This window comes from Schistocerca serialis, chromosome 10 (genome assembly GCF_023864345.2).
Source record: "Schistocerca serialis cubense isolate TAMUIC-IGC-003099 chromosome 10, iqSchSeri2.2, whole genome shotgun sequence".
NCBI lineage: Eukaryota > Metazoa > Arthropoda > Insecta > Orthoptera > Acrididae > Schistocerca > Schistocerca serialis.
Genome location: NC_064647.1, coordinates 210,379,793 through 210,451,881, shown reverse-complemented (window position 1 = coordinate 210,451,881; position 72,089 = coordinate 210,379,793). Strand labels below are relative to the sequence as shown.

Below are 72,089 nucleotides of genomic sequence, written 5' to 3'. Positions count from 1 at the left end.
CAGTGGGAAGAAGCGCTCAGGTTGATGCAGTGTAGCTTGATTTCAGTAAGACATTTGATACCGTCCTGCATCACCATTTAATGAAAACTACGAGCTTACGGCGTATCGGAGCAGATCTGCTATTGGATTCAAGACTTTCTTGCAGATAGAACTCAAAACGTAGGTCTTAACGAAACTAAATAGACAGATGTAAAGATAATATCCGGAGTACCGCAGGGAAGTGTGGTAAGACCGTTTATGTTTACAATATACTAGGGTTGAATGAAAAGTAATGCCTTCACCTTCGTTAATTGGGTTTGGATGGGAATATTTTAATGAATCGATCGTAGAAATAATCCTTAGAATGCGATCTTTAATTACCATTATTAACTTTTCCACATAACCACTAGCCAATTCGATACATTTCTGCCAACGATGAACAAGTTTTCTGAAGCCGTCACGGAAGAAGTCGACACTCTGTTTCCGCATCCACAGTCCTCTCAACGACTTCATCAGAAGCATGATGATGTCCCCGAAGATCGTCTTTCATTATCGGGAACAGATGGAAGTCAGACGGTGCTAAACCTGCACTGTATGGAGGATGCCGTACGGCGGTGAGATTCAGTCTCTGAAGTTCTGCTATGGTTCCACGTGAAGAGTGTGGTTTGGCATTGTCAGGCTGCAGGAAAACATTTCCCTTTTCCTTTCGGACCCTTGTTAGCCGTCGTTTCAGAGTTCGCAGCGTTGTGATGTAACGCTCTTAGTTTACTGTTGTTCCACGATCAAGGAAATCAACATGGATAACACCGTCTGCGTCTCAGAACATTGTGACCATGATTTTTCCAGCTGAGTGTTGCGTCTTGAATTTATTTTTCTGGGGGCGAGTCTGTGTGTCGATATTCCATAGACTGACGTTTCGTCTCCTGTCACAACTGAGTGGAGAAAAGCGTCACCTACATTCTCGTAACGCGAGAGGAGTTCCTGGCAAATTTCAGGTCTGCGCGCTTTCGTTTCAGGAGTCAGCATCCGGGGTACCCATCGTGCACAGATCTTCCGATAGCCAAGCAAAGCAATAATGTGACCCACACGTTCTTGTGAAATGCCGATTGTGCTTGCAATTTCTCTCTGAGTGATAGGACGATTGTCCTGAATCAATCTGTCAACATTTTGATTGTGAAACTCGGTGGTTGCTGTCACAGGACGTCCAACACTGTCACGCCTCAGCATCTTCAAACTTACTCGGCCAACGACGGACAGTACTCACATCAACACAATCACCATAAACTGCTTTCATTCTCTGATCAATCTCCTGTGGGGTGACACCTTCTGCTGCCAAGAATTCAATGACTGCACGTTGCTTAAATCGCATTGACGGACCGTCTGCGCATGGTTCCATGCTTTGCACTGTAACAGCACAACCGTCCAATGCTAAGGCTTCCCGCCAACTGGAACTGTAGGGAAGGGGCTACGGAACAAGCCAGTACCTGCCGCATATCAAAGCTGCCAACTGTTGAAGAGTTACAAAGGTGTAGCCATTACTTCTCAGTCAACTCTCGTATATAAATGATCTAGTAGAAAGCATCGGATGCTCTTTAAGGATTTTCGCAGATGATGTACCTTTGTATACCAAAGTAGCAACGCCAGAAGATAGTAAGAATTTGCAGAACGACCTACAGAGAATTGGTGAATGGTGCAGGTTCTGGCAGTTGACCCTGAACGTACATAAATGTAACATTTTGCGCATACATAGGAAAAGAAATGCACTACTGTATAGCTACACTATTGATGACTAACAGCTGGAGACAGCGTCTGCCATAAAATATTTAGGCGTAAGTATCCAGAGCGACCTCAAGTGGAATGACCACATGAAACAGATAGTGGGAAAAGGAGACACCAGACTCATCGGAAGAATCTTAAGGAAATGTAACTCACCCAAAGGAAGTGGCTTATAAGGCGCTTGTTGGCCCCGTTCCTGAGTATTGTTCATCTATCTGGGATTCCTATGAGGTAGGGCTGAGAGGAGATAGAGAGGATCCAACAAAGAGCGGCGCGTTTCGTCGCGGGATCGTTTAGCTGGCGAGAGAACGTTACAGAGGTGCTAAACAAACTCCACTGGCAGATGTTACAAGAGGGGTGTTGTGCACCACGGAGATATTTGCTACTGAAATTTCGCGACAACACTTTTCAGGAGTAGTCAGACAACATATTACTTCCCCCCCCCCCCCCCCCCCACATACATCTCGCGTATCGAACACGAGGAGAAAATTCGAGAAATTAGAGCCAATACAGGGGTTTACTGACAATTGTTCTTCCCACGCACTATTCGCTAGTGGAACAGGGCTGGAGGGATGAGATAGTGGTACCGAAAGTAACGTCCGCCACGCACCATTAGGTGGCTTGCGGAGTATGATGTAGATGTTGAAGAAAGCGTGGAGGGTGGCATCGAAAGAGAGGAGACTACGTACTACGTATCCGCCAGTCACCGGTTTTTTTGGGGGCGGGGGCGGGGGGGGGCTCCACATTTATCAGTATTCCCCACCACCCTATACCCACGCCTTAAAGTTTCCTGGTCCTGCAGACTGTAAGCGAGAAAGAGAGAGAGAGAGAGAGAGAGAGAGAGAGAGAGTAGCGATGGGAGAGAAGAGGGATGGGAGAGAGACAACGGCAGTGGGACGGAGACAGAGTGAAAGTGGAAAAGGAGACAGTTTTAAGGAAGAGCGAAATAAAGAGATGAAGATAGAATAAAGAGACGAAGATAGTGACAGTGGGGTATAGGTAGAGATAGAGGTGGGAAGACAACAGAAAGCCTGTGGGCGAAATTGGAGACAGTGGCAGAGAGACAGACAGTAGCGGTGAAAGGGAGATCGTGAGCACAAAGGGTTAACAAACATGATACTGGGCAAAATCGTTTAAAATGTGCTGTGTGAAAAGAGCGCGAATATGTTCGCATGCGAAAAGCTTTCGTAAAGGAGGCGGAGTGAGGTTAGAGGCAGCTGCTTAACCACATTTCTGTCAGAGAATTTTAAAGAGAAACATGTTAGCCTTTTTACAGGAACATTTTTCCACTGGTCCTTGCAGAATTCAACTGATATATCGTCTCGTCGAGATGCCGTTCCACTATTGACCAATTTTGTTTATTTTCTATTCCTCGAATAATTATCTCAATAGCTGTCATTTCGCCGCTCTTGTGACGACTGATACGAGGAACTGTGCCACCATCTTCTGCGGTGAAACGGTTTTGGAAGACCGGATTGAGTGTTTCCGTCGCCTCTCCGTGGTCTTCCTTTTAGGTGCCATTGTCTGCCGCTTCGATCGGCTGCCGGTGATTGTGCGCTATTTTGACGCGTTCCGACGTCTGTGGGCAGTGCCTGTCTGCAAGAGGGCGCGCGCCAATTCTCCCCCTCCCCCTCACAGCCTCGACCGCTGTCAACTTGTTGAGCTTCGTTCCCCTCGCGCAGTTCTGCCGCGCCTTTGTGCTCGCAGCTGGCAGCCTCACTCAGTCGTTTTCGCAACGTAGTTCTCGGCGTGGAGTACGCTACACTCGGTTCCCATCGTGCTTGGTGCACGTTTAAGCCCTCCTTCACACGGGACGTGGCAGCGAACGTGGTTGTGGACGTGGACGGCACACCCGGCATCACGTGAGGCAACTGCGTCGGCACGTTGGACGAGCTGGTTATCGTAATCTGCGACTGCAGCGCTCTCCAGCGGCCGTTGTCGGTTTTATTTGGCTCGCAGACTACACAGTTTCAAATGATTCAAATGGCTCTGACAAGGGAACCTCCCCATCGCACCCCCCTCAGATTTAGTTGCAAGTTGGCACAGTGGATAGGCCTTGAAAAACTGAACACAGATCAATCAAGAAAACAGGAAAAAGTTGTGTGGAACTATGAAAAAAATAATCAAAATATACAAACTGAGTAGTCCATGCGCAAGATAGGCAAGATCAAGGATAGTGTGAGTACACGAGCGCCGTGGTCTCGTGGTTAGCGTAAGCAGCTGTGGAACGTGGGGTCCTTGGTTCAAGTCTTCCCTTGAGTAAAATTTTATTTTCGCAAAGTTATGATCTGTCCGTTCGTTCATTGACGTCTCTGTTCACTGTAGTAAGTTTAGTGTCTGTGGTTTGCGACCGCACCGCAAAACCGTACGATTAGTAGACGAAAGGACGTGCCTCTCCAATGGGAACCGAAAACATTTGATCGCATTGTCAACCGATTCCTCCACAGGAAAACACGTCTGATATATTCTATACGACACTGGTGACGGCATGTGCGTCACATGACAGGAATATGTTGTCGACCCACCTAACTTGTACACTTGGCGAATGGGTAAAAAGATTCTTCTACCTTGGCAGATTTAGGTTTTCTTGTGGATGTGATAATCACTCCCAAAAAAGTGATGAAAACGTAAGACTTTGTCACATAAACTAAAAATAAAAAATTAAAATTTTCACTCCAGGGATGACTTGAACCAAGGTCCTTTCACTTCGCAGCTGCGCACGCTAACCCTGAGACCACGGCGCTTCTTGGATGTACTTCCTTTATGTTGCATATCTTACGTATGGACTATTCAGTTTGTATATTTTGCTTATTTTTTTCATAATTCCACACAACTTCTTCCTGTTTTCTAGATTGATCTGTGTTCAGTTTTTCAAGGCCTATTCACTGTGCCAACTTATAGCTAAATCTGAGGGGGGTGCGATGGGGAGGTTCCCTTGTAAGCACTATGCGACTTGAAATCTAAGGTCATCAGTCCCCTAGACATAGAACTACTGAAATCCAACGAATATAAGGACACCACAGACATCCATGCCCGAGGCAGGATTCCAACCTGCGACCATAGCAGCAGCGCGGTTCCGGACTGAAGCGCCTAGAACCGCAAGGCCACAGCGGCCAGCACCACACAGTTTCTATAGAAAATGGAAGGGTGTAAAACAACTGCGTTCACTCTGTTAGCGACTGTTCAAGAATAGCGGAGAAAAAAGCGAAGAAGATTTTTCACTCATCGATAGCTTGAATAGCGAATTTCTGGTACAAGAAGACCACATAATGCTTTACAACAATGTGAGATACATGTTAGTAGAAGTTAATGATTAACTCAACTGAATTTTCGTCCAATTTTCTGTGTGAAATTGAATATAATTGAAGTATAGCGTCTAAAGTCAATTTTCTCGGGGTAGCATTTACTTCCACCCCTCAGATAGTTTTCAAGATCGAGATTCGTCTCGTAATTTCATTCGAATAGAAGACGAGATTTTTTTCGAAGGTGCTCACCATCAGTGAAGAAGCTATTTACCAGAAAGACACAAATATGAGACAGTGCATCAACGCAGAGACAGGTATAAACATATTGTTTCTTAATTTTTTTTACAGGCATATTGATTACAGCAAAAAATTCCAGTGTACAACTTGCGTTTACGTTCAGACATCGATCAGCAGTAACGTTAAGATTTCTGGCCACTGGTGAAACATCTCAGTGGTTGGCCTTTGTAACAACAGTTCAAGCAAATACATTGCAAATAATACTCTTGAGATAATATTTCTATTAAATGAACAAGAAAGACCCACGATCTTTTAGAAAATAAAAGGTGAAAAACACTGGAGATACAGTATGTGGACGCGAACCTCCTACCTTTAATTTCGTAACTCAAGACCTCACTCCAGTACCAACTGCAGAATCCTTGAACATATTCTCAATTCGAATATAATAAAGTGTCTTGAGACTGAGAAGACTATGTCTACGAATCAGCATGGTTTTAGAAAACACCGCTCGTGTGAAACTCGACTTGCTCTTTGCTGACATGATATCCCACGAACTATGGATAAAGGGCAAAAGCAAATGCCACATTTCTAGATTTCCGGAAAGCATCTGATACGGTGCCCCATGGCAGGCTGTTAACGAAGGTACGAGAATATGGAATAAGATCATAGATACGTGAGTAGCTCGAAGAGTTCTTAAATAATAGATCGCAGTATGTTGTCCTCGAAAGCGAGTGTTCGTCAGAGGCAGCAGTGTAGTGAAATGGTTCAAATGGCTCTGAGCACTATGGGACTAAACATCTGAGGTCATCAGTCACCTAGAACATAGAACTACTTAAACAGAACTAACCTAAGGACATCACACACATCCATGCCCGAGGCAGGATTCGAACCTGCGACCGTATCAGCAGCGCAGTTCCGGACTGAAGCGCCTAGAACCGCTTGGCCACAGCGGCCGTCCGTCGAAATCGGTTCTGGAGCTTATTCAGACTCTTCACGTATGCCTCTGAATTGATGGTTGACCTTCTTGGCATCACATCCACGAGAATGACGCCATAACAATCCCATAAGACTGTCACCATGACTTTTCCGGCAGAAGGGATTGTCTTGAATTTCTTGAGGATGACGCCACTGCATGGGCTGCCTTTTTGTTTCTGGTGTAAAGTGGGGCTCAGAGCCATTTGAACAATTTGAACCCATTCCGACGTGTTCAATCGTACAAGAATCCAGCAGAAATCTTGCTCCAACACAAAAAGGCACGCCCACACACAAGGTTGGGAACTCTGGAACACATCGCCAAATTGGGCTGGACATCATTGCCTCATCCACCCTACACTCCAGACCTGGCACCCTACTACTTCCATCTCTTTGGGCCGGTTAGTGATTCTCTACGGGGACACACTTTGAAGATGTCGAGAGTGTCAGTCATGCAGTGAAAACATGGTTATGCCTACAGGACAAGCGCTTTTCCCAGCAGGGAATACATGCTCTTCCACAACATTGGCGTACGGCCATAGAACGTGATGGAGTCTACGCAGAAAAATAGGACATGTTGATGTGTATTGTCACCAAATTCTGACTCTTAACAATAAATATGTTCTGGGAAAAAAATGTGAGGCACTTATCGAACGACCCTGGTAATATACTGTAGATATCTCGTGCATTACCCATTATAGGGAAATTAAATTCTCTCTCCCGCAACATTTCTTGAAAACTGGAGTGACTCCCATAACAGTCCATGCCCTTGAGTTCTACAAGAACCTGATTTCGCTCTGGCTGATATTTTTTTTTGCCCTCCGCGTTCGTGATCTGAACGTGACGGATAGGAAGTTACGGCGAACCGCAGTTAGCCGAAACGCCGAGCGGCTGATATCCCTGCCGTAGTGGTTGCCAGATTGCATTACATTTCACGGACTGAAACGGCGAGTTTTTTTCCCCCGCTGTCCGCAGTTTTAACCCACTTTTTGTGGGGCTGCCAGCACGCTATCTGCAGTAGGCCGCATGCGGAAGTTGGCGTAACTTGTTTAGTGGCGTGCCGCCAATGGAAATGCCCGGTGTACCGCGCTTCAAATGAAAGGTTTTTACGACTGGCGGTAGCGAAAGAATGGTACGGACCCCAGGGCAGAGGGAGACACCGCCAGCCACCCCTATGTTTCGTAATAAAGCCCACCCTACGGTGAGGTAGCTTATCTGAGTGTCAGGGCATATTACGGGACGTGCTGCAGCCCACCACCTTCCTCCACTGCGTCCTAGCTGATGGTTCTTTTACTACATCTATAGCATGATCTGCAAGCCACCTAATGGTGTGGTGGCGGAGGGGACATGTGGTACAACTAACTGATGCGTCGCTACCCTGTTCCATTCGCGAATGGCTCGTAGGAAGAACGATTGTCTATATTAGCTGTAATTTATCCAATTTTCTCGTAGTGGTCAGTTCTCGTGATGTACACTACTGGCCATTAAAAATGCTACACCAAGAAGAAATGCAGGTGATAAACGGGTATTCATTGGACAAATGTATTATACTAGAACTGACATGTGATTACATTTTCACGCAATTTGGGTGCATAGATCCTGAGAAATCAGTACTCAGAACAACCACCTCTGGCCGTAATAACGACCTTGACACTCCTGGGCATTGAGTCAAACAGAGCTTGGCTGGTGTGTACAGGTACAGCTGCCCATGCAGCCTCAACACCATACCACAGTTCATCAAGAGTGGTGACTGGCGTATTGTGACGAGCCAGTTGTTCGGCCACCACTGACCGGACGTTTTCAGTTGGTGAGAGATCTCGAGAATGTGCTGGCCATGGCAGCAGTCGAACATTTTCTGTATCCAGAAAGGCCCGTACAGGACCTGCAACATGCGGTCGTGCGTTATCCTGCTGAAATGTGGTGTTTCGCAGGGATCGAATGAAGGGTAGAGCCACAGGTCGTAACACATCTGAAATGTAACGTCCACTGTTCAAAGTGTCGTCAACGCGAACGAGAGGTCACCGAGATGTGTAACCAATGGCACCCCATACCATCATGCCGGGTGATACACCGGTATGGCGATGACGAATACACGCTTCCAATGTCCGTTCACCGCGATGTCACCAAACACGGATGCGACCATCATGATGCTGTAAACAGAACCAGGATTCATCCGAAAAAATGATGTTTTGCCGTTCGTGCACACAGGTTCGTCGTCGAGTACACCATCGCAGGCGCTCCTGTCTGTGATGCAGCGTCAAGGGTAACCGCAGCCATGGTCTCCAAGCTGATAGTCCCTGCTGCTGCAAACGTCGTCGACCTGTTGGTGCAGATGGTTGTCGTCTTGAAAACTTCCTCATCTGTTGACTCAGGGATCGAGACGTGGCTACACGATCCGTTACAGCTATGCGGGTAAGATGCCTGTCATCTCGACTGCTAGTGAAAGGCCGTTGGGATCCAGCACGGCATTTCGTATTACCATCCTGAACCCACCGATTCCATATTCTGCTAACAGTCATTGGATCTCGACCAACGCGAGCAGCAATGTCGCGATACGATAAACCGCAATGACCATAGGCTACAATCCGACCTTTATCAAAGTCGGAAACGTGATGGTACGCATTCCTCCTCCTTACACGAGGCATCACAACAACGTTTCAGCAGGCAACGCTGGTCAACTGCTGTTTGTGTATCAGAAATCGGTTGGAAACTTTCCTCATGTCAGCACGTTGTAGGTGCCGCCACCGGCGCCAACCTTGTGTGAATGCTCTGAAAAGCTAATCATTTGCATATCACAGCGTCTTCTTCCTGTCTGTTTTCGCGTGGCGCTGATGACCTCGATGTTGAGCGCCCATAAGCCCCAACACACCACCACCCCAAATTTCGCGTGTGAAACACGTCATCTTCGTGGTGTAGCAATTTTAATGGCCAGTAGTGTATGAGGGAGGAGCCAACGGATTTGGCGCAGTGGTAACACCGCTTCCCGTCAGATCACTGGATTTAAGTTCTGTCGGGCTTGGCTGGCTCTTGAATGGACCACCGCTGGGGTCTGCCGTGTGGTGTTCCCAAGCGGCGTGCACTCAGCCATTGTGAAGCCAAGTGAGGAGCTACTTGATTGAGAAGTAGCGGGACCGATCACGAAAACAGACAACGGCCGGTAGAGCAGTGTGCTGCCCTCCGTACCCGCATCCGGTGTCGCCTAAGGGTGAGGATGACATGGCGACCGGTCGGTGCCGTTGGGCCTTCACGGCCTATTCGGACGGTTTTGTATATGAGAGGAAGTAATATGTTGTTTAACTCTTCCTGAAAAGCATCCCCTCGAAATTTCAATAGTAAACTTCTCTATGGTGCAGAAAGCCTCTCTTGTAATGTGTGCCACTGGAGTTTATTGTGCACCTCTGCACCGCTCTCCTGCCGACTAAACGATCCCGTCACGAAACGCTCCGCTCTTCGTTGGGTCTTCTCTCTCTCTCTCTCTCTCTCTCTCTCTCTCTCTCTCTCTCTCTATCTATATCTCTCTCTCTCTCTCTCTCTCTCTCTCTCTCTCTCTCCTACCTCGCAAGGATCCCATACTGATGAAGAATACTGAAGAAATGTTCGAGCGAGATCGTTCTAAGCCACTTCCTTCGTTAGTGAGTTATATTTCTTGAAGATTCTTCCTATGAATCGTAGTCTGGCACCTGCTTTTCCCACTATTTCTCTTATATGGTTATTCCATTCAAGGTCGCTCTGGATGATTACTCTTAGATATTTTACGGCAGATACTGTTTCCAGCGGTTTGCCATCTATAGTGTAGCTGTACAGTAGTGGATTTCTTTTCCTATTCTTGTTGTGGTCTTCAGTCCAGAGACTGGTTGGATGCAGCTTTCCATGCTGCTCTATCCTGTGCAAGCTTCTTCATCTCCCAGTACCTACTGCAATTTACATCCTTCTGAATCTGCTTAGTGTATTCATCACTTGGTCTCCCTCTACGACTTTTACCCTCCACGCTACCCTCCAGTACTAAATTGGTGATCCCTTGATGCCTCAGAACATGTCCTACCAACCGATCCCTTCTTCTAGTCAAGTTGTGCCGCAAACTTCTCTTCTCCCCAATCCTACTCAACACCTCCTCATTAGTTATGTGATCTACCCATCTAATCTTCAGCATTCTTCTGTAGCTCCACATTTCGAAAGCTTCTGTTCTCTTCTCGTCTAAACTATTTATCGTCCATGTTTCACTTCCATACATGGCTACACTCCATACAAATACTTTCAGAAACGACTTCCTAACACTTAAATCAATACTGGATGTTAACAAATTTCTCTTCTTCAGAAACGCTTTCCTTCCCATTGCCAGTCTAAATTTTGTATCCTCTCTACTTCGACCATCATCAGTTATTTTGCTATCCAAATAGCAAAACTCATTTACCACTTTAAGTGTCTCATTTCCTAATCTAATTCCCTCAGCATCACCTGATTTATTTCGACTATATTCCATTATCCTTGTTTTGCTTTTGTTGATGTTCATCTTATTTCCTCCTTTCAATACACTGCCCATTCCGTTCAACTGCTCTTCCAAGTCCTTTGCTGTCTCTGACAGAATTACAATGTCATCGGTGAACCTCAAAGTTTTTATTTCTTCTCAATTGATTTTATTCCTACTCCAAATTTTTCTTTGTTTCCTTTACTGCTTGCTCAATATGCAGATTGAATAACATCGGGGATAGGCTACAACCCTGTCTCACTCCCTTCCCAACCACTGCTTCCCTTTCATGCCCCTCGACTCTTGTAATTGCCATTTGGTTTCTATACAAATTGTAAATAGCCTTTTGCTCCCTGTATTTTGCCCCTGCCACCTTCAGAATTTGAAAGAGAGTATTCCAGTCAACATTGTCAAAAGCTTTCTCTAAGTGTACAAATACTGGAAACGTAGGTTTGCCTTTCCGTAATCTTTCTTGTAAGATAAGTCATAGGGGCAGTATTGCCTCACGTGTTCCAACATTTTTACGGAATCCAAACTGATCTTCCCCGAGGTCGGCTTCTACCAGTTTTTCCATTCGTCTGTAAACAATTCGTGTTAGCATTTTGCAGCCGTGACTTACTAAACTGATAGTTCGCTAATTTTCACATCTGTCAACACCTGCTTTCTTTGGGATTGGAATTATTATATTCTTCTTGAAGTCTGAGGATATTTCGCCTGTCTCATACATCTTGCTCACCAGATGGTAGAGTTTTGTCAGGACTGGCTCTCCCAAGGCCGTCTGTAGTTCTAATGGAATGTTGTCTACTCCCTTGGCTTTGTTTGGCTTTGTTTGGCTTAGGTCTTTCAGTGCTCTGTCAAACTCTTCATACAATATCTGATCTCCCATTTCGTCTTCATCTACGTCTTCTTCCATCTCCATAATACTGCCCTGAAGTAAGCCGCCTATGTATGGACCCTCTATATACTCCTTCCACCTTTCTGCTTTCTCTTCTTTGCTTAGAACTGGTTTGCCATCTGAGCTCTAGATATTCATACAGAAGTTCTCTGTTCTTAAAAGGTCTCTTTAATTTCCTTGTAGGGAGTATATATCTTACTCCCTAGTGATGTATGTCTCGTGCCTCTACATCCTTACATTTCTCTTCTAGCCATCCCTGTTTGGCCATTTTGCACTTCCTGTCGATCACATTTTTAGTACGTTGGTATTTCTTTTTGCCTGCTTCATTTACTGCATTTTCATATTTTCTCCTTTCAAATACAATATCTCTTCTGTTACCCAAGGATTTCTACTAGCCTTCGTCTTTTTACCTACTTGATCCTCTGCTGCCTTCACTACTTCATCTCTCAAAGCTATGCATTCTTCTTCTACTGCATTTCTTTCCCTCATTCTTGCCAATCGTTCCCTAATGCTCTCGCTGAATCTCTGTACAACCTCTGGTTCATTCAGTTTAGCCCGGTGCCAACGTCTTGAACTTCCGCATTTTTATAGTTTTTTCAGTTTTAATCTACTGTTCATAACCAATCGGCTTTGTTCTGTGTCCTTATCTGCCCCTGGAAATATCTTACAATTTAATACCTGGTTTCCAAATCTCTGTCTTATCATTTTACAATTCATATGAATTGTTCCAGTGTATCCAGGCCTCTTCCACTTATATGACCTCCTTTCATGATTCTTAAACCCAGTGTTACGTTTAAGTTATGCTGTGTTCAAAATTCTACCAGGCGGCATCCTCTTTTACTCCTTAACCCCAGGCTATATTTACTTACTTATTTTCCTTCTCGTCCTTTTCCTACTATCGAATTCTATTGCCTCTGCCCCCCATGACTATTAAATTTTCGTCTCCAGTTAACTGAATAATTTCTGTTATCTCATCGTACATTTCTTCAATCTCTTCGTTATCTGCGGAGCTAGTTGGCATATATACTTTTACTACTGCGGCAGGCGTGGGCTTCGTGTCCATCTTGGCTACAATAATGCGTTCACTATGCTGTTCGTAGTTGCTTAGCAGCGCTCCTTATTCTTTTGTTCATTATTAAACCTACTCCTACATTACCTCTATTTGAGTTTGAATTTTCCTATGTATGCGCAATATGTTCCATTTATTTACGTTCAGGGTCAACAGCCAGAGCCTGTGCCAATCATCAATTCTCTGCAGGTCGTTCTGCAAATTCTTACTGTCTTCTGGCGTTGCTACTTTGGTGTAGACAACTGCATCAGCTGCGAACACCCTTAAAGAGCATCCGACGCTTTCTACGAGCTGTCCTACCAAACTTCCCTATCGTACTTCAGATACTACCTTTTCATCTGTCGACTTTGTACCGTTAAGAGCGACGTGTTGAGTTCTATCCGCAAGGAAATATGGAATCCAGTCACAAATCTGCTGCGATACTCCGTAAGCTCGTATTTTTTTCACTAAACGACAGTGCGGGTTGGTGTCAAATGCCTCTCTGAAATCGAGGAACACAGCGTCAAGTTGAGCGCCGTTGACTATGACGCTGTGGATCTCATGGAGGAACAGAGCGAGCTGAGTTTCACAGGATCTGAGTTTGCGGAATGCATGCTGATTTTTATAGAGGAGATTTTCATTCTTCAAGAACATCATAATTCTTGAGAGTAAGACATGTTTCATGATTCTGCTTGCTTTCATTGACTGTCCCGTCGTTTCTTGATAGAATATTTTCTATATTATGAATGAAAGGGACTCTCCTCTGGTTAATATTCTATAGCATTTATTATTTATTTCACGAACCGGTTTTCGGATGTTACACATCATCAGGTAGCAGGAGAAGTATATGGTGCAGTGAAATTTTTTTGGATCCAAGAATTTTAACTACTGTATCTACAGAGTTAGTCCTTTTTCAGAACGAAAAATGTTGACGTTAGATTCAGGAAGAAAAAAGATGGACTACTCCAGTGTAAAAGCGATGTAAGATTATTTAACTAATATAAAATATGTGCCATATTAACTAATAAACTATAGACAAATTACAACAGTTGTACATAGAAGAAAATAACTGAACAATAAAGTTAAATGACATATTCCAAAGATATGGTTGAAAATATTATCTTTTCTTTAATACATCCTGAATTACAAACAGGTACGATATAATAGCGATATTAAGCAGGTGAGTGAAGCGCTGTGATTACAGAAAGCATATCTCGGGCGTGTGTGTGTGTGTGTGTGTGTGTGTGTGTGTGTGTGTGTGTGTTTTTGTCCTTAGGATAATTTAGGTTAAGTAGTGTGTAAGCTTAGGGACTGATGACCTTAGCAGTTAAGTCCCATAAGATTTCACACACATTTGAACATTTTGAACAGAAAGTAAAAATTTTTAACACAACAAGAGACGCTATAGTAACTGACGTAATGGAAAATGGAGTATATAGGTAAGAGGGGTGATGGCCTGGATGGAATTATGAGTAGTATCTGCAGTTAAAAGTGGCGAGTAAGAGAACTGTGTCTGGTCATTCAGTACTAAGCTTGGGCTGATGGACACGTGTTTGTTAATTTCTGTCACTTCAAGATAGTTCATCTTCCTTCCTTTACTGATGCGATATAATACTTCATGTTTCGCCTTGTATCTATGGGATTGTTTAAGCTGCTGGTCTGCAAAAGTTGAGTCCCTTCTTCTAAATTTCCAAGTTTTGTAGTGTTCCTTCAAGCGCTTGCCTGTTGTCCTGCCAGACTGAGCTGTACAGAATTTGCCACAATGACAAGTAATGTTATATATGCCCACCCGGTTAGCTGTGCGGTCTAACTCACGGCTTTCCGGATTGGGAAGGAGCGCCTGGTCCCCGGCACGAATCAGCGAACCTGTGTCGAGGTCCGGTGAGCCGGCCAGTCTGTGTATGGTTTTTGGGTGGTTTTCCATCTGTCTCGGAGAATGCGGGCTGGTTCCCCTTATTCCGCTTCGGCGATTGTTGTGCAAAGTTCTCCACGTACGTGTACACCACCATTACTCTTCTACCACGCAAACATAGGTGTTACACTCGTCTGGTGTGAGACGTTCCCTGAGGGGGCCCCCCTGGGGCCGAACCGCACAACAGCCCTGGGTTCGGTGTGGGGCGGCGGAGGGGTGAAGTGGACTGCAATAGTCGTCGTGGGGTTGTAGACCACTGAGGCTGCGGCGGGGACGGAGCCTCTCCGTCGTTTCTAGGTCCCCAGTTAACATACAATACAATACAATGTTATATATTCCACTCTATACTGAAGCTGGAGTGCTGTCTTTACCATTGGGCCAAATGTGTGGAACAGAATTATCTACACAATATGACGTTTTTACGTTCCTGGGTTTAAGCTGTCTGGCTCGATCTTTGGGATGTGTCGCCAGACTGCGCGACCTATATGGAAATAACCGACAATAGACGAGAATACCCTTCAGTTGTTTTCCTACGACAGATTTTTCAAATGGCTCTGAGTACTATGGGACTTAACATCTGAGGTCATCAGTCCCCTAGAACTTAGAACTACTTAAACCTAACTAACCTAAGGACATCACACACACCCATGCCCACAGATTTTTCACTCTCAGTTCTTTTTCCTGGGGAGTTGCGGACTTCCACTACAGGTAACGTGGAAGTTGGTAACTGTGTCCCGGATTTCAGTGGATCATAGCAGACGATGATATTTCCAGAGTCTGAGTAAAACAATAATTTCCATGCTTCTACCGGATAACAGCGCAATGTTAACCCACTTTCTGGTCTGGTGTGTGGCGGAGGGTATTTTGTATTTCTGTGTCTGATTTTTAGTACAAATTGCTTTCGAATTAACTTCCCGAGCCGGCCAGAGTGGCCGAGCGGTTCTAGGCGCTACAGTCTGGAACCGCGTGACCGCTACGGTCGCAGGTTCGAATCCTGCCTCAGGCATGGATGTGTGTGATGTCCTTAGGGTAGTTAGGTTTAAGTAGTTCTAAGTTCTAGGGGACTTATGACCTCAGAAGTTAAGTCCCATAGTGCTCAGAGCCATTTGAGCCATTTTTAACTTCCCGATGAGAGATGGACTTGAAAGTTTCAGCATAGCTCAGAACCAGATGACAGTGCAATTTAACTCTGTTTTCCGTTTGGTGTGTGGCAGCAGTTAATTTTTGTACCACTGCTATTTCCGCGTTTTCTTGTTCCAGTCGCCAAAGTTTTGCAGTGAGAATGGTTAGCCTCCGTGTAAACTGAAACGTCTGCTTTTTTACCTTCATAGTCTTTACGCGAAATGTACGTAGGAGAAAGCAGAATATTAGTTGACTCAGATGGAGATAAACTGAAATAAACCTGAAATTTATCAAATGTCGATGTTGTAAACTCATTAAAATGCTTTAAACCGAATGGAAAGACTGAAAAGCAGGAAATAATTAATTAAATAAAAAGGTTTTTAATATAACATCCTTTCAAAACCGACTAAAAAGTATAAAATAATTTCTGCTAGCCCCATACAGATTCACAACCCTATACACACAGTCCTGAAAATTTGTGCTTGTGAATTTTTGTAGCTATAACAATATTTGTGAAATATAAAACGAGAAACATGTGGTGCATGCAATAGCTAATAGTAAGGAGCATAGAGGATAGCTGTTGTTGAGAAACATCACACAACAGTTTATATCATTTGCATTGTAATAAAATTGTCATTGACTTGGTGAACTTTCATGCATTAGTTCTGTATTATATGCGCACAACGTTTTTCGTTTTATTTTTACAAGTGCTGTCACAGCTATTAAAAATTCACAAGAACATATTTCCAGGACTATCTTTGTTGCGTTAAGAATGTGCATGGGGTTTAAGAAATTATTTTATACTTTTTAGCGCGTTTTGACATCGTGTTACGAATGATGATGAACGTACACTCAGAAGGCTTGGAGAAATTTAATTAGTCATTCTCACAGTAACATATTGAGACACTATCCGTAGTTGAAGAAATTTTGCAGAAATCGAGCAGTTTTCCATCTCACACACAAAATTTTATTACAATACTCTCAAGTTTTTCAAATGGAATATCTTGTACTGGAGTAAACGAATCTGTCACGTTAAGTTCATTTTCATGTTGCTTTTCGTGGCCTTCACTTACTGCAAGAAGTCGACAGCATCTGCAATTAAGTTTTTGCCTGAAGTATTCAGCTTACATGTTAGTTAATGCTTGAGGAAGCCCGTCGTTAACATCTCACTTTTAATGGTGCCGTGGAAAAATTTCGTATACTTTCTGTAGCAGTCTCGAGAGTTACATTTCTAATAGCTAACCATAAACCATGTACATGAAACATCAAACACCGATAGCCCTGCAAACATCATCTGAAATGTAACAGGCAGTTAGGTGAGACTGTAACACGATCCAACTGACATTCCTGCCAGTTCGGTATTACCGCAGTTTTAATTGTACTGATAAACTAAACTGATGGCTTCCACCTCCTTAGTTAATAAACTGTACCCCGATCGGCGAAATCGGAAGTAAAAATAACTGACAGTTACAAATAACTGTTAAAAGCAACTAATATAAAAAAATACCGTAACCGCTATAACTGATGGTCCGAAACAACCGTTTGGCCCATCTATACATTAGGAGTTACCATTCTTGCTATTTGAGGTATCGCTGCATAATAATGGGGTCGTATGAATAAAACAGAGAACATACTTCATACTGGAAATTTCGAAGAACGTTCTCAGGTTCACACGAATAAAGCGAGACGGAGAATGTACATGAACGGCGAACATTCTCAGTGTGAGTGAAAGGGTGGGGGAAGTTGCTTAAAACAAGGAACATTCTCCGATTTCGTGTGATTAAACTATAGGAGATTCTTACAAGCAGAAAACATTATCCGTTTTTTGAAGTGAGCTCTGTAGCATACTTCGAGCTGAGTAAGTTTTGTTGTGGTTAAGTTTTACCGACTTTTTGGTAGTAATGGCAAAATTTATGTTGGTTAAAAGGCAAAAAAGATGTATGTAACGCAAAGACATATTGAAGAGAATAACTGTCGACGTTCATACGAGTTAAACAATAAAAACATTATTTGTGTGGCGAACGTATTCAAGAAAATCATGAAACAAGAGGAGGCGACCTTTAAAACGAAGTGGAAATTGGAACATTTTTGTTGTTTTAATTGAATCAACTGTGGGTTCTTGGTGAAACATTGTAAAGTAACTAAACAAACGCTGTTTTTGGCTGTGTTTCACAATTTTGTTATTAATGTTATTCCACCACCTAGGTTTCAGGTTATAAGCTCCTTTTCAAGTATATTACTTGGGCTTCTAACCCGAAAGTAGGTTATGTAATAATATTAATAATAAAATTGTGAAACAAGGTTAAAAACAGTGTTTGTTTAGTTAATTTTTGTTGTTATTTAGCATACCTAAGTTTCCAGACTGGTGTGCGAGAAGACTTAAGTATACACCAGACAACTGTGTCACGCTTTTAGATGTTTAGTACGATGTCTTTTCACAGCATAAATATATTAGAAATGAGAAGGTGGATCAGAAAAATTACTAACTGGTTTGTTACAAACCTAACGATATGTTTCTCGTGACGAACCACACGGGAGACCGATTACGCGCTTGACAGGCAAGCAGAGGTTTGTGTGTCATATTTGACCAAAATTATTTCGTGTCGGAAAACTCTGTCAGAGTTCCGCTTTGGAGTAGAGGCAAGTGTCATCTAATCTAAGATTTCGTTCTCATAATGTGCTCATCTAACGTCAATTACAAAAAAGTTTCCCGCATGTCGAAAATTCGGTAACATCGTAAGAAATGCATTTTCGAAACTGTCCGTAATCGTCTTAATAATTTGTTGTTGCATATAAAGGTGAAATCGAAACTTAGTGTAACTCATTCAGAACTCACTGATACCAATTCCATATTTGTCAGTGAATAGTTTGCCTTTTTCAGTGAGTTGCGTGAAATGTAAGATAACAAGGCAGGCGACACACACCGAGAACCTCCTCAAGGACGGCAGCTAGTGAGAACGGAGAAGCAACTCCCGCGTCAGAGAATATGCTGAGAATTTATTCGTACGAAGTTGAGAACTTTCTCAGAGAATGTTCTTTTTCTCTGAGAATCCGCCCCGGAGAATTTTTTTTTTATTCATTCAACCTGTGAACAGCGGCGAGTGCATCGCTGCAGCTGCTTGGGGGTGCGTGTAGGAACCGGATGGGGAGGTGCTGGCTCACAGAATCCGGCTCCCGCAGGGGGTTGCTCTAACCGCCGCCACCCGTGCTAGGAGGGGTGCTGCACCCCTGCGGCATACCTGGACTGCACCGCCGGGGGTTGCGGCGCCAGGCTGGCAGGAAGCGAGCAGAGGTGGCGGCCAGGGCAGAACTACCCCCGAGCCTCTGGGAAGGGTGGTAGGGAAGCGGTTCGGGCCCCGTGCTAGGAGCTGGCGAACAGCCCGGCAGCAGGTAGCCGTCAGTGGCAAGGGGGGAGGGGGGGGGGGGAAGGTGCCCTCCACTGGCTGTCACATTTATCGCCAGTTTAGCGCTTCACTTCGAGATGGAAGCTCACTTTGCGTACGCGTTTGCTCACAAATTTGTTTATTTGGAGGAATACATGGCCATTTGAATATATTTCCTACGTAGTCTAGATTTCGGCTTTCACGCCATTATAGAGTACAATGACCACAGACTATTAACGTATTTTGCTATGTACTGCGCAGGATGACGTATTGCTTATCGGAAAAAAAATAGTTTTTAATGTTATCCACAATGGAATTTTAAGAACCAGTGACTGTTATACAGTATAAATGCAGAAAACTCCAACCAGTCACTTCTTTGAAATCCTCCTTTATTCCATAAATCGATTTTCGAACCCTTTCAGACTCTGTCTTCTTTCTTTTTAGGGCTATTTCCCCCGCAGTCGAAAACTGTGAGTAAGGAAAAGAATTATCCCTGAGGGGTAAAATCAGATCTTCTAAGCGATTCTGTTTCAGCCACTCAAATTATTTTCAGAAGATCATTACCATTATCACAGTTTAGTAAGACTCTACACTGATTATATCAGACACCAACAATTACTTTTTCTAAAAAAAAAATGGTTCAAATGGCTCTAAGCACTATGGGTCATTCAGTTTAACACACACACACACACACACACACACACACACACACACACACACACACACACACACACACTAATTGAGGTCATCAGTCCCCTAGACGTAGAACTACTTAAACCTAACTAATCTAAGGACATCACACACATCCATGCCTGAGGCAGGATTCGAACCTGCGACCGTAGCAGCAGTGCGGTTCCGGAATGAAGCACCTAGAAGCGCTCGGCCACAACGGCCGGATTACTTTTTCTCAGTTAGTAGCGTTAATGTGATGTAGATTAGAGCTCCGTCACATAGTCCACCCATTAAACACGTCGGTTGTGCTTTGTTCTGTACATCGCTGATGGTAAAAGTGAGGCACATACGAAACAAATGCTGAATATTTCAAGAAAATGTCTTCTCCAAGTTCTAAATAGTATTTGCAGTAGTCCAGAAATTGCTTCATTACTCGCTTCGAAAGAGATAAATGAATTAATTGACAGCACGATTCAGCAGTAAAACGTAAGAGCTACTGTAGTGCTGTACATGGTTTATTATTATTATTTTATTATTATTATTAGAGTGGTTAGACACAAAGCATTGTTGTTGTTGTTGTTGTTGTTGTTGTTGTCTTCAGTCCTGAGACTGGTTTGATGCAGCTCTCCATGCTACTCTATCCTGTGCAAGCTTCTTCATCTCCCAGTACCTACTGCAACCTACATCCTTCTGAATCTGCTTAGTGTATTCATCTCTTGGTCTCCCTCTACGATTTTTACCCTCCACGCTGCCCTCCAATACTAAATTGGTGATCCCTTGATGCCTCAGAACATGTCCTACCAACCGATCCCTTCTTCTGGTCAAGTTGTGCCACAAACTTCTCTTCTCCCCAATCCTATTCAATACTTCCTCATTAGTTATGTGATCTACCCATCTAATCTTCAGCATTCTTCTGTAGCACCACATTTCGAAAGCTTCTATTCTCTTCTCTTCTCGTCTAAACTATTTATCGCCCATGTTTCACTTCCATACATGGCTACACTCCATACAAATACTTTCAGAAACGACTTCCTGACACTTAAATCAATACTCGATGTTAACAAATTTCTCTTCTTCAGAAACGCTTTCCTTCCCATTGCCAGTCTAAATTTTGTATCCTCTCTACTTCGACCATCATCAGTTATTTTGCTCCCCAAATAGCAAAACTCCTTTACTACTTTAAGTGTTTCATTTCCTAATCTAATTCCCTCAGCATCACCTGATTTATTTGGACTATATTTTATTATCCTCGTTTTGCTTTTGTTGATGTTCATCTTATTTCCTCCTTTCAATACACTGCCCATTCCGTTCAACTGCTCTTCCAAGTCCTTCGCTGTCTCTGACAGAATTACAATGTCATCGGCGAACCTCAAAGTTTTTATTTCTTCTCCATGAATTTTAATACCTACTCCGAATTTTTCTTTTGTTTCCCTTACTGCTTGCTCAATATGCAGATTGAACAACTTCGGGGAGAGGCTACAACCCTGTCTTACTCCTTTCCCAACCACTGCTTCCCTTTCATGCCCCTCGACTCTTATAACTGACATCTGGTTTCTGTACAAATTGTAAATAGCCTTTCGCTCCCTGTATTTTACCCCTGCCACCTTTTGCATTAACAGCCTGATATCGTCCAATTTCTGGCCGTTCAGAATTATGGAGGGCAGCAGTGAAATGATTACGAACAGCAAGTATAGTGCACACATTTTGAGTTGGTTGATTTTAAATGGGACTGCAGTGTGCGGGTCAAGCAAGTGCTGCAAGGGAGGGGAGTAATGCAGGGAAGCGTGTCTTGTAACAAGTGTCTGCCCTCACTGTGGATAGCCAGCTTTCTTTTCAGAGAAGGAGTTTTGGGCAGCAGTTGCTATGCACCACAAATTCCTTCGTCGTTCAGTTGCGCGCGCACACACACACACACACACACACACACACACACACACACACACACGAAAATGGAAGTGCTCTAACAAAAGCCTTTCATTCTACAGTTTAGTGAAGTGCTAAAATTATAATGTGGGGGAGCAGGGAACATCTGATGGAAGGCGGTTAGGAGGGGGGGGGGGGGGGAGCTATAAGCCTCATTGCAGTCATAGGTACTGGTCTAACAAAGGTTGGGAACCACTGGTTTATAGCAAGAAGTTGATGCATGCGAACAGTTCATCATCCTAGCTAACAAAATTGTAAGAGACAACAATATTGTTATAAACATCACTGAAGATGCTTAACAGGAAAGCTAAACGCGTTTGATTTTGAAAGATTGTCATTACAGGTGCAAAAAATGGTATTTAACGTATGCAACTTTTCGGGTCCATCTTCAGATGGGGTAAAGGAGGGTACATGATTATTTCATTGCGTAATGCTGGGTGCTGGCTCTGTGACAACAAGATGGAACCTGCTTTAATGTATCGCCATGAGTATTGGTTGTATGGTGATTTTGATCCAAAAATGAATTATGTACGTACTGCTACACTAGGGCTGGCTTCTTTATTAGTATCCATTTATCAGCTTCCATTGTGATTCACAGCTGCAGCTGGTAATATATATATATATATATATATATATATATATATATATATATATATATATATATATATATATCGCTTGTCGCGAGACGTTGCCAGCATCCAGCACGTGCTGTACATCTGGTGCTTGTTACAAAGACCTTCAGATGAAGATAAAATACACACTTTGCTCCGAAATATTATTCGTTTTTCTTTGCATATAATAAAGCAAATGTATTAGCAAAACTGGCGTGAACATGAATTGACAAAAATAAGATGAAATAATGGAGGGGGAGATTAGTGTTTAACGTCCCGTCGATATCGAGGTCATTAGAGATGGAGCACAGGCACGGATTGTGTGAAGGTTGGCGAAGGAAACCGGCCGTGACCTTTCGAAGGAACCATCACGAAATTTGCCTGAAGCGATTTAGGGAAATCACAGAAAACCTAAATTAGGAAGGCCGGACGCAGATATGAACCGTCATTCTCCCGACTATTTTAACAATAGAATGCTGGGATATTTAGACACACAATACACGATTCATTGGGTGGTAGCTTATTGATACAGGGCATGTCGGAAAGGGCAGACACGACGGATACAAAAATGGTTCAAATGGCTCTGAGCACTATGGGACTCAACTGCTGTGGTCATAAGTCCCCTAGAACTGAGAACTACTTAAACCTAACTAACCTAAGGACAGCACACAACACCACGACGGATACCCTTACTGTAATAAATACCTATAAATTGCCGCTTGGGGGGGGAAGTCTTGGTTCTCGGTTCCTATCTAAGCTAGCAACAAAGGGACAAAAGTTTTTTTTTTTGTTTTTGTTTAGGCCGGACCAGTGGCCATTTGTACAGTCATTCGAACACCTGTCTTACTGGAACTGTGTTACAGTATATTAAACAAGGTTCGAAGAACGAACCGAAGATGGCGCCCGGGCAAATTTGGCAAATCGACTAATGGCTTTTACAAAATATTTTAATTGCGCTGAAATTAATGCTCAGCTAATGGCACCGTTCGGATTTTACATGCAAAAACATGCAAAAAAAAAAAAAAAAAGAAAAGACGTTTCTCAGATAGGTTTTTGAAGCACGCCATTTCTGTATTTGAAACTTATACGAATCAGTTCAAACTTAGCACGAAGGGAGATAAATGGATAAAGTCAAAACGAAATTTTTTCTCGAATAATCTTTACCCGTTGTCGAGATACGAAGGTTTAAAGTGGAGCTAAACGTGGCGGATGAAATTCGTTATCACGTCAATGCGCGGAAATTGTTTAAAGTGAATCAAATAAGAAAAGCATTCTTACAATAAAACTGAAAACTCGCTTTGAAAAATCTAGCTTCATTCGGATTTTACGTGCAGAAAAGGTTTTTCTGGGAGCTTTTTACGCACGTCTCTTCTGTGTCACAACCTTGTGTGTGTCAGTTTAAATTTTGTAAAGCGTAGACAAATACATGTAATTAATGGGTTTCCTTTTCTTTTGCGAAAACTTGATCCGTTGCCACGACAATCAATATCGTTAGAAGGAAAATAGAAAAACCTGCAATGGGTCAGTCGTCGCCCGAGTAAAAAATTACACCCGTTGCTAAGCTATAGCGATCCAATGACAAAATTATTGTACAGTCAAAGATGGGAACCAGAACGAAAAATACTCCAGTCATAGCACTAAAAAGGCAGATGTGTCCTGGGCAGAGTGAAGTATGTGAAGTAAGGGCACTATCTTTTCGAGTTACCTGGAATCTTCAGAGACGTGTAAATCATAACACCTTGACATATTCGCGCTTTCGTAGCAGTTGACACTACTTCTCCAGCGCAATGAGCTCTCTTAACTGCAACGTGTTGGCACACCTGTGTCTTGCAGTTTATAGGGTAAAGCCCCTGATTCTGTACCCAAACTCCAGAAGACTCGCCAACCATTGTAGACAATATGTAATATCATATGAAGAGTATGCGTGTAATAGTTAAAAAAGTTTTTCTGGGAGAATAAAGTTTCTGGGGTGGATTAGTTTCTGGGGGGACACTGAAACAATTCTTTCATTTATGGGTGAGGCGGGTGTGATTTATTCCCTGGGGGGAGCACTCCCCCAAGACCCAGCCCCTGTTACGTGTGTGGCGAGGGGCGATAGAACAAATAGAGACAAATTTTTGTGGTTCTGGGGAGTGGGACGCATCCACAATAGGTAGTATCCTCGAGTACGGATGCATGCATCCTAAATTTTATTGAGACGTTGCGTCACATTGCATTACATGACAAATGCCATTTGGATGACATCATGGTACGTGTCATGTTATACTAGATTACATCACGTTAGTTTACTTGACACGATGCATTATCTTGCATGACATGGGTACTCATGATAACAAGTGAAAAAGCGCGAATATGTGAAGATATTTTGATTTTAATGTATTTAAAGCAGCGACATAAGTGCTGCGCGCAGTGGGGCTAATGGACAGGGGGCCGCTACAGAATTAGTATGCATTGAGTTGCGAATTTGGGTTGGAAGAGAAGCCAGCTCTGATAGCTGAATAGCCGGCACGGTAGCTCAGCGTGTTCGCTCAGAGGGTTAGCTGCCCTCTGTAATACACTGAAGAGCCAAAGAAACCGGTACATCTGCCTAATATCATGTAGGGCCCCAGAGAGCACGCAGACGTGCCGCAAGACGACGTGGCACGGACTTGACTAATGTCTGAAGTAGTGCTGGAGGGAACTGAAACAATGAATCCTGCAATGCTGTCCATAAATCCGTAAGAGTACGAGCGGCTGGAGACCACTTCTGAACAGCACTTTGCAAGGCATCCCGGATACGCTCAATAATGTTTATGACTGGGGAGTTTGGTGGGCAGCAGAAGTGTTTAAACTCAGAATAGTTTTCCTGGATACAGTCTGTAACAATTCTGGGCGTATGGGGTGTGGCATTGTCCTGTTCGAATTGCTAAAGTCCGTCGAAATGCACAATGCACATGAATGGATGCATGTGATCAGACACAGTGCTTACGTATGTGTCATCTGTCAGAATCGTATCTAGACGTATGAGGGGTCCCATATAGCTGCAACGGCACACGCCGCACATTATTAAAGAGCGTCCACCAGCTTGAACATTCCCCTGATGACATGCAGGGTCCATGGATTCATGAGGTTGTAGACATCCATCCACTCGATACAATTTGAAATGAAATGTTTCCGGTCATCTTCAGTCGAATGTCATTGTTGATGGACCCAGGCGAGGCGTAAAGCTTTGTGTACCCTTGATGACTGCACGACACAAGTGGGCCTTCGGCTCCGAGGCCCATATCGATGATATTTCGTCGAATGGTTCGCACACTGACATTTGTTGATGGCCCAGGATTGAAATCTCCAGCAATTTGCGGAAGGGTTGCACTTCTGTCACGTTGAACGATTCACTTCACTTCAGTCGTCGTTGGTCCCGTTCTTGCAGGATCTTTTTCCGGCCGCAGCGATGTCGAAGATTTCATGCTTCATCGGATTCCTGATATTCACGGTACACTAGTGAAATGGTCTTACGGAAAAATACCCACTCCATCGCTACCTCGGACATGCTGTGACCCATCGCTCGTGCGCCGATTACAACACCACGTTCAAACTCACTTCAATCTTGACAACCTGCCACTGTAGCAGCCTACATGTCTCTGCCTGTACCAGCTTCTTTGGCGCTCCAGTGTAAAAAAAAATGAGTGAATGGATCAACGATGAACTTTAACGAGTGTTATAGCACGTCCGCGAGCAAATACAACGACGAATAACGAACAAGATGAGATTTAAGAAAGGAAAGAAAAGAAAAGAAAAGAAAAGCGACAGTTAAGGCGACGGCTCGCGTAAAATTGGAAATCCGGGCACAAATTTTCATTTGTCACTATTGATTTATTTAAATACCCTAATGCGGCTGACGTCGATATTTCTCATTCTTCTGGTTTATACAAAGACGTTGGATCGTGAAAGTGTTGTGTCTGTCACCTCCATCAGCATATAGCAACAGTGCTGTGCAGCTTGTGCAGTGGACGGAGTTAAGTTACTATGCAGGAGGTCGAGGGTTCGATTCTGAGTCGAGGATTATTTGTTTTTATGTGCTAAATTTAGTCTGCGTGGTACTGTATCTGGTGTCTTAATGCTCATACAGCAATTACGGTGGGTCTTCTATAAAAAGATTTTCAGTTACGTACTACGAACACAGAAATAGAAGTACAATCGTTTTCATTGGCCAGCTTTTAAAGCAGACTTCTGCAGGTCGTGGACGCGAATTGTTTCGCGCCACTGCATCTACTAGATTCTAAACTTGTTGTGTTTATGACCCCGTGATGGTCCCATCTGTTAATGCCAGCTGTTATTCTTGACATGTTGAGGTCCATTACATTTCGTTAGGGCCTTGCGTCACCACTTTGCAAATAATGTAGATTTTGCAGAAGACCCACTGTGATCACTGCATGACGATTAAGACGCCAGGTACCGTACGAAGCAGACTACATTCAGCAAGTTAAAGCGAATGTGCCTCAACCCAGAATCGAACCCTCGACCTCTTTCATGCGATCGCAAAACTGTATCCACAGCATGTACTGCACAGCACTGCTGTGCTAGCTGACAGAGGTAGTTATCGTACATGTGATTACAGCGTTGCCAGATTGCCAATCCTTAACCTGCATTTACTGCCCTAAATATGAGCAGGTCGAAATTTGGTCACAGGCATTTTTATACTGCTAGTATGTGAGGATCGAACTGCGAAGTCCGCCTGTGCGAATGTTTCTTCACTCAGTGTAATACATTACTACATACCTTGTTTCACACTGCAGTGGCGCGACAGATGTTTTCACTTGCGGTAGAGTTCAGAAACAGCTCTCGTCCGACACACTCCGCTATTCGATGCTACCCGATATACTCTGTAATAAGAGGCGTTTTGGAAAACCTGTAAGAAAGAGAAGGGCATTGCGATAGTGTAATATTACTTCATTGCGGCGGTAAATTATGCCTAATTATACTGTGATTACGATTGTGGGTTGTGCGACTTGTGGAAACCAGTGGTCCAAAACCTGCTTTGTAGCGCACAAAGGCTTCTGACACCAATCTTTGCCGTCGTACACTATGTGATCAAAAGTATCCGGGCACCCTCCCAAAACATACGTTATGGGCGCTAATGACCGTAGCAGTTTTGCGCCCTAAAACCATAAAAAAACCATACTTTTTTCTTATAATATTCATTCTGCTACCACCTACTGCCAGGTACTCCATATCAGCGACCTCAGTGGTCATTAGACATCGTGGGAGAGCAGAATGGGGCGCTCCGCGGAACTCACGGACTTCGAACGTGGTCAGGTGATTGGGTGTGGCCGGCCGCTGGTGGCCGAGCGGTTCTAGGCGCTTCTGTCTGGAACCGCGCGACCGCTACGGTCGCAGGTTCGAATCCTGCCTTGGGCATGGATGTGTGTGATGTCCTTAGGTTAGTTAGGTTTAAGTAGTTCTATGTTCTAGGTGACTGATGACCTCAGATCTTAAGTCCCATAGTGCTCAGAGCCATTTGATTGGGTGTCACTTGTGTCATACGTCTGTACGCGGCGAGATTTCCGCACTCCTAAAAATTCCTAGAGACACTGTTTCCGATGTGATAGTGAATTAGAAACGTGAAGGGACACGCACAGAACAACGTCGTCTGTTGACCGAAAGAGACCGCCGACAGTTGAAGAGGGTCGACATGTGTAATAGGCAGACATCTATCCAGACCATCATACAGGAATTCCATACTGCATCAGCATCCACTGCAAATCATATGACAGTTAGGCGGGAGGTGATAACACTTGGATTTCATGGTGGAGCGGATGCTCATAAGCCACACACCACGCCGGTAAATGCCAAACGACGCCTCGCTTGGTGTAAGGAGCGTAAAAATTGGACGGTAGAACAGTGGAAAAACGTTGTATGGAGTGAGGAATCACGGCACACAATGTGACGATCCGATGGCAGCGCCTAGGTTTGGCGAGTGCCCGGTGAACGTCAGCTGCCGGCGTGTGTAGTGTAACAGTAAAATTCGCAAGCGGTGGTGTTATGGTGTGGTCGTGTTTTTCATAGAAGGGGCTTGCACCCCTTGTTGTTTTGTGTGGCACTATCACAGCAGAGGCCTACATTGATGTTTTAAGCACTTTCCTCCTTCCCACTGTTTAAGAGCAATTGGGGGATGGCAATTGCATCTTTCAACACGATCGAACACCTGTTCATAACGCACGGCCTATGGCGGAGTGGTTAAACAACAACATACCTATAGTGGACTGGCCTGCACACAGTTCTCACCTGAATCCAATATAAACCCATTGGCATGTTTTGCAACGACGACTTCGTGCCAGGCCTCACCGACCGACATCGATACCTTTCCTCAGCGGAGCACTCCGTGAAGAATGGGCTTCCATTCCCCAAGAAACCTTCCAGCACCTGATTAAACGAATGCCTGCGAGAGTGGAAGCTGTCATCAAGCCTAAGGGTGGGCCAACACCATATTGAATTTCAGCATTACCGATGGAGGGTGCCACGAACTTCTAAGTCATTTTCAGCCAGGTGTCCGGATACTTTTGATCACATAGTGTACATGTGCCCTGCTGTACAATGCACGCACCCCGCCACACTGCAGAGAGTACTTTAAGCAACACCGGCAGAAACCAGTGAACCCAGGCTCCTAAGCTGCAGTACACACTACAGAGTCTACTGGACAGTGTTTCTATTGAAGGTGTCACAGTCGTCCTAAGATACACAGCCAGGAAAAGAAAGGCATCGCCCTCGAGGACTGTGTTCAGTGGTACCTGGATATAGTATGTGCTAGTACAGCTAGTGATCCATTTATCACATACGTCAGGGAGCAGATGGCGCTGAGCGGCCTGTCTGTGAACCCTCCGTTTTGATTTTGGAGACAGTAAGTGTGGTGAGTTGGGGATTAAGAGTTACTGCAACATTCATTCTAGGGTACAATCGTGCCTCGCAGGCAAGTACTTACTACTGCTGAACGTCTCCAGCCATTTGACTGGGATAGCACTGTGGGCCTGCGGGAAGCAGAATATGTGAAATGTAGGACAGCTACATGTGACGGGCAAAATGTACCGGTGGTGTGTCGATGCTGCTTCCAGCAGTGGCGTGTGGAACATTCCCACACCTGTGGACGAGGTTCTGGACTTCCATGTTGTACGGATGCGTATCAAGATAGACGCATTGTGCAAGCAGCTGAGGCTGATGAATCACCATCCGGGGACAAAACCTGGGCACATGTTGCACCTGCTGTGTAATCAGGGACCACTGGGAACCGTCTGGATGTGGCAGGACAATGGGCACGTGTGCCTCTTGGCATGCTACCACTGGCACCATGATATCGCCAAGCGTGGTGGAGTGAAAGAATCGACTGGAGAGTCGAATGGCGCTCTGTTGTCAGTGATGAGAGTAGGATCTGCCTCTACACGAATGGTGGACGCACAGGTGCACGGCGTAGCTCTGACCAGCTGCCTATTCCACAGTGCGTTCGCCCATGACACACATGTCCCATCTCAGGCTTTATATATATATACAACTCGCAGTCACATCTCGTCTTTCTGTTGCGTAAAGTAACCAGCGCCCTCCACAATGCACAGGCTGTTACTACCGTATTACTGCCATATTACTGCCCTAATTTTGTACACGAAGGTAATGTCTTTTTCAGCAACACAGAGCGCGTCCGCTTTAAAATTCTCCGAATCAAACGTATCTCTTCGTGGTGTACAACAATTGCTCTGCTCAGCAGGAACCCTCGCCAATTGATAACACGTGGGACACGATGAAGCGTGCACGTACTCGTCTTCCAGAGCCTTTAAGAACCACTGCACAGTTGTAAAAAAAGGAGCTAGATGCTTAAGATACAGTATGTGTACAAAAAGTCTCTGGACACTTGGTTGAAAATGACCTACAAATTCGTGGCGCCCTCCGTCGGTAATGCTGGAATTCAGTATGGTGTTGGCCCACCCTTAGCCTTGATGACACCTTCCACTCTCGCAGGCATCCGTTCAATTATGTGCTGGGAGGCTTCGTGGGGAGTCGCAGCCCATTCTTCACGAAGCCCTGCACCGAGGAGAGGTATCGATGTCGGTCGGTGAGGCCTGGCACGAAGTCGCCGTTCCAAAACACCCCAAAGGTGTTCTATAGGATTCAGGTCAGGGCTCTGTGCAGGCCAGTCCATTACAGGGAGGTTATTGTCGTGTAACCACTCCGCCACAGGCCGTGCATTATGAAGAGGTGCCCGATCGTGTTGAAAGATGCAATCGCCATCCCCGAATTGCTCTTCAACAGTGGGAAGCAAGGAGGTGTTTAAAACATCAATGTAGAACTGTGCTCTGATAGTACCACGCAAAACAACAAGGGGTGCAAGCCCCGTCCATAAAAAATGGTACCACACCATAACACCACCGCCCCCGAATTTTACTGTTGGCACTACACACGCTGGCAGATGACGTTCAATGGGCAATCGTCATACCCACACCCTGCCATCCGATCGCCACATTGTGTACCGTGATTCGTCACTCCACACAACGTTTTTCCACTGTTCAATTGTCCAATTTTTACGCCAATTACACCAAGTGGGGTGTCGTTTGCTATTTACCGGCTCGATGTGTGGCTTATGAGCAGCCGCTCGCCCACGAAATCCAAGTTTTCACACTTCCCGTCTGTCATACGACTTGCAGTGGATCCTGATGCAGTTTCGAATTCCTGTGTGATGGTCGGGCTAGATGTCTGCCTATTACACATTATGACCCTCTTCAACTGTCAGCGCTCTCTGTCAGTCAACAGACGAGGCTGGCCTGTACGCTTTCGTGCTGTACGTGTCCCTTCACGTTTCTACACTCCTGGAAATGGAAAAAAGAACACATTGACACCGGTGTGTCAGACCCACCATACTTGCTCCGGACACTGCGAGAGGGCTGTACAAGCAATGATAACACGCACGGCACAGCGGACACACCAGGAACCGCGGTGTTGGCCGTCGAATGGCGCTAGCTGCGCAGCATTTGTGCACCGCCGCCGTCAGTGTCAGCCAGTTTGCCGTGGCATACGGAGCTCCATCGCAGTCTTTAACACTGGTAGCATGCCGCGACAGCGTGGACGTGAACCGTATGTGCAGTTGACGGACTTTGAGCGAGGGCGTATAGTGGGCATGCGGGAGGCTGGGTGGACGTACCGCCGAATTGCTCAACACGTGGGGCGTGAGGTCTCCACAGTACATCGATGTTGTCGCCAGTGGTCGGTGGAAGGTGCACGTGTCCGTCGACCTGGGACCGGACCGCAGCGACGCACGGATGCACGCCAAGACCGTAGGATCCTACGCAGTGCCGTAGGGGACCGCACCGCCACTTCCCAGCAAATTAGGGACACTGTTGCTCCTGGGGTATCGGCGAGGACCATTCGCAACCGTCTCCATGAAGCTGGGCTACGGTCCCGCACACCGTTAGGCCGTCTTCCGCTCACGCCCCAACATCGTGCAGCCCGCCTCCAGTGGTGTCGCGACAGGCGTGAATGGAGGGACGAATGGAGACGTGTCGTCTTCAGCGATGAGAGTCGCTTCTGCCTTGGTGCCAATGATGGTCGTATGCGTGTTTGGCGCCGTGCAGGTGAGCGCCACAATCAGGACTGCATACGACCGAGGCACACAGGGCCAACACCCGGCATCATGGTGTGGGGAGCGATCTCCTACACTGGCCGTACACCGCTGGTGATCGTCGAGGGGACACTGAATAGTGCACGGTACATCCAAACCGTCATCGAACCCATCGTTCTACCATTCCTAGACCGGCAAGGGAACTTGCTGCTCCAACAGGACAATGCACGTCCGCATGTATCCCGTGCCACCCAACGTGCTCTAGAAGGTGTAAGTCAACTACCCTGGCCAGCAAGATCTCCGGATCTGTCCCCCATTGAGCATGTTTGGGACTGGATGAAGCGTCGTCTCACGCGGTCTGCACGTCCAGCACGAACGCTGGTCCAACTGAGGCGCCAGGTGGAAATGGCATGGCAAGCCGTTCCACAGGATTACATCCAGCATCTCTACGATCGTCTCCATGGGAGAATAGCAGCCTGCATTGCTGCGAAAGGTGGATATACACTGTACTAGTGCCGACATTGTGCATGCTCTGTTGCCTGTGTCTATGTGCCTGTGGTTCTGTCAGTGTGATCATGTGATGTATCTGACCCCAGGAATGTGTCAATAAAGTTTCCCCTTCCTGGGACAATGAATTCACGGTGTTCTTATTTCAATTCCCAGGAGTGTACTTCATTATCACATCGGAAACAGTGGACCTAGGGATGTTTAGGAGTGTGGAAATCTCACGTACAGACGTATGTCACAAGTGACAGCCAATCACCTGACCACGTTCGAAGCCCGTGAGTTCCGCACAACACCCCATTCTGCTGTCTCACGATGTCTAATGACTACTGAGGTCGCTGATATGGAGTTACTGGCAGCACAATGCACCTAATATGAAAAACTTATGTTTTTGGGGGTGTCCGGATACTTTGATCATAAGTGTAAGTTGCTTCAAAATGCTGTTTGGCACCTTTATGATCGTGAGCGAGCGAGAATACACGCCTGCGTTGCAGTCAGAGGGCAGTAGGCTGTGTATTGATGCGGGTGTTTTTGCGCCTTCTACTGTTACACGTGTGTTTTATCCACGGTGATTTTTTCCACCGTGTACAAACTCCAGGATTGATCGCTGAGGGGATACGGAACAAGAAAGGTCTAATGAACTTTGCATGCTGGAGACTATTTTATCGGTCATACATTGATACAGAGACTGAGGTGTAATATGCGCTTTACCACGCAACCATAGTTGCAGTACGTGTGGAAAATGGTTATCATATGCATTAACGCATTCGTGTACACGCCGTAGTATATTATGTCTCGCACGTTGAAAGGTGGCTACACTGAGCCACAGCGCCAGAGATTGCGCCAAAGAGTATTATTCCGCCGCCTCCACTGGCAGTGCTTGTCGAGAACTCTTAGTAGGCAGTGCTTGCTGAGATGTCGTAGTGAAAAGTTCTTGTCGAGAAGTCGTAGTGGAGAGTGCTTGTTCCATGTTTTATGCAGTTGTTTGATGGGATAGACAGCAGATGTTGTTCGAATGGAGATATTGTAATGATCAGAGTGCTTTTCGTCAATATATATGAAGGTAAAATATTCCCTGTTTTTTCATTATTTCCATGTCTTAAATAATGCGTCATTACAGGTTCAGTCAACAAAGCATCTGGCTTGTGTTCTTGTATTAGAGTGTAATTCTGGTTTTCTTGCGCAATTATAGTATTTCTATTTTTTAAATTACTTCAGTATAAATGGTATTTAAGATTTCTTGCCTTGTTGAAGAAGAACCGTGCCAGATGTGTACGTTGAATCACACTCCCACACACAGAACAATTACACTTGTGTTTTGGTTTCGTAGGTTTTATAGTTGCTGGGGACTTAATTAATTAATTGTGTTAACGAAAATTTTCATTTCATTCTTTGTTGTTGTTCTATGCAGTCAGATTGCGTACAAAAACTAGTCAGGGCCAACCGTTAACGACACAGCGTAACCGGACAGTTAGCTACTAAAAATTTAAAAAATATTTGCATTTAATATTTATTTAATTAAGCCCTCATGCAACGTCCACATCTGCCAGGCTGCATCCGGTAAGTGTCAAAGGCAACATGAATGCGCTGCTCCAGTGTATCCACATCTGGAATGGGCTCTGCATACACAATACTTCTGAGATGGCCCCATAACCAGAAACCGCACGGGTTGAGATCCGGTGAACGAGCCGGCTACGCAACTGGACCTCATTGTCCGATCCATCGACCAGGGAAGACACGACTGAGGTGCGTTCGGACGTTAACGGCGGAGTGGGCAGGGAGCGGCATCATGTAGCAGCCATATAACCCTTTGATTCATCAGTAGCACTTCTTCCAGCAGGGGAGGTAAAGCTACCCACAAGGAAGGCCGATAGTTCCGGCCTATTAGGCGACGTGGAACGAAGACTCTTCCCACAATACGATCGCCAACTATCCCGGCCCACACATTCCGGCTGCACCGATGCTGAGGATCCGCTGTCGCCATACAATGGGGAGGGGGGGGGGGGGTTCTGCATTCTGTCCCACAGATGACTCACGTAGAGGTGGCCTCATCTGTGAACAGGATGGATGACAAATTCCGGAATCGTGGTTGCCTGGTGAAGAAACCAGTGACAAAAGTGCTCACGAAATGCAAATGCTGTCTCTAGTAAGACCTGCACACACTGTAAGTGATAAGTAACAGTTGTCATGGAGAATGTTCCACACCGTCGTGTGGCTTACCCTATACTGACGGGCCAACTGCCTGGTACTGACACGGCGGTCGCCTTCCAGAGTGTTAATCACATTTTCCTCCAAGTCTGGTGTCGGAACATTTCGTGTACGTCCTTCGTGATTTCCTGATTCCTGAAGCAACCTTGTCACAGACAAACGGCGAAACACTGTTGCAAACATTGAATGCGACGGTTGTTGTCAGCGGGGATAGGTCTCCTGATACAACCTCACTGCTCGCCGCCCGTTGCCATTTGCCTTTCCGTAAGTAAACCTCTGTAGGCAAGCTCTCGATCCGAATACAGAACCACTGTGTACAACGCTTCATCCCATCTACTATAATGTGAGTCAGCAAGAGGAGTGAATCGGACACAACATTACCAATTACTATGGCGGGAGAGGGCGCTAGGGCATGTCGTATGAGCAGCAATACCACCCTCTAGGAGGAAACGATTCACTCTGTAACTGTGGCTTCATGGTACATGGTACAGACCGCAGTCTCTGTAAAAAATTATGGTTGAATAAATGGTCTTTAGCATGGAAACCTTGCATTTCTGGACACAAGTTCATTAGACCTTTTTTGTTCTGTATCGTCTCATTTATTAACCGTAGAGTTTGTACACGGTGGAAGAAATCACTCTTTATATCCACAGTGATGAAATAGCTGTCGTAACAAACATCAATAAAATGGTCATGTTCTTGAGGGGGTTCCATTTCTTTGCCTGGCAGTGTACATTTCCTCAGTTAATTTCACCGAAGCGCTACTTCTGTCCTAATATACGTAAACCAATCGCTAACTCTCCCTGTTCTGATTGGCCGACTGCTGTCTACAAGGCAGCACGAGAACCAATGGATGATCGTGGTATAGGCCGACTACTACTGTTGTAACTTAGTATGCTTTTACCTAAATAACGAAAAACCTGTGTCTGTGTCTGTGTCTGTGTCTATGTTGTCACGTATACTATACCCCCAATAGAACAAATAGTCCTGTTACGGGAAATGCCACGTATAACCCTCTTACTAAAATTTAGTTTCCTAATAAAGTACATTATGGAAGGGTAGTCGTATTAATAGGAAAAGCTAATCAATAGAGTTACCTTTTTTACAGGATCTGACCGTGTGGTGTGTCCAATGGATAAGTAAATCAGACTGTTCAACTCTGTTCCTAAGATTTTACCCAGCGGTTAAACAGAAAAGCAGTCTGAATAATATTACACTGAAGCCAGGACAATTCATTCCAAGCTTATTTAGTGGTTTAAAACATGTACGAATGGTCACCGGCCATCCAGGCAATGAAACAGTGAAGTATTGGAAAAGCAGAAGTATGAAGTATTGGAAAAGCAGAAGTATGAATTTTGCCTATCTTCTTGCTACTGTTTAACATGCTTCTTCAAATAAATATTACTCCTCGTAATCAATGTTGGACTACAACCCTATACATTACGTTTTTAAAAGGGAAGAAGTCCAGTAGGTACCTTCAAGGAAGATAAAAAATATTGGCCTGGCGGGACCTTTGCAAAAGCACTGTTCATAATCAACAAACTTAAATACTTAGATATTAAAGTGCACGCTTTTTATGCTGAACATTTCACTGCAAGAAAACCTCCTTTTTACTGGAATTTACTTAAAAAAGCTATTATTCTTTGAACTAACTCTGTACAGTCATTTAACAGTTTCTAGTAACTTGGTTAAACTCTGTATGAATTTTACGTAAGCAAAGTTTTACTGTAACACTCTGCAATAGTTAAGAAAACATTTTTTATTATATACAGAAAAACAATTTAAATGGTGCCTCTTTGTATTATCTTGGCACTCCATAGGTCTGTAAAACAGGATACTCGGATTAATCAACCACCAGGAAGAAACCCTTCATAGGTGTATGATTAGGATGAAATAACAGGGTGAAACAGTTTCTTTGAAGTCAAGACTGATCATTAAAACACAGTTTAAATTAATGGTTCACGCTGAACAAAAGTAAAAATACAAAAAAATCTTATCTGGTGGCTGTAGGCTTGGGTGTGGCTACACTACCCAAAGTACGGCCTGCAAGTATCTCGCTGTATGGCCTCAACTTCTCCTCTTTGTGTCGTTCAGTTTTACATACATTAGCCCAACAACTGGCAGCTAGGCAGTTAGCCGTTTGCAGTCTTCATCCGAAGCATTTTTGTGCATATTTTCAGGCAAAGCTTCTCCTGCTCCACGAAGGTGTTTCCTCAATCAGTGCTGCGTACAGACTGTGTGACTTACTTCCCACACTTACTCTAGGTAGCGCGCCAATTCGCCCTTACCACCTTTTCCACTCCCCAGAGCCACTTTCGTTTCAAACAAAAGCACACTGGCTTTTACGTAACACCTATTTCTTGCACTGTTCCTAAGCGTGACCATTTCTTAAACTGTCAGATTTACATCAACATGAACAATTTATACACACAAATATTCTGAAATACAAAATATCATCAGAAAATTATTTAACGTAATAAGCAATTTGCATAGTATATTACATACATTACTCACATACAGTGCAAAGTACACTTTACTTTACGTATACAGAGAAATATAGTACCAATACGCGAAAATTACGCCAGTGGCAAGAAACAGTCCATACTGTCACTACGCTATAGCGATAGAAGTGTTACCAGTGATGGTGCCACTAAAGCGGAGTTACTAAATACAGTTTTCCGTAATCCCTTCACGAAAGAAGACTAAGTAATTATGACAGAATTCCAAACCAGAATAGCTGTTAGGCTGAGTGACATAAAAGCAGATATGTTAGATGTTGTGAAACAAATCAAGGCAAGTCTTCCTGTCCAGATGATATACCAGTCAGGTTCCTTTCAGAGTATGCAGACACAATAGCGCCTTTCTTAGCAATCATGTACAATCGCTCACTTGACGAAAGGCCTGTTCCTAAAGACTGGAAACTAGCACAGGTCACACCAATATTGAAGAAGGGAAATAGGAGTAACCCATTGAATTACCGACCCATATCACTGACCACAATTTGCAGTAGGATTTTGGAGCATATACTGTACTCGATTCATAAATCACCTTGCAGAACTCTAACATTATGAATCATCTTCAAGAAAATGACTTACTGATACATTATCAACACGGATTCAAAAAATATCGTTCTTGTGCAACGCAGCTAGCTCTAAGTAATGAGTGTTGTCCACAAGGGATCACAGATCGATTCCATATTCCTAGATTTCCAGAAGGCTTTTGATACCGTTCCTCACAAGCGATTATTAATCAAATTGCGTGCATGTGGAGTATTGTCTCAGTTGTGTGGATTCGTGATTTCTTCCCAGAGAGGTCACAGTTCGTAGTGATAGACGGTAAATCATCGACTAGAACAGAAGTGATATCTGGTGTTCCGCAAGGTAGTGTCATAGCTATGCCCTCTGCTGTTCCTGATTTACATAAACCATCTAGGTGATAATCTGAGCAGCCCCCTTAGATTGTTTGCAGATGACACTGTAATTTACCGTCTAGTAAAATCAGACGATCAATTCCAATCACAAAATGATCTAGAGAGAATTTCTGAATGGTGCGAAAAGTGGCAATTGGCACTAAAGAAAGGAAAGTGCGAGGCATCCACATGGGTACTAAAAGAAATCCGATAAATTTTGAGTATACGATAAATCGCACAAATTTAAGGGCTGTCAATTCGACTAAATACCTAGGAATTACAATTACAAGCAACTTAAAATGGAAAGACCACGTAGATAATATTGTGGGGAAGGCGAAACAAAGACTGCGCTTTGCTGGCAGAACACTTAGAAGGTGCGACGCGACAAACTCACTAAGGAGACAGCCTACGTTACACTTGTCCGTCCTCTGCTGGAATGTTGCTGCACGGTATGGGATCCTTACTAGGTAGGATTGACGGAGGACATCGAAAAATTGCAAAGAAGTACAGCTCTTTCGTGTTATCGCGCAACAGGGTTGAGAGTGTCACTGATATGATACGAGGTGCATTCAAGTTCTAAGGCCTCCGATTTTTTTTCTAATTAACTACTCACCCGAAATCGGTGAAACTGGCGTTACTTCTCGACGTAATCGCCCTGCAGACGTACACATTTTTCACAACGCTGACGCCATGATTCCATGGCAGCGGCGAAAGCTTCTTTAGGAGTCTGTTTTGACCACTGGAAAATCGCTGAGGCAATAGCAGCACGGCTGGTGAATGTGCGGTCACAGAGAGTGTCTTTCATGTTGGAAAAAGTCAAAACTCACTAGGAGCCAGGTCAGGTGAGTAGGGAGCATGAGGAATCACTTCAAAGTTGTTATCACGAAGAAACTGTTGCGTAACGTTAGCTCGATGTGCGGGTGCGTTGTCTTGGTGAAACAGCGCAAACGCAGCCCCACCCGGACGTTTTTGTTGCAGTGCAGCAAGGAATTTCTTCTTCAAAACATTTTCGTAGGGTGCACCTGTTACCGTAGTGCCCTTTGGAACGCAATGGGTAAGGATTACGCCCTCGCTGTCCCAGAACATGGACACCATTTTTTCAGCACTGGCGGTTACCCGAAATTTTTTTGGTGGCGGTGAATGTGTGTGCTTCCATTGAGCTGACTGGCGCTTTGTTTCTGGATTGAAAAATGGCATCCACGTCACATCCATTGTCACAACCGACGAAAAGAAAGTCCCATTCGTGCTGTTGTTGCACGTCAACATTGCTTGGCAACATGCCCCACGGGCAGCCGTGTGGTCGTCCGTCAGCATTCGTGGCACCCACCTGGATGACACTTTTCGCATTTTCAGGTCGTCATTCAGGATTGTGTGCACAGAACCCACAGAAATGCCAACTCTGGAGGCGATATGTTCAACAGTCATTCGGCGATCCCCCAAAACAATTCTCTCCACTTTCTCGATCATGTCGTCAGACGGGCTTGTGCGAGCCCGAGGTTGTTTCGGTTTGTTGTCACACGATGTTCTGCCTTTATTAAACTGTCGCACCCACGAACGCACTTTCGACACATCCCTAACTCCATCACCACATGTCTCCTTCAACTGTCGATAAATTTCAATTGGTTTCACACCACGCAAATTCAGAAAACGAATGATTGCACGCTGTTCAAGTAAGGAAAACGTCACCATTTTAAGTATTTAAAATAGTTCTCATTCTCGCCGCTGGCGGTAAAATTTCGTCTGCCGTACGGTGCTGCTATCTCTGGGATGAATGCGGCCTCATTTTAAAACAATGTGCATGTTTCTATCTCTTTCCAGTCCGGAGAAAAAAATCGGAGGCGTTAGAACTTCAATGCACCTCGTACCTTGGTGTAATGTTTGATCTTAGTCTGACATTCAAAAATCATTACCAAGAAACAAGCATAAAAGTATCTGCCCAAATCACACGTAAAGTTACTGACTTCACCTGGGGCTGCCAACCAAACGTACTGCCGGCCGGTGTGGCTGAGCGGTTCTAGGCGCTTCAGTCTGGAACCGCGCGACCGCTACGGTCGACGGTTCGAATCTTGTCTCGAGCATGGGTGTGTGTGATGTCCTTAGTTTAGTTAGGTTTAAGTAGTTCTAAGTTCTAGGGGATGGATGGCCTCATATTAAGTCCCATACTGCTCAGAGCCATTTGAACCATTTGAACCAAACATACTCCGTACATCTGACCCAGCACTATGCTTCTCTGCAGCAAAACACGCAGCAGCAGTTTGGCAAATTTCCAAACTGGTAGATACGACGTTGACTGAGAGTGGACGCATTGTGGCTGGCTGCCCACGACCTACTTCTGTCGCCAAAATTATTCTGTAATCGGCGTCTAGTACTCGCCGATCAAGGCTATGGCGAAATTCATAAACCGAAAGGGTTGGGGAGAACATGAAGGAATAACCTGCTCTGGGATTTCATCTGCCGTATGTGAGATGGAAGGCACCAAACCAACTGACCAGGCGAACTTCAGAGAGTGGGGCTTCGTGAGTGAAGATGAATTTTGTGAGTGGTGACTTGCAGGACTCTCAAAACCTCCTGGTCTGCAGAAACCTGCCTGGTCCTTGCACCACAGAAGATTTATATGGAATAAGGGATAGGCCACCATGACAGTGGAATTCTAGAATTTATGGCCCATCTAACAGAAAATCTGCAGTGCCCTGCACAATTTTACTGTTTTTATTATTTTCTTTATCTGATTCCTGAACATGTAAAATAAAGTGAATAAATGAAATAAATAAATTCTGACGTTAAGTTTATCACTAATCTCATTTTTGCTACTACTAATTCTTTTCTTTTCCTTGATTCACTTTTAACCCAAATTCTGTCCTCTTTAGACTGTTCAGTTTATTCAATAGATCCTGTAACTATTTCATTTTCCCTGAGAAAAGCAACAATAAAATTCCCATTGCATCCTTAATATTGCCACCCTAGTTCTTCCATTTCACAGAAGGTTCTTTTGACTTTTCCATACTCTGGATCTTTCCTACCGACAAAGTCTTTTTTTCGATTTCGTTGCATTTCCCCTGTAGTCATTTCGCTTAGACTTCCCTCAACTCTGTAATTATTGCATTCCTAAATGACTTATATTGCTGTACTCGGATCTTTCCCTGAACAATTTTGTACTTCTTTCTTTCTTCACTTACTTTTAGTCTTTCTTCTGTTACCCAAAGTTTTCTCCCGGTTACCTTCCGTAAACCCATTTTTATCTGTCAAACTGGTGTGATTGCCAATTTTAGAAATGTTCATTCCTCTTCCACTGAACTGCCTAGTGTGCTGTTCATTATCACAGTATCTACATCTTTAGAGAACTTCAAATGCGTCTCATTATTCCTCTGTACTTCTGTATCCCATTTCTTTCTGCACCGATTCTTCAGGCAAGTCTCTTAAACCTCAGTCCACTCTCCATCGTTTCTAAATTGTGATGTGAGACTTATCTCCTGAGTACGCCTTACAATACAAGATTTAATTTAGGAATTTTGTCTTACATGACGTCACCCAGTTGGCATCTACTCATGCGTCTGGGATTCTCCAAGTTTACCACCTTCTCTTGTGATTTTTGAACAGCGTATTCGCTCTTACGTTCTGAAATTTACTGCAGAACTCTGTTAACCTTCTCCTCGCTTATTCTTGCTAACGAGGCCACTTTCTTCCGCAACTTATTTGCTTCTTTTAGTACTGCATTCCAAACCCCGATGGTTATTATATTTTCTCGATTTAAATAGGGACATGAGTAAGTTCAATACAGGGCTGTGATTCTTGGACTCATTTTATTGGAGGTTTAACATTGTGCGTGGTGTCTGTCTGTTCTACAGGGTTATTACAAATGATTGAAGCGATTTCACAGCTCTACAATAACTTTATTATTTGAGATATTTTCACAATGCTTTGCACACACATTCAAAAACTCAAAAAGTTTTTTTAGGCATTCACAAATGTTCGATATGTGCCCCTTTAGTGATTCGGCAGACATCAAGCCGATAATCAAGTTCCTCCCACACTCGGCGCAGCATGTCCCCATCAATGAGTTCGAAAGCATCGTTGATGCGAGCTCGCAGTTCTGGCACGTATCTTGGTAGAGGAGGTTTAAACACTGAATCTTTCACATAACCCCACAGAAAGAAATCGCATGGGGTTAAGTCGGGAGAGCGTGGAGGCCATGACATGAATTGCTGATCATGATCTCCACCACGACCGATCCATCGGTTTTCCAATCTCCTGTTTAAGAAATGCCTAACATCATGATGGAAGTGCGGTGGAGCACCATCCTGTTGAAAGATAAAGTCGGCGCTGTCGGTCTCCAGTTGTGGCATGAGCCAATTTTTTAGCATGTCCAGATACACGTGTCCTGTAACGTTTTTTTCGCAGAACAAAAGGGGCCGTAAACTTTAAACCGTGAGTTTGCACAAAACACATTAACTTTTGGTGAATTGCGAATTTGCTGCACGAATGCGTGAGGATTCTCTACCGCCCAGATTCGCACATTGTTTCTGTTCACTTCACCATTAAGAAAAAATGTTGCTTCATCACTGAAAACAAGTTTCGCACTGAACGCATCCTCTTCCATGAACTGTTGCAACCGCGCCGAAAATTCAAAGCGTTTGACTTTGTCATTGGGTGTCAGGGCTTGTAGCAATTGTAAACGGTAAGGCTTCTGCTTTAGCCTTTTCCGTGAGATTTTCCAAACCGTCGGCTGTGGTACGTTTAGCTCCCTGCTTGCTTTATTCGTCGACTTCCGCGGGCTACGCGTGAAACTTGCCCGCACGCGTTCAACCGTTTCTTCGCTCACTGCAGGCCGACCCGTCGATTTCCCCTTACAGAGGCATCCAGAAGCTTTAAACTGCGCATACCATCGGTGAATGGAGTTAACAGTTGCTGGATCTTTGTTGAACTTCGTCCTGAAGTATCGTGTCACTGTTATGACTGACTGATGTGAGTGCATTTCAAGCACGACATACGCTTTCTCGGCTCCTGTCGCCATTTTATCTCACTGCGCTCTCGAGCGCTCTGGCGGCCGAAGCCTGAAGTGCGGCTTCGGCCGAACAAAACTTTATGAGTTTTTCTACGTATCTGTAGTGTGTCGTGACCATATGTCAATGAATGGAGGTACAGTGAATTTATGAAATCGCTTCAATCATTTGTAATAGCCCTGTATATTGTGTCTCCCTACCACTTTCGCGCAACGACGCTCTGAGCGTGTTTTTTAGGGAATTGACTAGTTTGAACCTGGGACCTGTTGCTGGTAAGGAGACGCCAGACCACACATGACATGTAGAGTTCAGAAGAGTTCAGTGAGACTAGCGATGATATAACCAAATACTTAATGATTTCAGCGTCAGCTCCACTGCACTCCCTGTAAAAGAATCTTAATACTAATTAAATTTAGTGGAAGAGGTTCAAGGCTTTCTTATTTTTAGTTAGCTGGTAAAATAACGTCGAAAAAGCAGTTAAGTTTACCTTTGGAAATTTTATTCTACTCACAAAACATCGTTTATAAATTGCACTATTGATAAAAGGAAATATTTTAATACAGGATGGTAAAAACCAACTGCGTTCGACAAAAATGTGAACAAATGTTCCCTGAATGGATTTCCAAGTTCTACAATGGATGGAAGGATGAGCAATGCCATATCACATCTATAATCTAGGTTTAAATTGAGTTTCATAAAAGAGAAAACTATTAAAATGGTCTACAGTGACCCTCAATTATCTTTAATTACTTATCTAACTTGTCGTAAATTACAGTGGCTGATGTGGCTTCTCAATAACTATATAACAGAAAAATAATCGCGTTTCAGATTTTTACTTCAAGTGACAAATGTGAACACCATGAGCTTTAATTGACGATCGACACTAGTATTACGTAAAAAGGGGATGTAACAGATGAGACTTCTGCAGTTCTGAGTGAAGCTTTATGCGCTGTTATGCGGCATCGCGTGCGTTCATTACCTTGTCGGTGTTCGTCAGGGGGCGGCGGTCAGCACAGCTCCGCTCACCTCGCCGTCTCGGAAGAAACTCTCTCCTCACTTCTCCTTACTACAATTTACCGACGTTGGTTTAAAAAAACTATCTGGCAATGTTTTCATCTGACCAATCAGGATGTCAATGTTAACCTTAAGCTCCGCCTACAAAAATTCTGTCTATCCAATGAGAAACATTATACTTTTCGTGGTGGGGCAATGTTTTTTTTTAAAGTTTGCAACGTAACAGAGACGTGAAAAAGTCTCACGCTAAATCTTGCAGCTGGTGTGGTCCTTTTAGCGTTATCGTAAGATCTATACTGTTCTTCTGGAGGGCTCTAGCTTTTAACATGGGCTGGGGGGTGGTCCTAACATAACAGAGACGCGAAAAATTCTCACACTAAAACTTGCAGCTGGGGTGGTCCTAGTGGTTAGCTGGCGACGTGGGTGTCCAGTCCGTCCCTTATAGTAGGGCCTTCTAGCTTAACATGGTTCTGCTCTCGGCTTCTGTTCTCATTTCTCCCGTCGGAACTGCGTCTGTCTCACGGTGGGAAGGTATGACATGCATTTAGACATTCTTGTGTTAGTCTGTGGTATTCCATTTGCTCACTCGTTACTCGTATCACTTTGGCTAATTTAATGTCACGATTTATTCGGAGCTATGTGACATACTACTGGATTTGCTTATCATGTCAGGGTTTTCATGGAAGGTGTTGGATTTGCCTGACACCTTACAGAGGAAACTGGTGTTTTAGGCGCAAAAGTCCTCCTCAACCGTTGGCTCTCATCTCACAGGCAAGCAACAGCTTTTGTTTGTGCCAGCTCGTTGGTGAAGCCCATCTGTGGAGTGTTACACCAGTCTGTATACAAAGAGCGACTCTGGCTCTCCATGTTCGTGCTTCAATGGTACTTTCACCTTCTGAACAAGCATTCACATCATTTTTGAGATGAGCTACAGCACTTGGAATTAATACTTGTTGTCTCTTCAGGTGTGTGTTTTGTTCCGTGGTAAGACGTGTTATGTTAGAGGATGACTACTGTTTCTCCACTGTTGCAGTTCGAGGGTGCGTACAACCCGCGCCGCCTCCGCAACTGGGAGGTCCCCGAGCGGTGGCCTTCAAAGCGAGCCGCCTTCGGCAGAGCTCACCATCAGCCGCGGCCCATAGCCAACGACAGGGGACACCTGCTGCCGGGGGTCCCCAGGGGACCACGAGGGCCCTGGGGCTGCTACCGAGGCACCTGGGAACTGCCGAGGCGCATCACCAGGAAGCAAGGTCAGTGTCAGTACTGTGGGGCCGCCCTGGTGGGTCACCATCAGCCACATCCAGTGTCCAACAACAGAGAACCTACTGTTTGGAGTGCTCAGAGGTCTGCGACCTGTTGAGGTGCAGCTCCAGCTCAAAGCCAATAATACATGGGTAGCTAGATGTTACAACATCAGCAGTGTCCAATAGCTAACGGAACAAGGGTCAACTGTTTTTGGGGTTGGTCTAATATGGGTTGCAGGTGCTCCGAGTCTGTTACTGTGGTAACCACAGGCAAACACGGAACTTTAAAGCTGTGAATAGCGTAATTATCTTAGTAACTGATTTAGTAATTAGCATAGTAATTATAGATTAGCATAGATCTTCTTTGTTAGAGGTAATCAAAGGATTGGAGACTGAGGATCAATGGCTTGATAACTAATTCGAAGGCTTTCATCCTCAGTTCCCCAAGGTGGAGGGACTATAAACTACTTCCTCTTCTGTCTTGTTTCCTCTTGTTCATTCTAAACTATATTTTTGTATTTCTTTTTCAAAATTTAAATTTCATGTAAATTTTTGTTGAACGGTTTGGGAAAGCTGCCATAAAGAAAAGAAAGACAAATAGCAAACAAAGATAACCAAGTAAAAGGAAAGAAATAAGAGAGACAGAAACAGAACACTATTAACTATGCCTCCATGTGGCGGGACACGGGCAAGACGTGTGACATTGGAAGCGGGCCCTGGTGTGGAGGTTCAGCCACATGAGCGCCCATATACCGATCGCAGCGGCCAAGTGGTCAATAAAGGCCCACCTTAAGTAATCAGGTGGTGGGTCGTAAAATCAGGGCGGCAAATGAAAAAAAAATGTACCTGGGACCTCACATCTCCACAAAACAAGCTATCTTTGTAGCCAGATGCAGTAACATCAACAATGCCTATGAGGAACAGACCAGGGAAATACAGGGCTATTACGAATTATTGTAGCGGTTTCATAAATTCACTGTAGCTCCATTCATTGACATATGGTTACGACACACTACAGATACGTAGAAAAAGTCAAAGTTTTGTTCGGCCGAAGCCGCACTTCAGGCTTCTGCCGCCAGAGCGCTGGAGAGCGCAGTGAGACAAAATGGCGACAGGAGCCGAGAAAGCGTATGTCGTGCTTGAAATGCACTCACATCAGTCAGTCATAACAGTGCAACGGTACTTCAGGACGAAGTTCAACAAAGATCCAGCAACTGCTAACTCCATTCGGCGATGGTATGCGCAGTTTAAAGCTGCTGGATGCCTCTGTAAGGGGAAATCCACGGGTCGGCCTGCAGTGAGCGAAGAAACGGTTGAACGCGTGCGGGCAAGTTTCACGCGTAGCCCGCGGAAGTCGACGAATAAAGCAAGCAGGGAGCTAAACGTACCACAGCCGACGGTTTGGAAAATCTTACGGAAAAGGCTAAAGCAGAAGCCTTACCGTTTACAATTGCTACAAGCCCTGACACCCAATGACAAAGTCAAACGCTTTGAATTTTCGGCGCGGTTGCAACAGCTCATGGAAGAGGATGCGTTCAGTGCGAAACTTGTTTTCAGTGATGAAACAACATTTTTTCTTAATGGTGAAGTGAACAGACACAATGTGCGCATCTGGGCGGTAGAGAATCCTCACGCATTCGTGCAGCAAATTCGCAATTTCTTTCTGTGGGGTTATGTGAAAGATTCAGTGTTTAAACCTCCTCTACCATGAAACGTGCCAGAGCTGCGAGCTCGCATTAACGATGCTTTCGAACTCATTGATGGGGACATGCTGCGCTGAGTGTGGGAGCAACTTGATTATCGGCTTGATGTCTGCCGAATCACTAAAGGGGCACATATAGAACATTTGTGAATGCCTAAAAAAAACTGAGTTTTTGTATGTGTGTGCAAAGCATTGTGAAAATATCTCAAATAATAAAGTTATTGTAGAGCTGTGAAATCGCTTCAATCATTTGTAATAACCCTGTATTCAGGGAGATGTTTCCAGGAGCCTATGGGGTCCTAGGGCTGCTAGTGTGGCACGTATCACATTTTATGGAAGAGGCGCCAATACGCAACATCAGCCACATCCAACAGCCAAAGACTGGTTGAATGTGCTGCTGAGGGACGCTAAGAGAACATGAGAGTCTTAGGGCCGTTCTGAAGGCACCTGAATCTGCCCTGGCCCCTTTACAGGACACTACATCAATAGTGTGACGGAAGCAAAGGTGGCGCAACATCAGCTACCTCCAAAGGTCATCAATAGAGACCGGATTACATGCATTTGCATATTTGGCTCCTTTTCACCGGTTGTTGCATATTTTAACTATGAACGAGTGGCGATGCATATTTTCGCTCTATGTTTACAATATTTTAAAAATTTAGACGGGAGGTCTCTAGCTCGATCTAGTTTTGATGTTTCACAGATTGACCGCGACTTAGAACAGCGTGCAGTCGCCAATCGAGAGACCACTGCCTAGCAGAATCATTACAGCAGAGGAACAGGCAGACAGAGTCAATGGTCCTGCGGCCGCGCCCCGGTTAATCCCCTCCGCTGTCACACAGTACGCGTCGGTGACAATGAAATTAAACTACTGAAGCTTTTAGGTACACGTCCTTTGTTTCACATTAGCTTTCTATTTAGTTGTACACAGTTGAACGTGTTTACGACTTGTAGTGTGTAACGTGTTGTGGGCCATGCTGCCCGAAAAAAGAAACGTCTTTTCGTGGATAGCCGACCATCCTGGAACATTTACACATGACATAATTGTTTTATATTGTCAAGCTTGCGAAAAAAAAACGTTTCGCGCAAAGAAAGTTCCAATTAGACCAGCATTTGCTTTTTACAATGAACATTTCGAAGCCATTTAGCCGGCCGGAGTGGCTGTGCGGTTCTAGGCGCTACAGTCTGGAACCGAGCGACCGCTGCGGTCGCAGGTTCGAATCCTGCCTTGTGCATGGATGTGTGGGATGTCCTTAGGTTGGTTAGGTTTAAGTAGTTCTAAGTTCTAGGCGACTGATGACCTCAGAAGTTAAGTCGCATAGTGCTCAGAGCCATTTTTTTTTGAAGCCATTTAAGGGGTAGTAAATGGCTCTAAGCACTATGGGACTTAATATCTGAGGCTATCAGTCCCCTAGACTTAGAACTACGTAAATCTAAATAACCTAAGAACATCGCACACATCCATGCCCGAGGCAGGATTCGAACCTCCGACCGTAGCAGCCGCGTGGTTCCGGATTGAAGCCCCTACAACCGCTCATCCACAGCGGCCGGCTAGGGGTAGTAAACCACTTCGATAGTGCAAAGGATTTGGCAGTTAGCCAGTGCAGAGAAGCTTTTGATGAATCTGGCGTTAAAAGTGACATTGCTGTGACTAGCACTCATTTTTCCCATATACCTGCAAGCATTAAAAAGCTTTAAACTCAAGGTTTGGCGTTGAATGAATCTATTCAGTTAATGAATAAAATTATTCTAGTGAACTCCTCATTGCCGGAGGTATTACCAAGAAAACTTAAAGGAAAGTTTGAAAACCTTTCAAACAATAATCCAGGCTTCGAAACCTTGTGCCAAATTGATAGTTTTGTTAATTGGGACGGGTGAACTTCTACCAGCAACAATAAGTGCCACCACAGCACCCAAATTCAAATACTGCCGATACCTCAGTTGATGTAGAACGGTCGTTTTCTGCTTATAAAAATGTTTTGAGTGATCGAAGACAATATTACTACAGAACATTTGGAACAGTACTCGGTGGTTTACATTTACAATAGTAGAAAAATGTAAAATAAACTGTAAGTGATGCTTTGGTCCAAAAGTCTTAATTAAAAGTTAACGCTATTCAAAAAAAAATTTATGATTGTATGTCGCTTTTTAAACAAAATATTACGGAGTTTTTGAACGCGCCCCTCTGCGTGCGTTATATCTCGAAGTTGGTCCTGCCCATATAAATTGTTTTGCTGTGATTCACTCGCATCGCATCTGCTTGTTACTGACAACAATAGCAAAGAAGGTACAATTCTCTAAACATGGTATGCGTCCCCATTTTGTAAATTTTTAGAAAATAATTCCAGTAAGGCCGTCTTCCTAACCTCTACCAGTATGACTCAGAAAATATCAGCGTTCTTAGTGCACCGATTTTTCGCGTGGTCAGCGCTCTTCCTCGCAATTGATATGTAGCGGTTCGAGTTTGAGATATAATGCACGCAGTATCTACAATGTTTTTTGTTATTTGATCTTGCATATTTCGACACTTTTCATGCATTTTTAAGCATTTTTCATGCATATTTTCAAGCATATTTCAAAGTTTTTGTGATGCATATAATCCGATCTGTAGTCATCAATAATAAAGTTTTGCTGCCAGGAATTAGCAGAGACCCTCTGGAGCAGATTAAAACTTTGTTCCGGACCGAGACTCGAACTCGGGACCTTTGCCCTTCGCGGGCAAGTGCTCTACCAACTGAGCTACGCTCCGCTGCAGAGTGAAAATCTCATAGTGGAGTTCTTGTTTGACACCTTGAGACCGGTTCTGGTGACTAGAGGGAATCTAGAGATATTGTTGAATCACTTGCAATGTTTTATGTCATATTTGTAGAAAGTAGGCTGAGAAAAGACTGGGGCACATGATTCTAAGGTGGCTATCACAGTACTTTGAACCTATCACGAACACATCTCAATGGAGCGAAATGAGTGTAGCTCAGTTGTAGATAAGGTCAAAGAAGGCTGCCACGCTTGGATGGGACGAGCATGGGCGAGGGAACCAAATGAATTCTTTCAGTAGCACCATCCCAGCAGTCACCTCTGAGATTTAGGGTAATCAGTCAAAATCCGAATTAGGATGGGGAGACCATCGTATTTGAACATCGCTCCTTATGAATGTGAGTCTAGTGTCAGGGCAGCCTGCCTGACGCATTTAGGGTGGTGGGTCACTAGTGTGCACCACCTAAGGTAACTGAGCTCCAGGTTAGAGCTGTGGCACTTTCGTGCTTACAACAGAGAAAGAGATTGTCGAACGTGTCCGGTGCCGATGCTCTGGTGTTGTTCTAACTGGGACATAGTCACAAGCTAAATATCTAGTAGGATTTGAATACTAGTTGGCACTTCTGTTCATCATTACTCCTCAGCTTGTGCTGCCTTGCCTACATTTCTTTAGTGTTATGTGCGTGTACCAGGAGTAACCGGAATTGTAATGATCACCTTGCCAAAGTTATATGCAGGGTGATCCATTGATAGTGACCGGGCCAAATATCTCACGAAATTAGGGTCAAACGAAAAAATTACAAACAAGGAAACTCGTCTAGCTTGAAGGGGGAAACCAGATGGCGCTATGGTTGGCCCGCTAGATGGCGCTGCCATAGGTCAAACGGATATCAACAGCGTTTTTTTTAATAGGAACCCCCATTTTTTATTACATATTCGTGTAGTAAGTAAAGAAATATGAATGTTTTAGTTGGACCACTTTTTCGCTTTGTGATAGATGGCGCTGTAATAGTCACAAACGTATAAGTACGTGGTGTCACGTAACATTCCGCCAGTGCGGACGGTATTTGCTTCGTGATACATCACCCGTGTTAAAATGGACCGTTTACCAAATGTATGGCTATTGTGATCAAAACGCCCAACGAGAGTGTGCTATGTATGCTGCTCGGTATCCTGGACGACATCATCCAAGTGTCCGGATCGTTCGCCGGATAGTTACGTTATTTAAGAAAACGGGAAGCGTTCAGCCACATGTGAAACGTCAACCACGACCTGAAACAAATGGCGATACCCAAGTAGGTGTTTTAGCTGTTGTCGCGGCTAATCCGCACATCAGTAGCAGACAAATTGCGCTAGAATCGGGAATCTAAAAAACGTCGGTGTTGAGAATGCTACATCAACATCGATTGCACCCGTACCATATTTCTATGCACCAGCAATTGCATGGCGGCGACTTTGAACGTCGCGAACAGTTCTGCCACTGGGCACAAGAGAAATTACGGGTCGATGACAGATTTTTTCCACACGTTCTATTTAGCGACGAAGCGTCATTCACCAACAGCGGTAACGTAAACCGGCATAATATACACTACTGGGCAACGGAAAATCCACGATGGCTGCGACAAGTGGAACATCACCGACCTTGGCGGGTAATGTATGGTGCAGCATTAAGGGAAGAAGGATAATTGGCCCCCATTTTATTGATGGCAATCTACATGGTGCAATGTATGCTGATTTCCTACATAATGTTCTGCAGATGTTACTACAAGATGTTACTGCTGCATGCCGCGCGGGATTAGTCGTGCGGTCTAAGGCGCTGCAGTCATGGACTGTGCGGCTGGTCCCGGCGGAGGTTCGAGTCCTCCCTCGGGCATCGGTGTGTGTGTTTGTCCTTAGGATCATTAAGGTTAAGTAGTGTGTAAGCTTAGGGACTGATGACCTTAGCAGTTAAGTCCCATAAGATTTCACACACATTTGAACATATGAACTACTGCATGACAGAATGGCGATGTACTTCCAACATGATGGATGTCCGGCACATAGCTCGCGTGCGGTTGAAGCGGCATTGAATAGCATATTTTATGACAGGTGGATTGGTCGTCGAAGCACCATACCATGGCCCGCGCGTTCACCGGATCCGTCGTCCCCGGGTTTCTTTCTGTGGGGAAAGTTGAAGGATATTTGCTATCGTGATCCACCGACAACGCCTGACAACGTGCGTCAGCGCATTGTCAATGCACGTGCAAACATTACGGAAGGCGAACTACTCGCTGCTGAGAGAAATGTCGTTACACGCATTTAGGTTGACGGACATCATTTTGACCATTTATTGCATTAATGTGGTATTTACAGGTAATCACGCTGTAACAGCATGCGTTCTCAGACGTGATAAGTTTACAAAGGTTCATGTATCACATTGGAACAACCGAAATAAAATGTTCAAACATACCTACATTTAGTATTTTAATTTAAAAAACCTATCTTTTACCAACTGTTCGTGCAAAATTGTTAGCCATATGTTTGTGACTATTACAGCGCCATCTATCACCAAGCGAAAAAAGTGGTCCAACTAAAACATTCATATTTCTTTACTTACTACACGAATATGTAATTAAAAATAGGCGGTCCTATTTTTAAAAAAACGCGGTCGATATCCGTTTGACCTATGGTAGCGCCATCTAGCGGGTCAACCATAGCGCCATCTGGTTTCCCCCTTCAAGCTAGACCAGTTTCGTTCTTTGTGGTTGTTTCGTTTGACGCTTATTTCGTGAGATATTTGGCCCGCTCACGATCAATGGACCATCCTGTATACCCTAAGGGGGAAAAAAGCGACGCAACGCAAAGTTGTTATACAAGTTGGTCACAAACTAATATTCATACTGGTATCGACGGTAAATGCTGAATTGTAAAATCTGGCGGCCGGTAGATGAATGTGTGACGTTGTGGCGCAGTTTCCCACTATGTTGGCACGAATGGATGAACCAAGACCGGAATGCAGCGTCAAGGGGGAAGCAGCCGACGTAGAGAGACGACAGAACTTGAGGCATTCAGAGCGACGGATTCATCATCACCACCGATTCGACGCGCAACTGGTGCTGTAGTAAGCACGAGAACCATTAATAGCCGCTCGCAGGGAGGGGGCAGAGTTCGCGGCGACCCTTGCGCCTACTACCATTGACCTCTGTACACAAACAAGCCCCTTTGTAGTGGTGTCTGGCACATTCGATCTGGAACCTCATTGACTGGAGTAGGCTTGCTTTCAGTATGAGTCCTGATTCGAACTGAGCGCCGAGGACCAGGGAAGACTTCTCCCAAGGCACTATATTTCTTTATTTCTTTCTTGGGGACTTTGTCCCGCTCCAATGCGGGCTCGGCTTTTATTAGTACGGATTTGGGAGTGTTAATGTTAAGGGGTGGCCGGATGCCCTTCCTGCTGCCACCCCAACCCCCCCCTCCCCTCCCCCGGGACGGAAGTAGTGTACCCCAGCTGTCTGCGTCTAGTGTAAGTCTGGAAATAGTGCGAACGTTTCAGAATGTCTGTGAGTCGTGTAACTGAGGCGGAACGCGGGGACCAGCACGGTATTCACCTAGCGGGATGTGGAAAACCGCCTAAAAACCACATCCAGGCTGGCCAGCCTACCGGCCCTCGTCGTTAATCCGCCGGGCGTATTCGATCCGTGGCCGGCGCGCCTACCCGAGTCCAGGAAGCAGCGCATTAGCACTCTCGGCTACCCTGGCGGGTAGGGTTGGAAAACACTGGACCACAGAAATGTGTGGCTTACGAGGAACTACTTGACCATTGTAGGCCATTCTTTTTAGTTCCCTATGTACAGTCATTGTAGTAGCTGGAATGCTGGGAGCACTTTGGAACTCATAAATACTTCCTCCCACTAAAGGAACCCTGGCGGGTTCCGAAGATGCTGTATCTGCATCTACATATATATTCCGCTAGCCACCAAGCGATGTGTGGTGGAGGGCACAACTCACGCCAATGTGATATCACCGCCCCCCCCCCCCCCCCCGCCCCGCCCCACCCCGCCACTGTTCCACTCGCGGATCCCGCGAGGGAAAAACTACTGTCTGAATGCCTCAGTACGAGCTCTAATTTCCCTTATCTTTGAATGGTGATCATTCCGCGATTTGGAAGTTGATGGTAATAATATATGCTCTACGTGCTCGGTGAAGATCGGATTTCGGAATTTAGTGAGCAGCCCCTTCTGTTTAGCGCGCCGTCTATCTGTAAGTGTGTCCCACTTCAAACTTTCTATGAGATTTGTAACAGTCTCGCGATGGCTAAATGTACCAGTCACGAATCTTGCCGCTCTTCTTTGGACCTTCTGAATCTCTTGAATGAGACCCAACTGGTAAGGGTCCCATACAGACGAAGAATACTGAAAGACTGGACGAATTAACGCATTGTAAGCAATTTCCTTTGTTGAAGGACTGCATCGTTTCAGGATTCTACCAATAAACCGCTATCTAGAGTTCGCCTTGCCCGTTACTTGTGTAATCTGATTATTCCGTTTGAGATCATTTCGAATAGTCACATCCAGATACTTGACGGATGTTACCGCTTCTAAAGACTGTGCATTTATTTTGTACTCTTACATTAATGGGGATTTTCGGCTTGTTATAGGTAGTAGGTTACTCGTAATAATATTGAGAGATAACTGCCAGTCATTACACCACGCCTTTATTTTCTGCAAATCCTCACTGCGGCCCCACCCTCCGGTTGCAGCTGAGGAGCTGTCGGTGGTGAACCCGCCGGTCCGCCCGCCACCCGTGGAGCCCAGCTCGTGGCAGAAGCGGTCCGCCTCCAGCGTGCCGGTGCCGGAGAGGTCGCAGGCCGCGCAGGAGGCCATAGACCGGGCGGCGGAGGCGGCGCCACAGCCTCAGGAGGACCAGCAACAGGCGGGGCCGGTGAGTGCCAACAGCGAGCAGAACTGCGGCTCCGTATTCACCTCTTCAGTAACTCTCCACCACTGCACCTGTTCATCCCCAACAGCCCATTTTTTGTAGGTCCTCCATAACTCCACTGACCCATCTGGTTCCACATCTGCATTTACATCTACATTTATACTCCGCAAGCCACCCAACGGTGTGTGGCGGAGGGCACTTTACGTGCCACTGTCATTACCTCCCTTTCCTGTTCCACTCGCTTATAGTTCGCGGGAAGAACGACTGCCGGAAAGCCTCCGTGCGCGCTCGAATCTCTCTAATTTTAGATTCGTGATCTCCTTGGGAGGTATAAGTAAGAGGAAGCAATATATTCGATACCTCATCCAGAAACGCACCCTCTCGAAACCTGGGCAGCAAGCTACACCACCATGCAGAGGGCCTCTCTCTTGCAGAGTCTGCCACTTGAGTTTGTTAAACATCTCCGTAACGCTATCACGGTTACCAAATAACCCTGTGACGAAACGTGCCGCTCTTCTTTGGATCTTCTCTATCTCCTCCGTCAACCCGATCTGGTACGGATCCCACACTGATGAGCAATACTCAAGTATAGGTCGAACGAGTGTTTTGTAAGCCAGTTCCTTTGTTGATGGACTACCTTGCCACTGAATCTCAACCTGGCACCCGCCTTACCAACAATTAACTTTATATGATCATTCCACTCAAATCGTTCCGTACGCATACTCCCAGATATTTTACAGAAGTAACTGCTACCAGTGTTTGTTTCGCTACCATATAATCATACAATAAAGGATCCTTCTTTCTATGTATTCGCAATACATTACATTTGTCTATGTTAAGGGTCAGTTGCCACTCCCTGCACCAAGTGTCTATCCGCTGCAGATCTTCCTGCATTTCGCTACAATTTTCTAATGCTGCAACTTCTCTGTATATTACAGCATCATCCGCGAAAAGCCACATGGAACTTCCGCAGATGTAGAGGTAATTTCGGGAGTACCGCAGGGAAGCGTGATAGGACCTTTATTGTTTACAATATACATAAATGACTTAGTTGACAACATCGGTAGCTCCGTGAGGCTATTTGCAGATGACACGGTTGTCTACAAGAAAGTAGCAACATCAGAAGACTCGTACGTACTCCAGGAGGACCTGCAGAGGATTAATGCATGGTGCGACAGCTGGCAGCTTTCCCTAAACGTAGATAAATGTAATATAATGCGCATACATAGGGGCAGAAATCCATTCCAGTACGATTATGCCATAGGTGGTAAATCATTGGAAGCGGTAACGACCGTAAAATACTTAGGAGTTACTATTCGGAGCGATCTGAAGTGGAATGATCACATAAAACAAATAGTGGGAAAAGCAGGCGCCAGGTTGAGATTCATAGGAAGAATTCTAAGAAAATGTGACTCATCGACGAAAGAAGTAGCTTACAAAACGCTTGTTCGTCCGATTCTTGAGTATTGCTCATCAGTATGGGACCCTTACCAGGTTGGATTAATAGAAGAGATAGACATGATCCAGCGAAAAGCAGCGCGATTCGTCATGGGGACATTTAGTCAGCGCGAGAGCGTTACGGAGATGCTGAACAAGCTCCAGTGGCGGACACTTCAAGAAAGGCGTTACGCAATACGGAGAGGTTTATTATCGAAATTACGAGAGAGCACATTCCGGGAAGAGATGGGCAACATATTACTACCGCCCACATATATCTCGCGTAATGATCACAACGAAAAGATCCGAGAAATTAGAGCAAATACGGAGACTTACAAGCAGTCGTTCTTCCCACGCACAATTCGTGAATGGAACAGGGAAGGGGGGATCAGATAGTGGTACAATAAGTACCCTCCGCCACACACCGTAAGGTGGCTCGCGGAGTATAGATGTAGATGTAGATGTAGATGTAGACACTATCTACTAGGTCATTTATATACTGTGAAAAGTAATGGTCCCATAACACTCCCCTGTGGCACGCCAGAGGTTACTTTAACGTCTGTAGACGTCTCTCCATTGATAACAACATGCTGTGTTCTGTTTGCTAAAAACTCTTCAACCAGCCACACAGCTGGTCTGATATTCCGTAGGCTCTTATTTTGTTTATCAGGCGACAGTGCGGAACTGTCCCAGTAGAAGCTGCACTCTATGGCCCTCTGAATTTCTAACTAATATCCTTTTAGTTATTTCCGTATCACTCGCTCATACCACATGCCCTGACCATCTCAATCTGGCTGATTTCATTGTTCTTCTGAGACAGGAGCGGCCAAGAATTCGACTCGAAAGCTGTGCCCTGCCATGAGTGCCATAGCACTGTACGGCAGCTTGTTTTGAGCAGTAGTGCTACTAACAAGACGATTCTTGCATATGATGTTATTTATATATATTTGACGAAGCTAGTGCTGATTTTGCATTTAACATTTGACGATGCCACTATGGCTGCAATACATTACGACTTTGTTTTTAATGATAATGTTGCCAATAACAATGTTATTGATCACAGTGCAAGTAAAGCAAGGTTACTAATACGGGCGTTCCCAAATTCCTTCATAAAAGAAGGCGAAGTAATTTTTCCAGAATTCGAATCAAGAACAACTGTCAACATAAGTAATTGAGCAGTAGACGTCCTCGGTTAGCGAAGCTGCTTGAAACACTTAATGAAGTCAGGGCTTCCCATACTTAGAAATCATATACAACCACTCGCTCGTGCAATCGTCCTTACCCGAAGACTGGAAAGTTGCATAAGTCACACGAATATCCAAGAAAGAAAGTAGGAGTAATACGCTGAATTACAGATCCATATCACTAATGTCGATTTTCATTAGGATTTTCGAACATATACTGTGTATGAACATCATGAATTAGTAGAAGAAAACGATTTTTTGACAAATAGCCAACGCGTATTCAGAAAATATCTTTCTGTGACACGCAACTAGATCTTTATTCAAGTAATGAGTGTTATCCACGGGGGACGTCAAATTGATTCCATGTTTTTAGATTTCCAGAAGGCATTTGACAACGTTGCGTAAAACAGAAGCAATATCTGGCGTTTCCACAAGGGTGTATTATAGACCCTCTGCTGTTCCTGGCCTGCATAAACGATTTAGGAAACAATCTGAACAGACGTTTTAGATTGTTTGCAGATGATGCTGTGATTTACCGTCTTGCAAAATCATCAAATGAACAAAACGAATTCCAAAATAATGTAGACAAGATACCTGTGTTGTGCAAGTAGTGGCAACTGACTGTAAATAGTGGGAAGTGTGAAGTCATCCGCATTATGAATCCGCTGAAATACAGACGCACGATAAATCACACAATTCTGAAGGCTGTGCATTCGAGTAAATACGTAGGGATTACAATCACGAATAACTCAAACTGGAACGATAACTTAGATACCGTTGTGTGGAAAGCAAACCGAAGTCTGCGATTTAGTGGCAGAACACTTAGAAAACGTAACAGGTCTACTGAAGAGATGCTTACACTAAGCTTGCCCGCCCTCTTCTGAAATATTGCTGTGCGGTGTGGGATCCGTTTCAGATATGATTGACATTAAAAGAATTCAAAGAAGGGGAACTCGTTTTGCATATCGCCAAATAGGGGAGAGTGTGGCACGGATATGAAACAAACTGGGGCGGCAATCACTAAAACAACAGTGGCAGGACCTTCTCATTATATTTCAACCATCACCTCTTTCCTCATATTGTGAAAATATTTTTTGGCGCCTACCTACTTAGGGAGAAGTTATAATATAATAGGACATCAGAGCTCGCATGGAAAGCTTTAAATGTTCATTGTTCCCGCGCGATTTTCTAGGGTACGGAAGTTGCTTGAAGGTGGTTTGATGAAAACTCTGTCAGGCACTTATTTGTAAACTGCAGAGTAATTATGTAGATGTAGATGACAGCGACAGTAAAGAGAAATTTTAAAACAGTTTTCAACTATCACACTACAGAAGATGCAGTAAATATTCTAGAATTGGAACCAAAAACAGCTGCCAACACGAATAATTTGCAAGTAGATACCTTCTGTGCAGAGAAGCAACTTAAGTTACATAATAAAAGCAAGTATTCCGATAGAGACTGCGTACCATTTAGGTTATGTTCAGAGTAGGCTAATTAACTGCCTTCAGTTTCATCAGGCGCCTTCAAAAGCTCCCTAGGCGAAAGAACCATATTTAAAGACTGCGAAGTTCTACAGATCACATTAACACACGAGAAAAGGTATCCAAGGGGCACTCTAATGAAAACGAGACAGATGGAAGGAAAGGAAGTAAACTGTTTATTATTCCAAGAGTATTCACCATAACTGTCAATACAATTATCCCACTTTCAAATAAGACGGTCAACGCATTTATGGGAAAATGTTTTCGGTTATCTGCGGAACCACGTGATTGAACCTCTCCAAGTGTGCACCTCTTCGTCGAAGGCCACAAATTTATTTATTCAGAGCTCCACATGTTGTCAAGGTTGTTTCAATTACGCTGCAGAAGTTTCACTAGGTTCCCATATTTCTAGAAAGAGATTCGTGGCCGTCGATTTGGTTTGGATGAAGAGATGCAGGCTTGGGGAAGTTTAGTCATCCTGCCACAGGTAAAAAGAAACATTTTTCCATTATGGCTTTGAAAGTCTTTTCTCACAGTGGGATAAGTGTGTTAACAGTTTTACCGATTACTTGTGAAGTAATGAACGGTTTACTTATTTTATTCAATCTGTCTCGTTTTGATTTGACAGCCCATTGCAGAAGTAATCCATTGAATTATAGACCGCATCACCGAGATCGGTTTGTAGTAGCATTTTGAAACACATTCCGTGTTCCATCATTATCAGGTACCTCAAAGAAAACTCACTGTTGACACAAAGTCAACCGGATTCAGGAAATATCGCTGTTTTGAATCGCAACTAGCCATTTATTCACGAGAACTAATGAGTGATACCGACAGTGGATTTCAAATTAGCAGCGTATTTGGAGATTTTCGGAAGGCTTTTCACATCTTTCCTCACAATCGGATTCTAATCATATTTCGTGCCTGTGGACTATCACCTTAGATGTACTACTGAATTCGTGATTACCTGTACATTTCAAAAAGTACACAGTCCGCAGTTATTGGCTGAAAGCCATGAGTTGAAACCGAAGGTATAGCTGAAGGTTTCCCAAGGAAGGGATGTAGGTCCCCTGCTGCTTTTAATCAAGGAGACAATCTGAGCAGCCGTTAATCATATAGCAAAGTCACAAATAGAGGGAAGCGAATTATAAAATGATTTGAACAATGTATCTGTATGGTACGAAAAGTGGCCGTTGACCCTAAACAACAGAATACATTTTGGGTTACACAATAACAGATTTAAAGTTCGTAGATTCTGCTAAATACCTAGAAATGTTGTGGGGAAGGTGAGCCAAAAATAGAGTTTCATTGGCAGATGAGTTAGAGGATGCAATGGGGCTGCTAAAAAAGACTGCCTAGATTAAGCTTGCGTGTCCAATTCTGGGGTATTGCTGCGCCTTATAGGGTCTTTAGCAGATAGGATTGTCCCATCATACTGGAAGTCCAAGGAAAGGCAGTTAATTTTGCATTACCATGAAATAAGGGAGAGAGAGAGAGAGTCATGGATGTGATACGCGAGTTGTGCTGGCAGTCATTAAAACAACGGCGCGTTTCGTTGCGGCAAAATCTTTTCACGAAATATCAATCACCAAGTTTCTCCTCCGAACACGAAATTATTTTGTTGGCTGTCACGTGCATAGGGAGAAAGGATTGTCCTAATAAAATAAGAGAAATCGAAGTATACACGGAAAGAGTCAGTCTCTGTTTTCCCCTCGTGCTGTTCGAGAGTGGAACAGTAAAGAAATACTCAAAGTGGTTCTATGTAACATTGTCAAACAGGCAATGGTGAATCGCGGAGTAAGGATATAGATGTATTCGTAGTTTTGAACTATACTGTAGCAGCAATTAGGACTACTACTATGAGGGGCATTCAAATGAAAACCAGACCTCTGCCACAACGCCACGGGGAGTGGTTGCATTCAAATGTAATCACAACACACCTTTAAGTCATTTATCCCATTGGGAGACGATACGATGAATTCCTGTTTCGTAGAACGCGACAGGCTGCTCATTCGTGCTCCGCCCCGTCCGACTTAAATCAACATCCACGCGTGTCTTTTGTCAAAGATGTGACTCACACAGTGAAAGATCAGGAGAATACGCAAGACACTGCAGTGTTTCCCAACCAAATCGCCAAAGGTAGCCTTTTTGCGATTCACAGTGTGGGGATAGACGTAATCTTTCAACGGGATGCTTTCGCCTGGCAGCGTTCCTTTCGTTTTGACTTCATGACTCGTCGCAGTTTCTCTAAAGTGTCTTCATAGCACTGTGCACTGACTGAGGTTCCACTCCTGAGGAACTCGAAGAGCGCAAGGTCCCTGCAGTCGAAGAAGGAAGGCATCACGACGTAACCCGAATTTGTATCTGAGTGACCACCATCAAACGTTCATTTCTGAGGAAGAGGATGTGGAACAAAAATGGAAAAAATTCAGAAACATCGTCCAGTACGCCTTAGATAAGTTCGTACCGACTAAGGTCCAAAGCGAGGGGAAAGATCCACCGTGGTATAACAATCATGTACGAAAGGTACTACGGAAACAAAGAAAGCTTTATCATAGGTTTAAGAGTAGTCGAATCATAGCTGATAAGGAAAAGCTGAACGAAGCGAAAAAGAGCGTAAAGAGAGCAATGAGAGAAGCATTCAACGAATTCGAACATAAAACATTGGCAAACAATCTAAACAAGAACCCTAAAAAGTTTTGGTCATATGTAAAATCGGTAAGCGGATCTAAATCCCCTATTCAGTCACTCGTTGACCACGATGGCACCGAAACAGAGGACGACCGAAGAAAGGCAGAAATACTGAATTCAGTGTTCCGAAACTGTTTCACTGCGGAAAATCGTAACACGGTCCCTGACTTCAGCCGTCGCACGGACGCCAAAATGGAAAATATTGAAATAAACATATCGGAATTGAAAAACAACTGCTATCACTTATTAGCGGAAAAGGATCCGGACCAGACGAGATACCCTTAAGATTCTACAGTGATTATGCTAAAGAACTTGCCCCCTTTCTATCAGCAATTTATCGTAGATCGCTGGAAGAACGTAAAGTACCTAGCGACTGGAAGAAAGCGCAGGTCGTTCCCATTTTCAAGAAGGGTCATAAATCAGATGCGAATAATTATAGGCCTATTTCGCTTACGTCAATCTGTTGTAGAATAATGGAACATGTTTTGTGTTCTCGTATTATGACGTTCTTAGATAATACAAATCTCCTTCATCATAACCAACATGGATTCCGCAAACAGAGATCATGTGAAACTCAGCTCGCCCTATTTGCCCAAGAAATTCACAGTGCCGTAGACACTGGCGAGCAGATTGATGCCGTATTCCTGGACTTCAGGAAGGCATTTGATACGGTTCCGCACTTACGTTTAGTGAAAAAAATACGAGCTTACGGAATATCGGACCAGGTTTGTGATTGGATTCAGGATTTCCTAGAAGAAAGAACACAACATGTCATTCTTAACGGTTCAAAATCTGCAGATGTAGAGGTAATTTCGGGAGTACCGCAGGGAAGCGTGATAGGACCTTTATTGTTTACAATATACATAAATGACTTAGTTGACAACATCGGTAGCTCCGTGAGACTATTTGCAGATGACACGGTTGTCTACAAGAAAGTAGCAACATCAGAAGACTCGTACGTACTCCAGGAGGATCTGCAGAGGATTAATGCATGGTGCGACAGCTGGCAGCTTTCCCTAAACGTAGATAAATGTAATATAATGCGCATACATAGGGGCAGAAATCCATTCCAGTACGATTATGCCATAGGTGGTAAATCATTGGAAGCGGTAACGACCGTAAAATACTTAGGAGTTACTATCCGGAGCGATCTGAAGTGGAATGATCACATAAAACAAATAGTGGGAAAAGCAGGCGCCAGGTTGAGATTCATAGGAAGAATTCTAAGAAAATGTGACTCATCGACGAAAGAAGTAGCTTACAAAACGCTTGTTCGTCCGATTCTTGAGTATTGCTCATCAGTATGGGACCCTTACCAGGTTGGATTAATAGAAGAGATAGACATGATCCAGCGAAAAGCAGCGCGATTCGTCATGGGGACATTTAGTCAGCGCGAGAGCGTTACGGAGATGCTGAACAAGCTCCAGTGGCGGACACTTCAAGAAAGGCGTTACGCAATACGGAGAGGTTTATTATCGAAATTACGAGAGAGCACATTCCGGGAAGAGATGGGCAACATATTACTACCGCCCACATATATCTCCCGTAATGATCACAACGAAAAGATCCGAGAAATTAGAGCAAATACGGAGACTTACAAGCAGTCGTTCTTCCCACGCACAATTCGTGAATGGAACAGGGAAGGGGGGATCAGATAGTGGTACAATAAGTACCCTCCGCCACACACCGTAAGGTGGCTCGCGGAGTATAGATGTAGATGTAGATGAAGATGTATGAAGAGGTTTCTATTTCTTTGGCGGAGGAGATGTGATATATTTGAGCTGTCGGCTTTGCCGTTTGCGCTCGAACTGTCGGACGGAATCATCCTGTTTCACGGTAACGCCCGCTCCCAACTGCCAATCGCACGAAGGCTACAATTAAGCGATTTGGCCGGGGAACACCGCAACATCCTTCACACAACCCAGATCTGTCACCGTGTCATTTCCACACCTTTGGCGACCTGAAGAAAGACACGCGCGGACGACGAATTCAGTCGGACGAGGAAATGCAGGAGTGAGTGCTGTTGTGATTCCGTAAGCGATCGCTCGTGTTGTCTCCCGGTGGGATGAATGTCTTAACGTGTGCGGGGATTACTTTAGAATGTAAGCACTCCATGGTGCCGTTGTGGCAAGTGTTCGGTTTTCATTTGACTGCCCCTGCATCTACATCTACAATTACTCTGCAATTCACACTTAAGTGCCTGGCAGAGGGTTCATCGAACCATTCTAATACTACTACTCTACCATTCCACAGGGTTGTAGCCTCTCCCCGATGTTATTCAATCTGTATATTGGGCAAGCAATAAAGAAAACAAAAGAAAAATTCGGAGTAGGTATCAAAATCCATGGAGAAGAAATAAAAACTTTAAGGTTCGCCGATGACATTGTAATACTGTCAGAGGCAGCAAAGCACCTGGAAGAGCAGCTGAACGGAATGGACAGTGTCTTGAAAGGAGGCTATAAGATGAACATCAACAAAAGCAAAACGAGGATAATGGAATGCGGTCGAATTAAGGCGGGTGATGCTGAGGGTATTGGATTAGGAAATGAGGCACTTAAAGTAGTAAAGGAGTTTTGCTATTTGGGGAGCAAAATAACTGATGATGGTCGAAGTAGAGGGGATATAAAATGTAGACTGGCAATGGCAAGGAAAGCGTTTCTGAAGAAGAGAAATTTGTTAAAATCCAGCGTAGATTTGTCATGAAGTCGTTTCTGAGAGTATTTGTATGGAGTGCAGCCATGTATTAAAGTGAAACATGGACGATAAGTAGTTCGGACAGGAAGAGAATAGAAGCTTTTGAAATGTGGTGCTACAGAAGAATGCTGAAGATTAGATGGGTAGATCACATAACTAATGAGGAGGTATTGAATAGAATTGGGGAGAAGAGGAGTTTGTGGCACAACTTGACAAGAAGAAGGGACCGTTTGGTAGGACATGTTGTGAGGCATCAAGGGATCACAAATTTAGCATTGGAGGGCAGCGTGGAGGGTAAAAATCGTAGGGGGAGACCAAGGGATCAATACACTAACCAGATTCAGAAGGATGTAGGTTGCAGTAAGTACTGGGAGATGAAGCAGCTTGCACAGGATAGAGTAGCATGGAGAGCTGCATCAAACCAGTCTCAGGACTGAAGACCTCAACAACAACAACAACCATTCCACTCTCGAATGAACACTTCAATCTTTCCGTTGGAGCTCTGATTTCTCTTATTTTATTACGACGATCATTTCACCCTTCGTAGGTGGGTGTCAACAAAATATTTACGCATTCGTAAGAGAAATTTCTTAAGTAGATCAAGCCGCAAAGAAAATCGCCTTTGTTTCAGTGACTGCCACCCCATCTCTCGTATCACATTAGTGACACTCTGACCCCTATTGCGCGATAACACGAAACGGGCTGCCGGGCTGCCCTTCTTTGCACCCTTTCGATGTCCTGCGTCAATCCTACCTGGTAAGGATCCCACACCGCGCAGCAATATTCCAGCAGAGGACGGACAAGTGAAATGTAGGGTGTCTCTTTAGTGGGTTTGTCGCATCTTCTAAGTGTTCTGCCAACACAGCGCAGTCTTTGTTCGCCTTCCCCAAAATATTATCTACGTGATCTTTGCAATTTAAGTTGCTCGTAATTGTAATTCCTAGGTATTTAGTCGAATTGACAGCCCTTATATTTGTGCGAGGAGCAAACTGCCACTTTTCGCACCATACAGAAATTCTCTCTAGATCTTTTTGTAATTGGAATTGATCGTCTGATGATTTTACTTGACGGTAAATTATAGCGTCATCTGCAAACTAACTAAGGGGGCTGCTCAGATTATCACCAATATCATTTATGTAAATCAGGAACAGCAGAGGGCCTATGACACTACCTTGCGGAACGCCAGATATCACTTCTGTTCTACTCGATGATTTACCGTCCATCACTACGAAATGTGACCTCTTTGAGAGTAAATCACGAATCCATTCACACAACTAAGACGATACTCCATAAGCACGCAATTTGATTAATAGTCGCTTGTGAGGAACGGTATCAAAAGCCTTCTGGAAATCTAGGAATATGGAATCGATCTGAGATCCCTTGTCGACAGCGACCATTACTTCATGGGAATAAAGAGCTACCTGCGTTGCACAAGAACGATATTTTCTGAATCCGTGTTCGTTACGCATCAGTAAGTCATTTTCTGCAAGGTGATTTATGAGTCGAGTACAGTATATGCTCCAAAATCCTACTGCAAATTGAGGTCAGTGATATGGGTCTGTAATTCAATGGGTTACTCCTATTTCCCCTCTTGAATATTGGTGTGACCTGTGCTAGTTTCCAGTCTGTAGGAACAGACCTTTCGTCAAGTGAACTGTTGTATATGATTGCTAAGAAAGGCGCTATTGTGTCTCCTTACTCTGAAAAGAAACTGATTGGTATGCCATCCTGACCGGAAGACTTGCGAAACAACTCGAATCACTTAAGAAAGGCAACACCTAAGATGTTTACTTTTATGTCACTCATGCTAACGGCTGTTCTGGTTTCGAATTCTGGAATATTTACTTTGCCTTATTTCGTGAAGGAATTACGGAAAACTAGTTAGTAACTCCGCTTTAGTGGCACCATAATCGGTAACATTTCCATCGCAATCGCGCAGTGACGGTATGGACTGTTTCTTGCCACTGGTGTACTTTACATACGACCAGAATCTCTTTGGGTTTTCTACCAAATTTGGAGACAATATTTCATTGTGGAAACTATTAAAAGCACCCGAATTGACGTCCGCACTAAATTTCGATCTTCCGTGAAACTTAGCGAGTCTTGGGGATTTTGCGTTCATGTGACACACATTATTCACTGGCTTAAAGCTGTTCATATCAGACAACCGTGTCCGCATAGGAAACTGAGTTCCGTGCGTGTCTCTGGAGTTCATTACTGAGGCTGGGCCTCGCAACTTTTTATTTCTGCTTCTTCCTGACGCACAGGGTATCTTCGGTGTTCTGTCAACAGGTCCAGACCTCCCTGAGCGTGAATCCTGGTGGCGTCATCCACATGTCCGACTTCAACGAGCTTTCCTGATCCTGATCCTAATCCTTCTCCTGCAACGGTCATGCTGCCAGCATCGCGACAGCTTGCCTCGACGAGCTGTTGCAGTACTTTCAGCGCACATCACTGGAAGGCGGCGATGAGAAATTTGTCTGCAATGCCTGCATGTTGTCGGCTATCTGCTACTTGGCGGAATATGGCGGCTATGAAGAAAATATTGAGACATTTATATTTGGTTATCGATGTGTGTACTCGATCATAAATTGAAAACACTTCGAAGAAATCATTATGCACTTGTGGCTACAACTTAGTCGAATAAAGGAAGCTCTCAGATCATCAAACTGTCATTAAAAGAACCCAATCACACTATCAAGGTACAAGGTGTGTTAGAAGAGTAACAAGTATTTTGTTACTTCTCATACTGTATTAATTCGTCATTTGTGTGGCCACATTGTCCGTAGTTGCTTTACAATACCAGAAGGCATCTTCGTTCCGTCGTTAAAACTACAACAAAATGCGTGCTTGTTTTCTTTTCTTCGTCAGACGCGTTACGCTTTCTTGAGGTAAAGCATCATCAGTGGTCTGCAATTAAAGATATTTACAATCTGATTTATTTTCAAGATTGAGAAACAGTTTCTTAACAGTATGCCTGTTTTTACTTACGGTGATTTCTGCTTTGTTTCTCGCGTACGTCAGGAAATGCTTTCAGCTATCACGTCTTTGATTTCTTTCTTCATTAGACACTGGTAATTTTAGTGTAATTTTTCGTTGCTCTGGAGAACTATGCATTTCTTATATTTTACACAGCGCACTTTTTCGTACATCACTATTTACTGTTCATTTTTACACTTCTACGTGAGTATTGTTTTGTAGTGTAAAAGAACCGGCATATTGTTAAGAAACTGTTTTCAATCTTAAAAAGAAATCAGATAGTAAATCTCTTTAATTAAAGACCACTGATCATGCTTTACCTCAATAAAGCGAAACGCATCTGGTGGGGAAAAAAAAGAAAAATAAAAACAAACTCATATTCTTGTAGCTGCAGTGACGGAATGAAAATACTCTCGGGAATTTTATTAATTTAATTCGAGCAATTTTATTGTTGTCTGAAAAGCTTCTGTACAGTGACAGCAATATCGGATATTTAGTCTGTTGTCAGCTGTGAGCGATTATTAATTTTGTATGAAAAGCGATTACACAATTTGTATTAAACCTTCCTATAAGAACGGAATAAAGTGTAGCTAAGTTTTAGAAGTGTCAAATATTGCTTTGGTGAGTCTAATATTAGTAAATCAAGGATTTACGAGTGGTTTAACCGTTTCTAGGAAGGTCTTAAAGACGATGATCATTACTAACGTCTTAGTCGTCCCAGTACGTCATCAACTGATGACATCGTGGTAAGGGCGTTAATGAAATGATTATGGACAGTTCCTGAATCACGCTCAGAGAAGTCTTCGATATCACGTGACTCACACTATGAAACGTTTTCGACTCTTTTGGGTATGAAATGTGTGCCAGCAAAATTTATTCCTGAATTCTTGAATTTCAAACAAAAAGAGCGGCGAATAAAAGCTGTTGTGGGTCGTTAGATGAAGTCGACAACGATTCACAACAACTGAAACGTGTGAGAACGGGCGATGAAACCGGCTATACGGGTATGTCTGCGGAACGAAAGCCATCCTCTATCGGGATGTGTTTGTCATCGCGGAGCACGTCAGACAAGACGTCCGCCGTGGTTACTGCAAGGTCTGAAACGACCTCCCTACACTCACGGAACATGACGTGGTTCCTTAACCGTAAACTGCGATAGCAGCATTGGCAGTTATCGGTTGCATTGGCGCGCAAACGACTCTGTTTCTTTAACAAAACGGGAGCGCGTAAAATGGTTGTGTTACCTCTGTTAGCGGAGAAAACCGCGAAGAACATTCTGGACTCGTCGATGGCTTCACACACACACACACACACACACACACACACACACACACGCGCGGGGTGAACAAAAATTCACGCACTCCGACTTCGCAGGGCGATTTCTTACGTACTGGCAATGCAAAAATGTCTCACCAAATTTCGTCCTGCACATATTTCGGGCAGTAAATGGCGTTAAAGATTGTCAGTCTGAAAACGCTGTAACCACACACGGTAACTACTGTACGTCTGCCAGCAGATACAGCAGTGGTGTGCAGTTGGTGCAGTGGATACTGTTTTTGGTTAGCATGCAGGAGGCCGGGGGGTTCGATCCTGAGTCGACAGTTAGTTGTTCTCATTTGCTAAAAGCAGTCTGTGCGGTACGATATCTGGCGTCTTAATCGTCATACAGTGATCCAGTCGGTCTTGTGCAAAACATTTGCAGATACTTACTATGAACACAGAAATCGAAGTTCAATCGTTTTCATTGGTCAACTTTCAAAGAAGTCTTATGCACTCATGGAGGCTAACTGTTTTGCGCGACTGCATCTATTAGATTCCAAACATGTTTTCTGTGTATCATTCACCGATGGCCCCACCGAACTTATTTGCAAAGCACGTTGCTAGCCCTGCCGGTGATGTAAGGCCCTATCGAAATGTAATGGACCTTATCGTGGCAAGAATAATAGTTCGTTTTAGTCGATGGGGACATTGGGAGAGGTGACACACAAAACGATTTTGGAATCTATTAGTTCGAATGGTGCGAAACTATTTGCGTCCACGACATGCAAAAGGTTTCTTTAAAATCTGACTAATAAAAACGATTGTATTTCCATTTCTGTGCTCGTAGTACGTAACTACAAATGTTTTGTAGAAGACCCACTGTACTCGCTGTATGAGGATTAGGACAGCATGTCTCGTACCAAACAGTGTACTGTTAGCAAATAAAAACAAATATGTCTCACAATCTTTTAGAAAACAAAAAGTGGGAAAAATTTGGAAGTAGCTAGGTGCCAGCCTACTACCTTTCACTTATAAATTCACGACAGTATGGCTTCAACATGGATGCAGCACGAGAAATATATTGTAGACGCTGTGTAACGGCTGTATCTATAAATCTCATTATTTAATATCTAATTGCGAAAAATGCCACGACACGCTTTTGCTAGATCATCATTGTGCCGTAACAATGGAACGGTAGACGTCCACAGCAAACAATTTACAGCACTAAAAACACCAAGCCATTAGCCTACCGATATACAGTTTCCAATGTTTTATTACAACAAATCTTATCTAAAATGACGCGTTTTCGAGAGAATCTCAGTTTGCTAATGCTTTGAAACAGCGTATGTCCACACCGTGTGCTTTGCGAGAAAGAAACTCCACCAGATAAGATGTCTAGCGCCATAAAAATGGAGGCTTCAGTGGTCTGGTTGTGACGTAAAAACGATGTCGCATCTCATTGGCCACATTCCTCTCCGCGAGGCAAGAATCTTTGTACACCATATTCTTTATTTCCGTCTCTGCAGTGTAATAGAACGTGCAATTCCACGCTGTGACGTCACCATGTCCTCGTCCACGGTCGTTTCCACGTCCAGTAAGAGGATGGTTTTAGCCTTCAGCTACAACAATGTGCAGTTATATACTCATAATGGAAATCATGTCAGGCAATTTAAACTCTTTTTGGAACGGAGACCAGAAACGCCTTTCGCTATTGCGGTGTCGACGCACTTGCGAAATGAACTGGCGAGCCAGTAGCTGTAGCAGTTGAGGTACCCACCGGACACCACATAAGCCGACCACTTACAACTGGCGCCAGTGCAAACTTTTAGTTTCGACTGAATTCACCCTAGGTTTCTATCTTCATTTATGCAGAAGATACAGTCTTGCGAAATACGATGAATCCTTTTATAATAACTCATATGTTGGTCGTTTTGTAAGCTTCACCTGACATAAGCGTTCCTAGAACGCCTGAAGAAATTTCAGGGACGAACTTCGTACACGCATCAAATACACTGAAGCGCCGAAGAAACTGGTTCAAATTCGTGTGAATTCCTAAGGGGCCAAACTGCTGAGGTCATCGGTCCCTAGACTTACACACTGCTTAAACCAACTTACTCTAAGAACATCACACACACCCATGCCCGAGGGAGGACTCGAACCTCCGGCGGGTGGGGCCTCGCAAGCCGTGACATGGCGCCTCAAACCGCGCAGTCACTCCACGCGGCTAAAGAAACTGATATAGACATGCGCATTGAAATACAGAGATACGTAAAAAAGCAGAATACGGCCCTGTGGTCGGAAACGCCTATATAAGACAACAAGTGTCTGGCGCAGTTGTCAGGTCGGTTATTGCTGCTACAATGCAAGATATCAAAATTTATGTGAGTTTGAACGTGGTGTTACAGTCGGCGCACGAGCGATGCGACACAGCATCTCCGAGGTACGGATGTTGTGGGGATTTTTCCCGTAGCACCATTTCACGAATGTACCGTGAATATCAGGAATCCGATAAAACATCAAATCTCCGACATCTCTCCGCCCGGAAAAAGATCCTCCAAGAGCGAGAACAACGAAGACTGAAGAGAACCGAGCATGACGGAAGAGCAACCCTTCCGCAAATTGCTGCATATTTGGATGCTAAGTCATCAACAAGTGTCAGCGTGCGAACCATTCAACGAAACATCATCGATATGGGCTTTCGGAGCCGAAGGCCCACTCATGTACCGTTGATGAACTCCATGACACAAAACTTTACGCCTCGTCTGGGCCCGTCAACACAGACATTGGACTGTCGATGACTGGAAACATGTTGCCTGGTCGGACGAGTCTCGTTTCAAATTGTATCGAGCGGATGGACGTGTACGGGTATGGAGACAATCTCATGAATCCATGGAGCCTGCATGTCAGTAGGGGACTGTTCAAGCTGGTGGAGACTCTGTAATGGTGTGGGACCCCTTATACATCTAGAACTCTAGATACGACTCTGGCAGGTGACACATACGTAAGCATCCTGTTTTATCACCTGCATCCATTCATGCCCATTTATGTCCATTGTGCATTCCGACGGACTTGAGCAATTCCAGCAGGGCAATGCGACACGCACACGTCCCGAATTGCTACAGTGTGGCTCCAGAAGCACTGTTCTGGGTTTAAAGACTTCCGCTGATCACTAAATTCCCCAGCCACGAACATTATTGAGCATATCTGGGATGCCTTGCAACGTGCTGTTCAGAAGAGTTATCCACCCCGTCGTACTCTTAGGGACTTACGGACAGCCCTGCAGGATTCGTGTTGTCAGTTCCCTCCAGCAATACTTCAGACATTAGACGAGTCTATGCCACGTCGTGCTGCAGCACTTTTGGTTGCACGCGGGGGCCCTACACAATACTAGGCAGGTGTATCACTTTCTTTGACTCTTCAATGTATACCAGGAAGGAATTACCGCGGACGGAAAGCACTCCTTGCACTACTTGTGAGACTGGTACTTGAAATGGGTGATATAACGCTGGAACACGTGAGGCAATACTGACCTTATGACTTATCTTAGAAGAAAGATTAAGGAAAGGCAAACCTACGTTTCTAGCATATGTAGACTTAGAGAAAGCTTTTGACAATGTTGACTGGAATACTCTCTTTCAAATTCTAAAGGTGGCAGGGGTAAAATACAGGGAGCGAAAGGCTATTTACAATTTGTACAGAAACCAGATGGCAGTTATAAGAGTCGAGGGACATGAAAGGGAAGCAGTTGTTGGGAAGGGAGTAAGACAGGGTTGTAGCCTCTCCCCGATGTTGTT

General features: G+C 44.3%; 1 protein-coding gene across 1 annotated transcript; it reads left to right on the top strand.

Moving 5' to 3' along the window:
* The first annotated feature begins 40,403 nt into the window (after nt 1-40,403).
* LOC126424702 (protein Flattop homolog) lies at nt 40,404-66,417 on the top strand. Its single transcript, XM_050087427.1, has 4 exons — nt 40,404-40,454; nt 44,986-45,202; nt 54,391-54,572; nt 66,349-66,417. The coding sequence occupies exons 1-4, from the start codon at nt 40,404-40,406 to the stop codon at nt 66,415-66,417; spliced, it is 519 nt and encodes a 172-aa protein (XP_049943384.1).
* Nucleotides 66,418-72,089: the final 5,672 nt, after the last annotated feature.

Bases quoted from the DNA above. Each gene is read 5' to 3' on its own strand.
- LOC126424702 (XM_050087427.1), top strand. From the start codon at position 40,404: ATGGAAGGCACCAAACCAACTGACCAGGCGAACTTCAGAGAGTGGGGC. The intron at 40,455-44,985 runs GTGAGTGAAGAT...CCACTGTTGCAG, and splicing joins ACTTCAGAGAGTGGGGCTTC to TTCGAGGGTGCGTACAACCC. The intron at 45,203-54,390 runs GTCAGTGTCAGT...CTCCGGTTGCAG, and splicing joins GCGCATCACCAGGAAGCAAG to CTGAGGAGCTGTCGGTGGTG.